At 40.9% G+C, this 72089-nt stretch overlaps 1 protein-coding gene across 1 annotated transcript; it reads right to left on the reverse strand.

Annotated features, from left to right (window-relative positions):
- Window positions 1–13746: 13746 nt before the first annotated feature.
- On the reverse strand, window positions 13747–39418 carry EDNRB (endothelin receptor type B). Its single transcript, XM_060128875.1, has 8 exons — window positions 38885–39418; window positions 37558–38093; window positions 22717–22829; window positions 22377–22581; window positions 20649–20798; window positions 20113–20246; window positions 19177–19285; window positions 13747–16342 (listed from the first exon to the last, which is right to left on the reverse strand). The coding sequence occupies exons 2-8, from the start codon at window positions 38041–38043 to the stop codon at window positions 16208–16210; spliced, it is 1332 nt and encodes a 443-aa protein (XP_059984858.1). The 5' UTR covers window positions 38044–38093; window positions 38885–39418; the 3' UTR covers window positions 13747–16207.
- Between the last annotated feature and the right edge of the window lie 32671 nt (window positions 39419–72089).

The following is a 72089-nucleotide window of genomic DNA, read 5'->3' on the forward strand; positions in this document are numbered from 1 at the left end:
ACAATTAAGATGTTGAGATTAGGAAAAAAGGTGAATAAACAAAGGATTTTACGTGTGCTGGGAAATTGATCCAGAAATTATTTTAAGTAAATTTTGTAGTCTCAAAAGTTAGAATTTAACCTTTCTTGCCATTAGTTCAGTTTGATTATCCGTGGAACACTGGTTAAATTGCAAGGAATAGTAGAATGGCATTTTTACCCTAAACTTCTAACGTTTCTATTTTCTTTTTCATTTATTTATTTTACTTATTTATTTTTGGCTGCGTTGGGTCTTCATTGCTGCACGTGGGCTTTCTCTAGTTGCGACAAGTAGGGGCTACTCTTCTCTGCATTGCGTGGGCTTCTCATTGCAGTGGCTTCTCTTGTTGCAGAGCACAGGGTCTAGGTGTGCAGGCTTCAGTAGTTGTGGCACGCGGGCTCAGTAGCTGTGGCTCGTGGACTCTAGAGCACAGGCTCAGTCGTTGTGGTGCCCGGGCGTAGTTGCTCCATGGCATGTGGGATCTTCCTGGACCGGGGCTCGAACCCTTGTCCCTTGCATTGGCAGGTGGATTATTAACTACTGAGCCACCACGGAAGCCCCTCTATTTTCTTTTTAAGAGAAAGGGAGACCGCTAAATTCTGAAGCAGGGATCCAAATATTTTTACTGTCTCTTATAATCCCACTCTCATCTCCTGAGTCTCGGACCTTGTCAGGTACCTAGAAGGAGCAGGGAATTCAAATGGCATTTTGTGGATTTAGTAAAATGTATATTTTGTTTAATAAAATGTATATAAAATGTGTATCACTGTTTCTACCTTTATAAAATTAGAATAATAAACTTTTCTTAGTTATTTGAATTACAGAAAAGACTGATTAAAGTAGAGCTTGTTATTATTGTTTCAAAATTGCATTGTTCATTTCTGAAAAAACTCACTTATTGTATCCGAAGTTATCCAGTGGCTTAGAATAGTAATAAAAGGATGCATATTTGTTTTCAGTAGGCAGTTTTAAAGTTGGCATTATGCAATGTTCAGGAGGTAGATATACTCATGTTTACTTGTTCAATTGAAAAACATTGCCAGGAAAAAAAATGACTTGTTTCCTGTTCCTGAGTTGTTGCTATCTTATTCCTTTCAAACAGACCAGGTCAATTATCCATAATCTAATGTCTAAAATGCAAAGAAATAGGAAGGTTCACTTTCATCATTTTGCCCTTCTTTGATGCACTTTAAAATGCAGAATGTTTTTTTAATTATATAGTTGTTGTCTTTTTAATTGATTTGTTGATTTTTAATTTAAAGAATCTAGAAGAATATGACATACCACGTGGGCATCACCTCATGTCTTTTTAGATACACACGTTATAGAAAATCTGTCCATTTGTCTAAGCAGTTATTGGAAACAGTAGTTCCTAAGTAGAAGACAGTATAATCTACTGGCAAGAGCACAGGACAGGGAGTCAGGAGACATGAGCACTTATTCTGGCTCTGTGTCCAACTAGCTATGTGATCCTGGCAACAACAGTCAACGATCACTGGCCTGGAACCAAACAGGTTCATCATAAATACTTGGTGAATGAATGGATTAACTCAGCCAATATTTGTTGTGTGTCTGTCATATTCCACGCACTGCTGTATGTGCTAGGGTTAGCAGAGTAAACCAAGATTCCCTGCCCTTGTGGAGCTGTGATTGTAGTTGAGAAAGATAGACAGCAAAACAAGTAAATTTATAGGGTGGCAGATCTGATAAGCATTGCTTTGGGGACAAATAAAGCAGAGAAAGAGGGTGCCATAGATTGAATGTTTGTGTCCCCTCAAAATTCATATGTTGAAACTTAATCATCAATGTGATATTATTTGGAGGTAGGGTCTTTGGGAGGTGATTAGGTCATGAGAATGGAGCTCTCATGAATGGGGTAATATCCTTCTAAAAGAGCCCCAGAGGGCTTCCCTGGTGGTGCAGTGGTGGTGGTGCAGCTCGAACACGGGTTCGAGCTCTGGTCCAGGAAGATCCCACATGCCGCGGAGTAACTAAGCCTGTGCACCACAACTACCGAGCCTGTGCTCTAGAGCCTGTGAGCCACAACTACTGAGTCCACGAGCCACAACTACTGAAGCCATGCACCTAGAGCCCGTGCTCCACAACAAGAGAAGCCACTGCAATGAGAAGCCCATGCACCACAACGAAGAGTAGCCTACTCTCGCCACAAATAGAGAAAGCCCACGCGCAGCAACGAAGGCCCAATGCAGCCAAAAAAAAAAAAAGGAGCCCCAGAGAGCTCCCTTGCCCCTTCTGTCATGTAAGGACACAGGGAGAAGACAGCCATCTGTGAACCAGGAAGAGGGCTCTCACCACATATCAAATCTGCTGGCCCTGATCTGGGACTTCCTGGCCTCCAGAACTGATAAAGGAGGCTGCTACTGAGGGAAAGGAAAGGGTTTTATTTTCTCATCCAGGGCTGGGTTTTAAAAATGCTTTGTGGAGTTGGAGGTAGGGAGTCTCTCTGTGAATGCTCGTGTGTGTGTGTGTGTATGTGTGTGTATGGGGTGAGATAAAAGCAGGGTGAGGTAAGCGGTTAGGAAGATTGCTCTCTGGCTCAACTTGCAAGTACTAAAATTTAAAGGCATGAATGTGTGCAGATCCTGGCTGTAAGTGATAGTTAATAGCTGCATAAGGCCAGCTATCACATGCTCATAGGATGGAAGGGACATGTCTCTTCACATTCACTATTTATCAGCTCCCTTTGCATATCACGTATTTATTACCAATCCCTGAACGAGAAAAACAACATGCAGCGTCCTGATTTTGTATTTTCCTTTTGGTTTCATACTACATGTGGTCTTACTCCTTACCCTTTCTTTGGGCACAATTGATTTCTTAGGAACCACAATATTTGGAAAAGGATACACTAGAAATCCTTTTGAGTGATTCATAACTCCTCTCCTAAGTAATATAGCTGAAGGTTGAAGCCAGATAATTGTGTGGAAGTGCTTTTAAAGAGATTTTACCGTTTGGGATGATCATTAGAGACAAGAAAAGTAGGGCATTCCTCTTATTGTCCCTAAGTGGTGGATTGTATTACAGGGAACTCATCATGACACACAGTGGTGGGTTTTTTGGATTGACACTAGCCTCACTTATTGGTTCCCAATTGCTGTTGTAAGCTGAATAGCCTATAGTCTTTTTGGATGTATTGGGGTTTATCTGCATTTATTATTCTATTTGTTGTGCTTTGACCCACTGACATTGGTTTACAACAGATTGAAAACTTAAAGCTGACCTTCAAAAAATAATTTCTCGAGCAATAGTCCTGGAAACAAATGATGTGCTGCTTTTCTCTAAGGTGATTTCTTGGTTCATATTTTCTTGGTAAAGGCAAACTTAAAATGTTTTGTTAGACAGAGTACACGTTTGTTAAGATGTCTGGCTGGGTAAGTGGAAAAATAATTGTTTTACAGAAGAGAATTGAAAAATCAATCTAACTTCACTGTACTATCAATCTCCTCCTATTCCATGAAAGAAAGGCCGTTTGTCTGTGCAGGTGGTCTGAGTTAGAGTCGAGTCGCTCTGTTGGTGACAGGTAAGATGTGGTGTTTCCCCAGAACACTGGGATCAGAATAGCTCCTGGCGTGAGGAAAGATGAGAAAAGTACTCTACTAAGATAGCTCTTCTTATCGCTCTCTCCCCGACCAGAGTCAATGAACAGAAGAAAAGAATTAACTCAATTCAGGAAATAATTATAAAACCAAGCAATTTATTAGAGGACAAAAAAACTTTGAAAGGTTTCATGTAGTTGAATTATTTGTCCAGAACAAGAGAAAGTTTAAGGCTGAGTAAACAATTATCTTAAAATTATTTCAGAGAGTATTTTTTATAGAGGGTGTTTTACTCATTTAATAAATAGCTCTTGGGCACTTGTGCCAAGTGTACAATGGTGAGTAAGGTAAGACCCTTACTCACCAATGAGGGTAAGACCCTGCCCTTAAGGAGTTTTGCCTGGGAGAGAGCCCCTCCCACAAATCAAGTAAGTGAACAGAAGATAAAGGAATCACAAATTGTGATAAGGGCTGTGAAGGAAGCATACAAAGGGCTCAGACAAAAAATTAAAAAAGAATCTACTTTAGATAGGAAAGTCTTTTCTTTCCCATCTCAGCTTAAATATTCCCTTTAGAGGAGGCATCACATTTAGGAGGGTGACATTTAAGCTGAGATCTGAAAGAAAAAAAAAGGAGCTAGCCATGCATGGCAAACAGTGGGGAGGAGGAAGAGTGTTCTAACAATTTTGTATGTGCAAAGGCCCTGAGGCAGAAAAGTGGTTGGCTTTGAGGATCCCCTGGAAGACCATTATGCTTAGGTGATGGGAAGAAAAAGAGAGTGACTCAAGATGTGGTTGGAGAGATAGGAGAAGTCAACATCATGTAGGCTTCATAGGTCATGTTAAAGACTTTGGATTTTATTCCAAGCACCAGGAGAGTTTATTGAGGGGTTAAACTGAGGTAGTGACATGATCCAATAAACATTTTTAAGTATTATAATTTTACAAATATGGAAGTGGAGAGACCAATCAGTAGGCAATTACAATACCCTGATGATGATAGCTTTATCTGCCTTGCAGAGGCAGAGAAAGAGAAAAGTGCATGAATTTGAGAGACATCTTGGAATAGAACCCAGAGGCAGAACTTTCTATTGCATTGGACGTGACAAGTACGGAAAAGGAAGGAATCAACATTTCTATTTTTTGGGGGGTGGGGCGGTGGCTGGTAGTACACTTGACTTAACAGAGGCATACTGAGAGTGGTGAGGTGGAAAAGAGATTTGAGGAGAAAATCAAGAATTTTGTTTGAGATATGTCATGTTTCCTATGTTCATGGGACCCCCAAGTGGAGAAGCCAAAAGGATGTTTGAAAGAGAAGTATGGAGCCTCAGAAGAGGCCTGGGTTAATGATACCAATGTGGAAGTCAACAGCTAATTCAAGGCTGTGGGAATGGATGCAATCAGCTATGAAGAGAATAGAGGGAGAGAAAAGAACAGGCGAGGAACCCAGCCTCCATGAGCGTGATAGAGGCTGGGTCAGGAGACAGAGGAATCTAAGGAGAGACGGTCGATGAAGCAGAAAGAAAACCAGCACACGGGGCATGGGAGTCATGAAGAGAGTGTTTAAAGGAGGGGAGAGCAGTCAGTTGTGCCAATTGCTTCTCAGACGTCTGAGGACAGAGTAACTAATGCCTACTGAGTTTGACAACATGAAGTTTTGGGTGATCTTGATCTAGGCATTTCCTTGGATGGTAAGGCTGGAAGACCATATGCATTAGGTTGAAAAACTAAAACTCGAAAGAAGGACATGAAAGGTAACCTTCTGTCCTACGTGCTTAAGACTCAACCATGCATCCAACACTGGTGATTTAGGAATAATTTTATGACAGTCAAAATTGATTTCCTCAATTTTGAGAGAGAAACGTAGACTCTCTCCTTCTTTGAAAGCATTTTAGAGCTCCACAGTTCTTGATATATCCAGAATGCTTAATGGTAGCCTAGCTATCAATATTTATTGTGTTGTCTGGTGGTCAGCATTTCTGAATATCCACAGTGAAGAAAGTATCATGTAAAGCACCTGGGGGGTCACAAAAGAGGCAGAGACGTAATCACAAAGTTCCAAGGAATTTACAATTTCAACTCAAGCTGTGGCCCAATATTTATAGAAAACAATTAAGCAACTTTCTCTCATAATAATCTCAACAAAGTCCTGTTGTCCCCACCATGGTTTATTATGAATAAGGAAGATTTTCTGTACAATTAATGAATTAAATATCATCTATTTCAGTATTCCAGAATGTATTTTGTAGATATACGATTATGTGTGTCTCAATAACAACTTTTTAGAAGCCGAGGAGAAAACAGAGACTCAAACCAAGATTAATCAGAAGAGTTGTTTCTAGTATAATGTTATATGCCAATTACATCTCAATTTTCTTAAAAAAAGTTGTTTCTCTCTCTCTCTTCCAGTCTAAACCCAACCTGTCCTTGTAGAACTCCAATCCCATCTCCTCACACTTTCTCAGGGTTTTCTTCTTTACAATATCCCCCAAATCTTCTGTATCTTTTACCTCTCCCTCTCTAGCAGTTTACCCCCATCGTTATGTAAACTCTCAAGATTCTCATGTATAAAAAAAGACAAATGATTTACAAGCTCCTCAAGTTTAAGAGATGCCAACTCAAATACATGTTCTCCCCTCACTCCTGGCATGCACACACACACACACACACACACACACACACACACACACACACATATACACACACACACCCTTCAAACTAATTTCAGGCTTCCTTTCTCCGTGAATGACATCACCCAAGCCAGACACCTGGGATGTGTCGTTGACTCTTTAACTACCTGACCCTCACTTTTCATTCATCACTAGGTGAGGTCCTGTTGACATACCTTCTAAATATCTCTTTAGTCCAGCTACATCTTTCCAGGACTATTACCCTAGTCTAGGGCACCATATCTGTCACCTAAATCACCTATGACCTTTTAACCGGTTTCTGGAATTCCAGTTTTGCTCTCTTTAACTGTCTACAGTGCATCCATGGTGATCTTTCTAAGTGCACATCCCTGGATTAAAAGTATTTAGTGTCTCCCCATCGCTACCCAGGTCAAATCTGAACCTCTTATCTTTGAAGAGCCTTTCTGAACTAGATTTGTTCACTTGCCTGTCACTGTTCTCTTGCTCTGATGCTACACACACATACGCAAACACACGTACACACAGAGACATACGGTTCAGATACACATGCACGTACACATGCACAGAGACATACACACCCATGCACGTGCATGTGCGTACATACAGACACACACACACATCTTCAGAGATCATGTTCTCGCTCATCTCTAGGCTATGTGGTGCTGTCTTCTCCCCTGGGAGAATTTCTTTGTTTATGACCTCTGTCTAGCTAACTCCCACTCATGCTCAGACTTCAGCCTAAATGTCACCTGCCCTAGGAAGCCTTCCCTGAGTGCCGTAGAGTCTGGGCTCCTCTACGCTTTTCCTGTCAGAGTTCTTACTGAGCTCCATGTTGTGTGATTGATTTGGGGGCTGCTGATAGGAATAAATAAACAGTGTTGCTTATCTCAGATTTATAACTTGGCTTTCTCCACACTCTTTTTAAAATGTACTGAACAGTGAGTTTCCAAACGACTACAATGTCAATTTAAACAATTGAAATAGTAAAAACTTTCCTAGTCTAAAAGTGACTAGGATAATGCTTATTTGTGTCTTGTTGATTATACTATGTTTCAACCTCTTGGAAAAGATAATTTTTCTAGCACCACCTACAACATATTAAAATGAACTTCACTTTCAGCCATTGTTTTCTTTTTCCCCTGTTTCCTTTGATTTGCCAAAAAGCTTAAACTTTCAAGAATTATTTTAGTAAGGCATTCGAATTTACCTGCTTATTATATTGAATGCATTATAGTTTTAAAATCCCCTTTGGAATTTATTCACTTAATCTTTAGTCAACATTACAAAATGCTTCTATATTACCTGTCTAGTAAAATAACCTTGTCCTATTTCTGCCAACCCCAAGGAATACAGACACTCTGCAAATAATAAACACCAGTGTGATTAATAAGCAGCATAAAAAAATCTAGCCAGAATGATTATAGAGCTTACGACCCAGGAAATGCATTCACATGCCTCTCTCTACCACTATTCCATTTTTCAAAATTAATTTTTATATTTATTAAACTAACATATGCACCTAGTTTACTGTAAGAAGGTTTATAATGAGTAATAGCTGCTTCCTGCCCCTTCCCCATATCCTTTGCTTTTGTGAATTCTGTACCCTTAAATAATAACTTTCTTTTTTTACTAGCCTTTTCAGGCTTTTCCTTTCATATTCCTAAATAACATACTTTTAATGCTATTTCTTGATTTTTCAATTAGGTGTTATCTATATTTTCCCTGTTTTTTTTTTTTTTACTTCTTAAATTATAAACTATAACACAACTGTAGAAAAGGGCATAAGACATGTATACTTAAAGAAATAATTATACAAATTTAGTAGTATATAAAGTGCATCATATTTTATATAATATGTATATAATAAATAATATATATGTAATTTTATATAGTACTTGTATAATATATAATATGATGTATAACACATGTACAATATAAATAGTGCTGAGGTTGAGAAAACTGTAGTAGAGTATTTCATTGTATGGCTATACCAAAAACTCTAGCCACAGAAAATTATCATAGAAATTATCATAGATGGAGTTAGAGTTTTTCCATTTTAGGCCTAAACAAACAAAACTTCTATGAACATTCTGATATCTGTATCCTGGTCACATAAGCAGTTTCTCTACAAGTAGAAATTTTGGTCATAGGATAAGCATATCTTCAACTTTTCTAGATGGTCTGCAATTGTTTTCCCAAGTTGGGTGTTAGGTTTTTACCATAGAAAATTAAGATTTACCTTTGTTGCACCATAACCATCATACAAACTTTTCTTCCCCTTTTCTTCCAGTTTATTCATATCACAATTTTATTTGTGTCACAAGACTATTTAAAACAGTCTTTGGTGTTCATATTGACAACATAAATGAACTTATATCCAAGTCATGTACCTATTATGATTATTTTTCTCTGCAAGAAAAAAGTTTGGAGATGAATAATTATATAATTAATTTTTTTGTTTGCTTACATTCTATGTAACTATTATCCATTTATCCTTAGATGCTTTCATAGACTTATAAACTCCTGTAAATATAGTCAAACATAAAAGGCAATCTCTCTGTTCTACTTTTTCTTGGAGAGATACTTCCTCTACTCTTCAGCTCCTAACTAGATTAATTGCACTGTAGACAGGTTAAACAGTACTTTTTCCCCCTCAATCATCTTGGGAATAGTTTTTGAGTCTTTCCTGTGTTGGATTCACCTGTTTCCTGGATTCCTTAATTTCCTTCCTCAGTTGAGCTTAAGCACATTTTGGAAGAATAGCTTTACATTCTACTTTCCCTCAACTTCATCTCTGAAATCCTTTAATTTAATTTTATTTCTCCCATCATATTTTCATTTTCCAGGAGCATTTTTTTCCATCTTTGAATGTCCCTTTTATTTATACAGCATCCAGGTTTTGCTGTTTGGTGTTTATTGCTCTGGGAAAATCAATTACAATTTTGTTGTATTTTTTTTCTTGTGCTCCCTGCACTTTTGTTTCCTCAGTCTCTCCAGGTTTTTTTTCTCTTTGTTTCAGGTTCTTTCATTTCAGACATTTTCCTAAAATGTCTGCTGGTCTTTGCCTGCTTGTTCATATTTCAAACTGTGGGACCAAGGGGCAGATTGGAAATTCTATGTGTGTGGTGGGGCAGAAAACCCATTTCAGTGAGAACCTTCCTCACCCTCAATGTTGATATCTGTAGGTATTCTTTTCCTTGAGTTGAGCTGGTTATTTCCCCAGAACAGAATCTTCAGTCTCTTGCTGGGATGTAGAAGGCTGTCATCACTCTTCTGGTGTGTCTAGTGGGGGATAAGGGCTGAAGCTCTCACTGTCTATAAGGCAGGTCTTTGCTTAATCCTTCTGATTCCAGTAAGGGGCCTCTGTCCCTTCCCACCTTCAGCTGTCCTCATTGTGTGACCAAGTCCACGGGTAACAGGCACAGCCTCTCTGGAAGATAAGCTACATGTCTTCCGCTGACTCGGAGCAATCACACGTCGTACGGGCTGGAGATGGATGCTTGAGTCTGATCTCTTAGAATTTTAATAGTATCTATTGTTTCTCACTTCACTTCCGTCCCTTGTCTTCAAAGACACCTGTTCTTCCAACTCCTGAGCCTCTTCTGGGCTGTGAAACAGGTCGGCTTGCCTCCCTGGCAGCCACTGTGTAGAGAAAAAGCCCAAATCTGACTCTGTTGTCCCTCATCTCTCTGGTTTCCATCTTACACAATATCGTTAACATTTCTAGTCAGCTGCTATCTCCTCTTTCATCTCTGTCTTTGTGGGTTTATACCTTTAAACATTTTTTTCCTGTCATTTTAGAGGAGTTTTGGAAGGAGCATGAGGAAAAAAGCATATATTTTTAATACGCTATCTTTAACCAAATGCTTAATCCTTCTCTGTTGCTAAGGTGACATGCTATATGATATATATATATAAAATGTGTAATAATGAGTTAATAGGAGATGAGAAAATAGAGACATGTTATCATCATCATCTCTCTTTCTCTCTCTCTCTCTCTCTCTCTCTCTCTCTCACACACACACACACACACACACACACACACACACACACACACACACACACACACACACACACACACACACACACACTGCTCCAGATGAGTTCTCCGATGTTTCTCAAATTGGCAATTTCAAAGGTTGCTTTGAACATTCTCATTTTACTCTGTCTGACAGCCTACTTCTTTGTTTTTGCATTACCTTCCCATGACTCTGGGGACACCAGGCTTCCTTGTTTCTTACAGTGTCTTCTGAATTTCTCTTCTCTGTTCACTCCTCATGCATTTGTGACTCCCATTATTTTATTCTTTTTTTTCTACTTTTTCTGATTCTCCTTGAACATTTCCTCCCTTTAATTAGCATCTCTAAACCATGATACACACATTTTCGTCTTGCATTCCGATAGAGCTCCTACGTTTCTCCGCGGTTGCTCCATAATGGTACCATAAGCTCATCCTACCCCAAACAGACTTCATATCATCGCCACAATTCTTTTTTTCTCCTCCAATTCAATTGCTACCTCTTTTTTCCCTTAATGCTGTTTATCTAAGTCAGGGGCTGGCAAATGTTTTCTGCAAAGGCCAGATAGTAAACACTTCAGGCTTTGCGGGCCATGCAGTTTCTGTCACAATTGTGCTGCTGTAGTGAAGGGCAGCTATAGTCAACATGTAAACAAGTCAATGTGGTTGTCTTCCCAAGACTTTATTTACAAAGTTGGCCAGTAGGCTGGCTTTGGCTTGGCCTATAGTATGCTGATCCCTGATCCAGATTAATGGCCATCCAGCCAGAAACCTCATAAGAACTTTACCTTACACATCTATCTGCTTTGTGGGTTACGGTGACTGTGTCTTTCCAGATCTGCCCTTCACCATCTTCACACACTTTCCTCCCTCAGACCCTCATCTCTCTCACCTGTCAGTTGCAGTAGCTGTTTAACCCATCCCCTTACTTTCCATCTCGTAGTCATGCTACACATTGCTTCCAAAGCAGTGTCTTACGAGAACAGAATTTATCCTGTTACTTCTTGTTTAAAATACTCAGTGTTCTTCAAATCTCTACACTGCAGGGCTTCCCCAATTTTAGATGTATAAGAGCTACTTGAAGTCTTTGTTAAAGACTTCTGGGTCCCACCCAGAGGTTCTGATGATATGAATCAGAGTTGAAGGTCAGGAATCTGCATTTTAAACAAACATCCAGATGAGTCTGCAGCATGCAGTCCTCAGACACTTGAGAAACACTGGCCATGGAAAAGGGCAAACCCTTCTGTGTGGAACACAGGCCCTGTGACCTCTCCAGCCCCACCTCTCACAGCCCCTCCTTTAACGTGTTGTGGATCAGCCCTTTTCCTGAACTGGCGGTGCTGGTTCACCCCTTCAGTTTCCCTATTAGATGGTCATTTTGCCAGTAATGTCAGTAACTCCTGGTCTGCTGGGAAAACTTCCTTTAAAGCTCAATTCAAAACTTCCTTTAAGGGGCTTCCCTGGTGGCGCAGCGGTTGAGAGTCTGCCTGCCGATGGTAGGGGACGCAGGTTTGCGCCCCGGTCGGAGAGGGTCCCACGTGCCGCGGAGCGGCTGAGCCCGTGAGCCATGGCCGCTGAGCCTGCGCGTCCGGAGCCTGTGCTCTGCAACGGGAGAGGCCGCAACAGTGAGAGGCCCACGTACCGCAAAACAAAACAAAAAAAACTTCCTTTAAGGCCCAATCCCTCTGATGAGTTTCCCTGAACTCTTGGTTCTTACTGTATGTATCTGTATTCTAGTAACTATAACAAATTAATTGCTTTAATTTATTTGTCTCTTGTGATTGTGAGTTGCTGGAGGGCAGGAACTATGTCTTCTGCATTTGAGTATACCTATGTTTTAGAGGGGACAATAAAATTATATAGTAAGTACGCCAAAAATTTGTTGATTCCATGTAAGAATTAGGTTGGGAATATTAATATCTATATTTTATAGATAATTCAATTGGAACTCTAAGATATTAACTGACTTGTTTGAGGTCAACCATATTGATGAAACAATCAAGGATATCATATTGTTTTTTGACTTTTATGCTTTTTCCATTACGCGTGCTGCCTTCCTACCATGATGGAGTTATTCCCTGTGCTTAAGCGAGCCTTGAATCTTGAAAGTGTTCAGTGAGATTTTCTGATTTGGGTATACACATTCGATCAGTTGATTATTATTATTATTATTATTATTATTATTATTATTATTATTTGCAGTACGCGAGCCTCTCACTGTTGTGGCCTCTCCCGTTGCGGAGCACAGGCTCCAGATGTGCAGGCTCAGCGGCCATGGCTCACGGACCCAGCCGCTGCGCGGCATGTGGGATCCTCCCAGAACGGGGCACGAACCCGTGTCCCCTGCATTGGCAGTCGGACTCTTAACCACTGCGCCACCAGGGAAGCCCAGTTGATGATTTAACGTTGTCACTTCTGAGGCTGACTAACGACTGAAAGCAAGTCAGTCCAGCCAGATACATTGTTCTTCACAAGCTTGGCCTCTGCACTCTTTGGATTTCGGGACATTTCCATCTTAGAGCTGCCACATCTTTTGGTTTTCTTCCAAGAATCTAAATTGTATTTATTCTGCCTGCATTTACTATAATGAATTATGTGGGCATTATTATTATTATTGTAACTTGACAACTAACAGTTCAAGAGAAGGTAGGCTCTTTTGGGTGACTCCTGAGAGAGGGTTCTGCCTGGGTTTTGCTCTCTTGTACTTCTCATATAGCTCCTGAATTCACAACACCTATATTCACAACACCTCAATTCAAAACACCTATATCTCAACACCTATATCACAACACCTATATCTCAAAAAGCTCCTGAATTCACAACACCTATATAGCTCAGATTAGGCAGCTGAAATCCAGCAAAGGTGAGGGATGACTCATAGAAACCTCTGAAACACTAGGCTGAGTTTAAGATAATGATATGGGAAAAGAGTAAATGCTAATTCTAGATGATTTTTGTCAGGGAAAGAAAGGGATTATGTGCTAAGAGATACAGACACGTGAACCTCAAGAGCAGTCAGTACACAGTTATTTAGTGGTCACTTCATTTTGCCTTGTATTAAATTTTGTTATCATTTCTATCTCCTGTCAAGTAGGAACCTTTCATCTTATTAATTTCATCCCATCTTGCACTCAGAGCTTATGAACTGAAATTGAGTGATTCCAAAATCTCATTTCAGCCTTTCAACTTTCACCTATGGTACAATAATGATTAAACAATGAAATGCTCCAAAGGCAGGAAACCAGAGATGGAAAGACACAAGGTGCCATTGGAAACAATCAGTCAGATAACCAACCTCAGAAAACTGAATGTGTATATATCTGGTTACTCACTACAATAAAACAGAACAGAAATTTGGCATTTTAATGTAACAGCTTTCATATTTCCTTGATAATTGTGTGTTTAACATAAATAATGTCCATTTGTAACATTTATATTTCCTTTAAACACTTACTAATAAATTAGTATTAGTTATTGCCTGCACAGTGAAAAACAAGCTGGTCTTTTTTTAAAGCAATTTAAATTTTTATTGATTTTGTTTACATAACATAGAATTAGCAACTACATTAGTTGCCACTTTAAGTGACCTCAGAAAAACAAAATATATAATTATTTTACATGGTTATGTTACAATTTTATAAAGTTAGCTACAGCATACCCATGCTTTGTTATAAACTGTATTCCTTTGGCCATATGTTGTAAGCTGTCAATACTAACACGCACCCATGTTAGCAAATATAAAGGAGAAAACAGTCTAAAATCGCTTATAAATCTTTTAAGTTTTACATCCATGTTAACATCATTTTTGTCCGTTGTTATATTATACAGTCCTTAATACTAGAAAATATATTTTAAAGTTAAACAGTAGCACCTTTTCCCATATTGATTTTATTTATGCTAAGAAATCATGCTTGTTTCTTACCAACCTTTGTCAGTATGTTAAAATTTTGAATCAAACATTTTTAGAAAAGCTACTGAACACAATTTCATTATAAATAATGCATGTGTATACTATTTGTGTGCAGTTTAAAATTTGGCAAGATGATCACAGACCACAACTCTGACAGGGAGAAGGAAAGGGCATTATGATGCAGATGGGAAACAAAATGAATGGTAATAAAATGAGCTCAAATTTAAATAGGAGTAAAAAATATATTAACAAACTGAAAACAGTAGTAACCCAAAGTTAATTTAAAATCCGAAGTTTGAAATGTCTTTCGTGATGACAAGCATCTGAAAAAGTGATTGGGAAGAAATTAATAAATAAGCCTGGGATTTGTAAATAGATTCCATGTGGCTTGTGAATTAATTACTGTCCTTTCATTCTGGTCCCATTATTGGGGTTTTGGTAGCATCACGTTAGATGCTGGCAGAAAACAACATTGCTCGCTTATTCTCAACATGTGGCTGTGGCCCTGGGTTACCAAAAAAAAAAAAAAAAAAAAACCCCCACACACACACAAAAAAACAAAAAACAAGGGTAGAAACTCTGTTATATTTTAAGACAGAGTTAAAGCTCTTGGGCCCAATTTGTTCCTGAAGCCACTGTGAGAACATTGCACTGTTTTGCTGGAACAGAATCAGGACCTTTTGCATTGATATGACGGGCAGTGACGAACATCAGGCTAAGAAACGGAATCTGTCCCCATGGGTTTCCTCCCGCCCCATCTCATTTCCTCTGTCTTCCGTTTTCTCTTGTACATACTTTCACACACATCTCATCCAAGTTAACCTGAGGCACTTTGCTGGGGAGATGAAAGAATTAGGCAAGAATGCACAAAGTAAGAGGTTCTTAACAGTCTCAAAAAGCAGTTTTGCCTGTAAGTGGTAGGAAAGCACCACATCCAGAATTCTTTTCTATTAGTTATTTACACAAATAATATAAAAATTAGTAATAAGCTTTACAGGTAACTGTTACATTGACTCTAATATCTATGATCTTAAAAATAGTGTTTTAACTATCGTATGATACATTGCCAGAGACGATCTTAACTGCAGCAGGGGTGAGAGAAGATGCTGCTTTCTCCTTTGCCATGTGGACACTGCTCCAGGCAACTCACATTCTGTCCATTATGGGGTTCCTGGCATCTCTCCATTGTAAAGGTATGAACACTGGGGCCTGCCCTTCGTTTAATCATCTACACGTTGTGTATTGTAGCTAAGTATTTACAGATGACAAAACTAAACAAATAGCATTTAAACTACAATAGTGAAAGAAGAAGAATGTTTTAATAATCCTCAAAAAAACTGTAGGTAGTATTTTCTTTGCAGAGTACACGAATAGGAGATTTCAAAGCAGTGTTTTGGGATGGCATTCCAAACCTTCTCTCTGTGTCCCTTTGTGACATTTGATCTCATCTGAATGTAAAGTTGAATATTTTCAAAAACCTCAATCTCTCTGATACTCCCTCCTGATCATTTAAATATGTCTCTAACATCAAAAAAATACACCAGCTCAACTGCTTTCATATTTTGTCTCCAATTACAGTCCAACCAATGGTGTGAGACTATTAATAGAAAAGGTCCTTTAAAAGATTTTTAAAATTTTAAATTGAGCAATTTAAATTTCATTTAAAAATTCTGTTTCGCAGCAACACATTTATCCTTTGCATCCGATTCACCTTAATATAAAAAATAAGCATCTTTAATAGGAATTCTGAGTGAGCTCAATTTAAACGTAAGTGGTGTATGAATATACCAGAAGTTCGGAAGAGCCACATTGAAGTGCTGACTGTAAAGGATTAAGTGCTTTCACAATGAGGCTTTCTTAATTCTCATCGCTTTTCTTCTCATGCTGTAAACAGCTCATAAAATGTCATGAGTAACTCTGAGTGTTAAGAAAATAATCACTCTTACATTTTTACATCGTTTTGTGCAAACACACAGTTGTTTTGTTTTGTTTGGCGGATGCCTCATTGTTTTAATGATTTCTGTCCAAAGTAAAGAAAATGAATATTCCTTCTTTCAAGATGAGCTGTATTTATTACTGGAACGGAAGTTGTCATATCCGTGATCATTAGCTTTGAACTTTAAGCACGACTGCTTTTCCTCCAAGGACTGCTTTTCTTCAAATGACTGGCACCAGCAGCATAAGCATGACTGTACAAAACAAAGTAACTCATAAGTTCACATCAGTTACACTATCACAACCCTTCCTACTCTCCAGAATTCTGGCTTTCTTTGCATGATATGCAATTCTGCCAATTTTTCTCCATGCCCTCTTATTTTCCCCTTAAAAACATATAACTACATGAGTAGTATATGATAATTCTTTTAAACTAGAAAATACAGAGAAGAAAAATGTACATAATTAAACTTCCTCATCTTTTAATTCAAATTGAAAGAGAAAGCCACTCTTAATTCTTGATACTTACTCTTGATTACTTGAGAAATACTTTTAATATTTGATAAATACATAACTCAAGACTTTTTCCTATGCAAATGGAAATATTACCACACATATCTACAACATGACTGTATTTGTGCATGTTTGTGGAAGTGTGTGTATAATTATGTTAATAAAACTGGACTATACATACTACTCCATGGCCTTGACAGTGACATAAACATCTTTCCATGTCAATAAACTTAATATTACATCACCATTTTTTTCAGCCACGTGTTTAATCTCATGTGACTTTTCAATACTGTTACACAATAAGGTTATAAAGTATATGTGTCTCAGTTTTAGTCATCCAGATTTTTTCTTGGATTTTTAAAAATCCTGTTAATTCTGTTTGTTTTCTGAGAATTTATATGTATAAGAAAATGTGAGTTCCATTGCTTTCTGTTCTGTAAAATGAGGGACATGATCTGGTGACGTTCTCTTCTAGCTCTAAAATCTATGAGTTTATGAGTAAGTGAAGAATTTTATAGACTGCCTTTGATCTTACAAGGAAGCTAAGTTCTCGGTTTTCCAATAATGAACTTCCAGTGGAACCAAGCAGAACCAAGGCACCACGCCCTCCAGTACAAAACCCAGCAGTTAATAATTAGGACAATAGAGCCACAGACTCAGTGTCTGATGCACATTCCCCAGTTGTTGTACAGGTACGGTAACTGCCACCAGAGGGAAAAAGCTAACTCCATGATGACCAGACTGTAACCATGACACAAGCTGCATCATCCTGAGCAGTACTGAATCTGTGGCCAGCACAAGTCCCAGAACGAGCCTCAGGAGAATGGGATTAACATTATTGCTCATAATAATCTGTATCTTGGTGGGCAGCAGAATAATTGTAGCTTGTTCTGCCCGTATATGTAAGCACACAACTACAATAAAATTGTTGGCAAAGAGATGTTACAGACCCATGTTGACATCTTCCACTCTGAGAATATGGCGTCCCATGTCAGCATGAAGAAGTTACAGAAGATAGACCTTTGCCCCTAATCCCATAGAAATGGAATGGTGTTTGACAGTGGGGAACTGAAAGCAGCTCTTTTGCCCCTTTCCTGTTTGCCCATTTCTGTTCCCCTCTAACCTTGAAAGAACCTAATTATAGGAATGTGATCACTAAGCAATTGAAACTAATTCCTGACTTATGCTCTCCTGAATGCACACCATGCCTTGCCTAACCTGTCGATTCTCTTCCTAGATAAAAACAAGTAAGACTAGCTCTCTACCTACAGTAGCCCCCCCCCAAGCAATCCTGCATGCAGACCACTCAGGCAAGATAACATCTGAAGAGAGAGCCAGCCAGTCTGTCCGCAGGGGAGAGGCAGAACCCAACCTCCTGCCTTGATGATTCATTGAGATTCTTCCCCCTCCATTTTTCCCTTTAAAAACTCATGGCTGAGCAGAATCTTTGGTGTTGGTCTCTGGACACGAGTCCACCATCTCCCCAGACTGCTGGCTTTTCTGATTAAAGCACCTTTCTTTTTTACTGACACTTGCCTCTCGAATTATTGGCACATGAGTGGTGAGCAGCTGAATCTGGGTTCTGTTACACCAGGGACAAGTGAATCATTCCCACATAAGGGAAGGGAATATTTTATTTATGCTAGATTGTTGAAGGAGTGAATGAATGGATGGATAGATGTTACACACAAATGCAAGCAGGCAAATGAGGAATAATTTCACATATTCCACATCAAGGAGCACTTCTCTGCTATAGAATGAAGGCAGAAAAGTGGAGGTAAAACCTGAATTAAACTGCTTTGTTTGACTCGTTATTGTCACCTCTGTATGAAAAAGAAACTAACTTAGTTATGATCTACAGTGTGCTGCATGGTCCAAAATCTTCCAAAAATGGGAACAGTGCCTTTAATCATGTGTAGCTCTTATTTTATCATGTGATATTTGTCAGACATCAATGCATGCAATTTTTATTCATTTTCTGTGTAACTCTATGAGTAAAATTGATTGGTTGAGGCAGTAGGGAATGGTTGACTGGGATTTGTAGGCAGAAATCAATTATAGTGATTTATGAGCAAAATTCACATTTAAAAAGAAACGTCTAGGGCTTCCCTGGTGGTGCAGTGGTTAAGAATCCGCCTGTCAAGGCCGGGGACACAGGTTCGAGCCCTGGTCCGGGAAGATCCCACATGCCGCAGAGCAACTAAGCCCGTGCACCACAACTACTGAGCCTGTGCTCTAGAGCCCCCGAGCCACAACTACTGAAGCCCGTGTGCCTAGCGCTGGTGCTCCGCAACAAGAGAAGCCACTACAATGAGAAGCTCGCGCACCGCAACGAAGAGCAGTCCCCGCTCACCACAACTATAGAAAGCCCATGCGCAGCAACGAAGACCCAACGCAGCCAAAAATAAAATAAATAAATAAATAAATAAAAAAGAAAGAAATGTCTATCATGTAATACTAGGGGAAACTGCAAAACAATTGACTAGATCTCTTTGGATAGAAATATTAATAGTTTGGAAGGGTTATATTTGATGCCAGATTAAAAAGGGCTTTTGATTTTCAAATACTCTCTTACCTTAAAGCAGTTTTTGAATCTTTTGCTCACCAAATACAGAGCTATTGGGTTAATACAGGAATTCAGGGAGGCCATGTTGATGCCAATGTAGTCCAATACCAACAAAAAGCTGCAAAAAATAATACAAGACATGTCTGTAAAAAAATATGCTGCTATGAACATATATTCTTTACAGACTTTTGTGTTTTTGTGAATAAAAAAATTAGCCATTTACAATGGTTTTGACTTTATCACTAGTCTTTGCCAATTACGATCTCTCTCTCTCATTCTCTGTCCCTGTCATCGCCTCACCCCCCATGCCCAATTCTCTCATTTAAAATGAAATCTCAGGACTTCCCTGGTGGTGCAGTGGTTAAGAATCCACCTGTCAAGGCAGGGGACACAGGTTCGAGCCCTGGTCCGGGAAGATCCCATACACCGCACAGCAGCTAAGCCCATGCACCACAACTACTGAGCCTGTGCACCTAGAGCCTGTGCTCTGCAACGAGAAAAGCCACTGCAATGAGAAGCCCGTGCACTGCAACAAAGAGTAGCCCCCACTCGCCGCAACTAGAGAAAGCCCGCGTGCATCAATGAAGATCCAACGCAGCCAAAAATTAATTAATTAATTAATAATTTTAAAAAATGAAATCTCTTTTGGAAGCGCTGAGGCTGGATGAAAAGAAAGGATTTACAAAGTGCAAAGGAGAATCAGACCTAACGTTTTCAATTGTGCTACTCGCTCATTTGGACAACCCTGGCTCTCCATTCCCAGTGTTCTCCTAAGTCCCTTTACTTCTCCTTTGGAAATAGGAGTAAAGGTAAAAAGATGGCCATCTTATTTGCTCCCTAAGGATTAGAAAAATGGTACTCTCTCTCTTGCCAATGAAAGGAATCAGTGGACAAACTTCTGAATGGCATTTATTTACACAATTATTTCTATTTTACCTTTCTTACCTCAATAGTTCACATCTATTGGGATCATTCCGATCATAAAGAGTGCGCTTCAAAATCCTGCTGAGGTGAAGAGGAAGCCAACACAGGGCAAAGACAAGGACCAGGCAAAATACTGTTTTGGCCACTTCCCGTCTCTGAAATAAAACCACAGTCAGACACTGAATAGACGCCTCATTATAATCACAGCGTTCTCGCTTTCCAAACAAAATATTTAATATTGTTTACAAAAAATCAGTGGCATTTGTAAAAATTCAGGACACTGAGCTTTAAACTGAATAGCTAATGTGAATTAGACAGAAAATGATTAGAGATTCATCTTTAAAAAGTAATGGCTCTTTTTACGTCTTTTTAGACTATGTAGAATATCTCCAGATAGATAATATAAAAAATATTCTTTGTATATTAAAAAATACCAGCACAAGAAAAAGGAAGTATGCTGTGGTGTATGATAATTTTAGTTTCTTATCACCATGATAATTTTCATATCCATAATCAGGATTGTAATCATGAGTCAGCAAATATTTCTATTTTCTTACCTGCTTTAAGTGATCATTTAAAGCAATTTGCATGCCACTCTTCTTTCTCAACATTTCACAGGTCATCAGGGTATAAAACAATGCAGTGATGGCCAATGGCAAGCAGAAATAGAAACTGAATAGCCACCAATCTTTAGCTGTCTTGTAAAACTATGGGGAAGAGAGAATGTTATACTTAATATTCCTCTGTAAGAAAATCTTACATATCAAACGTTAAACTAAAAAATAGTCATCAAGGAGAAATTATCTTCTAACGTCGATCCATTTTATAAATACTATGTAGAATCTTTCAGGCCACATCTGCTGAACAAATAATTAAATTAAATGAAACAAACTTTTCCTAAAAAGCATTTCAATTCTCTAAGGAAGTGTGCTATCATTACACATAAAAATGTAAGTAATTGGGCAAAATTTTAAATATTTGGTAATTCAAATATTTTTGTCTTCACATAGGCAAGTTATCCTTAAGGAATTCTTTGTGTGAAATACCACATCTGAATGGGTAAAGATATCCTAGTGTTTATGGGAGTTTTTCATTTTTTAACAAGTTTGTTTATGGGAAAAGCAGGTAGGAAGAGGTCTATATTAATCATTTACCTAATGGATGTATACATCTAACCTATCAACTAAAAATCAAAGCTGCTTGTAGCATGCTTTTTCTCTTATTCTTTTTCTGCTTTTTTTTTCCTTTTTTCTTAAAATTGTTGTTCCAGATATGTCTGTGTTGGAGTAGAATTTACGTAATCTGTGCAGTACTTTTCCCATTTTAACTAGTAAGAAACAAGAGGGCTTCCCTGGTGGCGCAGTGGTTGAGAGTCCACCTGATGCAGGGGACTATGGGTTCGTGCCCCAGTCCGGGAAGATCCCGCATGCCGCGGAGCGGCTGGGCCCGTGAGCCATGGCCACTGAGCCCGCGCTCCGCAACAGGAGAGGCCACAACAGTGAGAGGCCCGCGTACCGAAAAAAAAAAAAAAAAAAGAAACAAGAAAACAGCAGTCTCATTCTCAATTTCACATTAATGCCCCTCTTTATTCTTTTGTTTACCATGATCTATACATATATTCATAAAGCTTTATCTCGTCTTATGTGTAAAATAGAAAATAATCATTGGTGACATTTGGACCAGCCCCCTTTGCGTTAACTCCTCTTAACCCATTCTGTTGGGAAGAGCCTTTTACACTTAGGATCTATCTTCTGATGACCAGTATTACCATTCTTCTCCTATTTCCTGATTAAAAGCTCTTGAATAAATGGCCAAGATGAAGTTCTTTGCAACGGCAGCTTTCCCTCTAGAGAGAGGACAAGCTTGTTATTCATCCCGAGCTTCACGGATCAATCCATCCATACCAGGGCGACTTCTACTTGATCGTTCCCTGAGCCACACGCTCGCTCTGATGACTGCTGTGCTGCTTCATACGGAATATGTAGTAGCTGCCAGTCCTTATGGGAATTTGAGTAGAAAAGCTATAAATTCAAATCGATTCTCTCATGTAAACTTGGTTTATCTGTATTCCTGAGCACCAGGAGATTCTTGGAGAAGTAGTGACCCAGCTTCTTGCAGCCTGGGTCATTAGTCACCGTTAACCCCACAGCTCTAGGACCTACACTCTTAATTCATGCCAAGGACAGTCATAAATCAGTAGCTTCCCAAGAAGAGGAGATCAGGGGAAAAACAGCTAAATATTTATAAGGCAACAACAGAAAGGGGGACAAAAGAGTAAAATTTACCTGCATGAAGGCTGTTTTCTGAGTGGGATGGAGCAAACAGATTCTCAGATAACTGCCTTTGTAGTCAGTGGTAATCATATCAAAACCCACGGCTTCAGGGACAGCCAGGACCACGGAGACCACCCAAATTAAAACAATTTCTACTGCTGTCCATTTTGGAACCCCGATTCCTTTAATTCGACTCCAAGAAGCAACAGCTCGATATCTGAAGAGTAAAACATAATCATTTGCCAAGCTGGCAGAGCCCAGTTTTATTGAATTAAACAGTTTATTTTCTAAGTAGCATAGCAATCACTAGGATAGCAGTCAGGATATACCTGGCTTAGATATATGCTCTTACCTGTCAATACTTAGAGCACATAGACTCAGCACAGTGATTCCCACAGAGGCCTTCTGTATGAAAGGCACCAGCTTACACATCTCAACTCCAAAGGGCCAGTCCTCGGCAAGTAGCTGCGTTGAGGAGACACGAAGCTCTGTTAGGGAGATTTTCACAGGGCGCCCTCTGAACTGTATGTATCACTTAGTGGAGACAAATGAACATGTAGAGTTAAAATAACAAATTCCAGTTCTTATTCTTTTTCTCATAGACTACTCCTCTGAAAAGCACTTGTGTTTGATATCTGGAACAAGGAAGTGGATTGGGAATAATGAAAGGGCAGCCAGTTCAGGAGAATTAGCTATACGCAGACAGTAGCTTAGGGTCAAGGTCTCCTCCACTGCAGGGCCAACTGGGGCCAGTTGCTTAAGTTCCCCTTACAAGATTGGGCCTGCAGTGCTGAAAATGCCTCTCATACTGTTATAGAGTCTCAAATACTCAGCTGGTGGCCAAATCAAAATAAGGTTAACTAAAAATAGGTGACGTGGGACTTCCCTGGTGGTCCAGTGGTTACGACTCCACACTTCCAATGCAGGGTTCCATCCCTGGTCGGGGAACTAAGATCTCACATGCCATGTGGCATGGCCAAAAAAAAACCCAACAAAAAGACAAATGTTTCTTAGCCAGAGACACTAGACGACTCCTATGGAGAACAGTGTGTGTGTTCGTGTGCTTATTCTTCACTCTAGTCAACTTGACTGGTCTGTAACTCGGCACACAGCTCCTTGAATCCAGCAGTCACACTCCTTCCTTAGGGCTTCACTTGAGGTTCTTCCTTATCCTGGAAGGCTTTTCTCCCACAGATCCACTTGGCTAACTCCTTGACCTCCTTCAGGTCTTACTCAGATCTCATCTTTTCAACATGACCTACCCTGACCACACTATTAAGTATAGGAACTGGTCAGGCCTCCCCATCTCCCTCACCCTACCCCACTGCCCGTTTCATCCAGAGCACTTATCAACTCCTATTGTATATATTATACCATACTTGTTTGTTTGGTTAAGTTTTTGCTGTCTGGAACCCCTAGCCCATCAAACAGAAAAGAACTGCAATTGCCTAGTACGGTTCCTGACACACAGCAGATGCTTAAATATTCAGCCCCCTAAAATATATAGGCAGTGGCTATCCAGCGAGCAAAAGACCTAGTTCTTGGTACTGTATATATATTTCCGTTTATCTGACTTCAGACTATGCAACCATCTATTGTTAAACTCAGTGATTTTCTTTTTTAGGACAACTGGGTGTGCCCCACCCTGGTAAATGAATCACTTTAGGTAAACATCTGGGTCGAACGTTCATGAGGTTTTGAAAATAAAGAGAAGTATTTCAAATCTACGTGTCTCTGTGTGTGTTTTAATGTTTTAAAAAATAACCTTCCAAAAGTGAAAACTATTTTGAAACACAATTGAGTCTTTCCGTTCTTTCACTCGTGAAGGTTCTTTGTGGAGTTCGTCATGCTGGGTGATTGTTCTGTAACTAGAGTGGCACCCAAAGCTGAAATGTGTGTTTCAGTACGAATATGACTTGGAGCTCCAACGTGGAACCAATTTCATTTCTAAGGTAGACATGAAAAGTTACACCGACATGTAGAACAAATGTTGGCATACTTACAGCAAATACGCTTTTTCTAGGGTCTGAAAGCCTGCAAGGCCAGGCAGGCAACAGAAGAGTGGAGGAAGCCAGGTGTAAGAAAGTCATTGGTGTCAGGAATAATAGGGAACAGAGGGGTCTGGGGTAAATCCTGTCTAAATGGAGCTGCTGCTAATAAACTTGATGTGATTTTTGCCAAGAGATCCCCAATACAAAAGTATCTTGATTTTTAGCCCCAAATTGGAATTTCTATATGAAATCTCACAATTTATAAAAATTGTCAACTAATTCATATTTAAAAAAAAAACCACTGTCAGATAACATTGTATTAACAAAATATTTTTATGTGTCAGACCAGCCTCTAACTTGGGACCTCTGGATTAATAAGCTGACTTATAACTCTGCTTGTTCATTCATTCATTCATTCAACAAACATTTATTGAGTACCCACTATGTGCCATACACCATTCGGAGTACAGAGTGCCTATCAGTGAACAAGGCAAACTCCCTGCTCTCATGGAGCTTACAGTCTAGTGAGGGAGGCAAACACAAAACACATAAATACTTAATATGGTGTCACACAGGCGGTGTCACCATATTGAAAGATTATGGTGGAATTTAGGGGGCTTTCTTGATAGGCTTGTCAGCAAGGTCTCTCTGAAGAGGCAACCTGCAGTAGGGACCTGACTAAAAAATGTAAGCCATGCAAAGAGCATTCTAGGCAGAAGAAAGAGCAAATGCAAAGGCCCTGAGGTCAAAAGAAGCTTAGTGAGAGGAAGGGACAGCAAGAAGGCTCTCAAGGCTGGGGTCGAGTGGTCCAGGCCAAGTGTCTAGGAGATGTAGTTGCACAGGGAGGAGTCTGATGGGTTTTTTTGTTTTTGTTTTTATTTTAGGAAATCCATTGCAAGATTTTGAACAGGGAAATGGAAAATGGCATCATCTTATTTATGTTTTTGAAAACATCACTCTGGGGACTTCCCTGGTGGTCCAGGGAATCAGCCTTCCAATGCAGAGGACACAGGTTCAATCCCTGGTTGGGGGGCTAAGATCCCACGTGCCGTGGGGCAACTAAGCCCAGCACGCTGCATCTACAGAGCTTGCGTGCTTTGGAGCCTGCATACCACAACTAGGGAAACCAGCATGCTGCAACTAAGACCTGCGCAGCCAAATAAACAAATAATTAATTAATTAAAAAATAGAAAAAGATCACTCTGGAAGCTCAATGTAGACTAGAAGGTAGAGTCAAGAAAGGAAGCTTTGATGAGAGATTGTGGGCTGAAACTTGTGATGCCCTGGGGCTGAAAAGAATGGGTTATATAGACTGGATATGTATTGAAAGCAGAGCTAGCAGGACTTGTTGATGGGTTGGATATAAGATATGAGGACTCAGGAAACTCAAGGAGGTTGATCATGTGAATGGTGGAGACACTGGCTGAAATGAGAAAGAGCCAGGGTCCTGCAAGTCTGAACCAGCTATGAACTCAAGGTGCTTTAAAAGACTTGCCAATTACCCTTGGAAACATAATAAAAAGATTCCAAACAGTTAAAAGAACCCTGCCAGACCCAGTTTGGTACAAACTATCCAGGTAATATTCTGTCTAATCATTCTGATTGCCTTTATATGTATTGGGGTGGGGGGTGGGAAGCAAAACTAACACATATATGGTACTTACAAGGGACTAGGCACTATTCTAAGCCCTTTACACATGATATATCATTGAATTCCCAAAGCAATCCTATGAGATAGTGTTACTATTACCCCCATTTTATAGGTAAAAAAACTTAGGGGCACTTAGAAGTTTATTAACTTGCTGTGTTGATTTTAAATATGCCCACAAATTCTTTGATACTCCTCCCTTCAAAAGGTGAAGCCTCGGGGCTTCCCTGGTGGCGCAGTGGTTGAGAGTCCGCCTGCCGATGCAGGGGACACGGGTTCGTGCCCCGGTCTGGGAGGATCCCACATGCCGCGGAGCGGCTGGGCCCGCGAGCCATGGCCGTTGAGCCTGCGCGTCCGGAGCCTGTGCTCTGCAACGGGAGAGGCCACGACAGTGAGAGGCCCGTGTACCGCAAAAAAAAACAAAAACAAAACAAAAGGTGAAGCCTCATTTTCCTGACCTTGAACACGGGTTGGACCTAATGATTTGCTTTTAGTGAATAGAACGTGGTGGGTGTGATGATGTGTGACATCTGAGATTAGTTCATAGAAGGCATTATGGCTTCCTCGTTGCTCTCTCTTGGATCACTCATTCTGGGGGAGCTGCCGTGTCAGGAGAAGACTCAAGCACCCCTATGAAGACTCCAACAGGAGTCTGAGGTCAAGGAACTGAGGTCACCTAAAAACGGCTGGCACTAATTTGCCAAGTGTGTGAATGAAAAGATCCTCCAGCCTCAGGCAAACCTTCTGATGACTGCTGCCCCGCCAACATCTTGACTCTCATAAGAGACCCTGAGCCAGAACCACCAGCTAAGCAGCTCCTGAATTCCTGACCCACAGAGAGAGTGTCAGGTAATAAATGCTATTCTTCAAGTTGCTAAGTTTGGGGGTAATTCGCTTCTTGGCATTAGATAACTAACATATTTGTCCTTGGTCACTCAAGTAAGTAATAGATCCACATTTGAACCCACGTGGTCTGATTCTAGATTCTGTAATGTTTTGAAGAAGCTGATCTTAGATGAAAAGTGTTTAGAATTAAATCAGTATTAGTATTTTAAAACCCATAACTATGTGTCAAACAACGGTAAAGTATCTAGATGTAGAGTCAAACTTTCTTCTAACCCCCCTGCTATTTTATTCATCTACTGTCCAAAAATTCAGATAGTGTCAAGTGTTTTCTTGTCTTCAATGATTTCCAAATATGCAAATATTAGTATCACTTAGGTACAGCCATCAGATGAATCAAGATGAATGAGTGTCCGGTCACTGAAGGGAGAGAAGTCTGGCCAATGAAAATGAGCTCTGCACTGAATCCAGGCCCTGTTTTGAGGTTACTATTGTTTTTGGCTCAGCCTAGAAATTGGATGATTGCTCTTCATACCAGTGGGAGGCCTGCAGCCCAACCTCTGACCCAAGTTATCACAGAGGACAGGGAAACACAAACTGAAAATTGTAGCAATTCTCTTCAAGTTCAACACAGAGATAGTCAGAAACCTAATCACAGCTGAGAGATTACGGTTTTCTAATCTACCCTTCCGAAGGGAAAGAGACTGAAAAAAAACCTCTTCATCATTTCAGCTCAGACCTGAATGCTGCCAGTCCTGAGAGGCCACAGAAGGTGGGGGGGACGGAGTGCCCACTTCTATTATTTTGTAGTCAGTCAGAAGGATGACTTTGGCAACCTCTGCTTCTCTGATCAGAAGGCTTTGTGGGGACACCAAGAAGCCTGACACCCTGTGACAGAGATCACACCCACTGCTGATGCTCACCTCTGTCTGAATGGCCTCCAGCCTCAATGCCTTGGCAATTTAGGGCTTGGAGCTTATTTAAAAAGCAAAAGATGTCAACCTCTTGTTTAATAATAAACAAAGCCCTGGGTAGGGGAAAAGCTGTGAACTTAAAAAAAAAAAAAATCACTCTCAACAAAGATGCCATCTTTAAAATTTGGTGAAAGAATGTTCTTAGAGATTTTTATAATTCCTGGGAATTAACTATTTCACTGTTTTTTGACAAAAATAATGACATCCAACATCTATCATTTGAAGTCCGACAATACAGCTTTCTTCTTGGTAGAGGAAATTTGATTCTCCTTTATTGCAAGAGGAGGCAACTCTAACTTTAAACCCAGCAATAATACATTCTTATTCCTTATTTGCAGTTTTCCCCATTCAATTAGATAATTTAAGGGCACGATCTGAATACTGAAGACAAATCATGCACGTAATCAAATCTCTCTGATCGCAAAAAGAATGTTAGAGGTCCATATTGTTTCTAGGTCCCTGCCACGTGAATTAAATTTTTAGGTCCTGTTTAAAACTAAGTTTGAATATATATTACCTACCATTTATCAAATGTGAGCCAGTCAGAAAATACTCCCATAGCTGACACTGGTTTTCACATGGTGATGGTTCATCCAAGGAAGAGCCTTTGTTAGTGTTGGTCCTGGGAGCAATGTGGTGTCCATTTGACAAATGGTAGCCTGTCCTCATGCTGGCCCCTTTCGCCTAAGGCTTCTACTGCTTCCCTAGCACATTTCTTTTGTATGAATAAAGTAAACACAAATAAATAAATAAACACTAGATTGAAAAAAGACTTGGTCATACTGACTACAAGGTTTTTACACAAGGATGGCCATGATTTCATAACTTTGTGTTGAAACAGCTGTTTGAGAAAGGAAAAAGTCAAGAGAATCCAAAAAATTATTTTATATCATATTTAAAAATTATTTTTATATTAAATATATATGATATAATTTTTAAAAAACTTCTAAAAGGATAAATAACATGAACAGAAAATAAATATCCTTTCTGTACAAGTATGATTAAGTGAGTCCTACAAAATCTCTTCAACTGGGGGATTTATATTTTTCAATTCTTTTTGTAATTAAAAATTACATTCTAGAGAAATTAAATGGAGAAAATCCTATTAATACACACCACTCTTAATGCCCAAAGGCATCTAGCCCCGTAGAGTCAGGAAATGCCAAAGTTAACCATCTTGCACTAACAAATGTTCAATAGCCTCATTAACCGTATATACCATTTTCCTTTCCTATTTTTTTTAAATTAACAGTATACATTGAGCTTTAACTGTTTCTTTGTTTCAGAATATTCTACAACATTTTTAGTGCCTAGCACAGTGCCTGGCACACAGTGACTGCTCATTAAATGTTGTTGAACAACAGTGAATGAATGAGTTCATGGACAAATAAGTGAATTTGATCATAAGGCAAAAATCGTGTGATAAAACTTTTGTCATGAACTTTTCAGTTGTCATATTTGAAACAATTTCTTTAGAGAATTGGGATGACTATGCATTTTATATATTGATTGATTTTTGTATTGTCTAGTGCATGCCCTCCTCCTTTCCAGATGATCAGGTCTTCTTGACACATAGAGCCAGGGCCTCTGGGATTGAGGCGTTAGCTCTTCTCTTGGACTTCTGCCTTCCAAGCAGGCCGGAAAAGGTGGAAAGCAAAATTCCTCCCCTCCCCTCTCTCCCCTACTCAAACCTATCAGGGAAATGACTTTTAAAAAAACAGAACCTACTGTTTCTCACTATCTGATGGGATTCAGTGAGGTGCTTTAGTTGTAAATTTGGTGGAGATGGACTCTGGAAGCATAGAGACCCTGTAAGAGACGGTCATTTAAGAAGGTAGGTGAGCAACACATTAAAAATGACAACTAAGGTTGCTTTGCCGGATTGCTGTCTGTTCCATCTGGTGATGAACTGTGAACATTTCTTTCAAATGACTGGCATTATAGAAATGTTTTTACAGTCAGAGTCAAAAGAAGGAAATAATGGAGTGGTTGTGTTTCACAAGTTTGGGGAAGGGTGTATTCTGCTGCTTTTATCTCTGTTTCCTGTAGCAGATAAGAGTTTTTCTGCGATTGAACTGGCGTCTTAATAAGATAGTACACCCTCATTCAAGGATTTCCCATGTCGGATCTCCCTTTCTTTTTTCTTATTCAAACATACAGTGAGAATTTAAGCTGCTGGTCAAGTGCATAGACAATATTTTCTTGACATACATTGCACCCGTGCCCTTGGAGACGAATATCAGTTACCGGTTCCATCCTGGGTCCATTAAAATGCACTTAATCACTTAAAGATTAGGCCATGTGGGTTAGAATATGTGGGTGAGGAATAATGTCAGCTTATCCCCCAGGGGTACCATTTAAATACCACAATATGAACAGTGCCCCCTGGAGTTGTTCAAGGCAGAGGCCCTGTCCTAGGAATCTGTTGTGTGCACCCTGGCAAAGGGAGGGCTTTCCACTGCTCTGGAAAGATTCCTATCACTTGCTGAAATAGAAGAATGACTCCATTAAAATGAATTAAGTTTCTGGAAACAAAATCTTTAAGAGAAGCAAAGAGATAGAAAAAAGATAAAAAATAAATATGTCTTAGAGAAACTTAAGTTCACCTTAAATATATATCCCTACTTTTGTTACAGTGAAATTTATTTCCAAGTCTGTAACAGGCCAATAAATAAATGGATTGCTACTCTCCTATTACCTGAACTTAAAAACTTATCCACAGTTTGTGCTTAAAACCTTTCATTGACATGTCACATATTTTGAAAAGAGTCAACTAAGAGCATTAAGACATGCTATTCACAAACCTAGCTTTATGGTCAGATTCACTTAGCTGAGCTGGATCTTCTAAGATCGCTGTGACACCTGAAGAAACTAAAGAATTATAACCTGATGGCCTCATGCCTCAGAAAGTGACTCTCAAACTTAAAGAATTCAACAAATCTTATTAAGTATTTTCATGTCTTACTTAAACCTAATTCTCTCCAGAAAATGGCTTATGGGATAAGCTATGGTGAGAAAGCGTTTGATTACCATGGAATTCAAAAGCCCGTTAATATAATTTGAAAACACTGTGTGAGGGGGAAGAAGATCTGTACAAAGTAAACATCCAGAGAATAGGCTTCCTCCTTTCTGGAAACCATGATGAAGCTAAGGAGGAGAGAAATAGAGAGGGGATGCGAGTTAGGTGGTGAGAATATGGCTGGGAGACTCAGGGACAGAACACTGCTTGATAAATGCTTCTGTCAACTTTGCTAATAAACTTCTGACTCAAGAACAATCCTCTTTCTCTCTCTCTCCTACCATCCCAGTTTGGCCGTTTTCTTGTTCCTTTACATTTTCACCAGAGGATCTATAGGGAAAGAGAAATAATCAATCTCTAAAGTAAAAGCACTGGAAAGGAAAAAAGTCTGAAATTAGAGCAGTTGCCAGCTAAGGTATATCCGTACACTGTGCTCAGCTATCTCCCAGACATAACCAACCTCTTCTTAACTTTGCAAAGTCCTGAAAGAGAATGTTTCACATCATAAATTACCTCTAGAATCTTATTTCAGCTCAGGCTTTATCTGTCAACACCCCTGAGAGCACTTAATCATTGATTAGCATTTGGCATGTTTCTCTAAAAATCATCAACTATAGCGTATTAGCCATACCTTATATGGTTTTCTTTGGAAAATGAAGACCCTGGCTCCCTGGCCTTGAAACAACATGGTCTCGGCTGTGTCATCCTCTTGTACAACTATGGAAATGCCTTCAATCTTGAACGATTCATTTAAAAATGAGCAAAGAAAAAATGTAAAGCCTTTGATAGATAAGCCTTACCACATTGAAAGAAACATTGCCTTGACGTTTTAAGAGCCTTGGATTTATGGAGTGACCGAGTGGCAGATCAAAGGCAAACACAGGAAGCACCCTTGAGTTAACCTGGGGAACATTTCATTGCCCAAGGCCAAGAGTTCGCCCACCATTTTGTCACAGCCATCCACAGCCAACATGTGAAGCGGTGAATCAGAAATAGGAAGTCTTGAGTGTCTGGGCTATTTGACATCTGCTATTGACCTATGTTATGGCCAATATCCTCATACACATAGAAAAAAGAACAAAATTTCCCCCCCCTTTTTTTGGACAGTTATAAAAATATGAGTATAACATCTTTTGTCAACAAGCGTTTGTCTGGAATTGGTTGTTGCAGGCACTATGCTACGTGGGTGTTGGGGGGTTAGCTTTATTTATTAATTGACCCAAGGTCATGCAAAGCTAATAGTCTTACTCTTTATTAACACTTTTAAAATGTTAATCCTTCAAATGTGCTTAATTAACACTCCTTAAAAATTTTGTTGCTTTAAATAAATGAACCTCAAAGGTATCTAGGTTCTGTTTTGGCTACAAAATGCTTCTGCTACTAAGATGTCTCTAGACATCACAAAAATGTCACTAAAATATCTCAGTTACTTAACTGGAAATATGCACAGTGTTATTATCTTGGGCAAAATTAGACTTCCCTACCCAATGATACCTTTACTTTTTCTGTTGCTCTATATGCATAAACTGCATTTACTAATCAGAAAAGTATAACTTTGAAAGTTAAGTTTGCTGGTCCTTCATTCACTTTTACTTCTAACTATGACATTAGTTAATTATATGCAGACTTATTAAGTACTAGAAGTAGTCTAAGACTGGATAGTGAGAAAGGTGATTTTGTTCGGAAAGACAGCTTTGATTGTGTTACAAGCAGGAATGTCTGACTACGTGACAAGGTCACTTCGCTCGAAACTCACTTGAGGGTTCAGTGAAGCAATTCCCATTTTGACATACCAGCACTTTAATGTTACACGTACCCCACCTTAAGTAGTTAAACGTTAAAGGTCAGTAGCTATGCTTCTCAGAGCTATGAAGGCAGCCTCTCTGACTCTAATAGTAGCCTACGAAGTCTTAACAGGAAAACCATCTAGAGGCACTCCAACGGGTCACCAGCTCAATTTTTAGAAAGCTCTCCATCACCACTAGACATCTGATTATACTTGGATCCTTGTCAAAGTCTGCCCACGTAGATATCTGTCATCAGTTTCCAAGGAGATTTGTTTTCAAACTCAATTTGCTTACACATAAAGGAAGCTATATTTTTGTTATTTATTATATTTAGATTACATTATATTTATGTTAACTATATATATATTGAGTCAGTTATTCCATGCAAATATAGTACAAAGAGAATGAACTTGTTATAATTTAAAAACTCATTGTTTGCGCAAGCATTTTTAACTTCTTAAGATGTTAAGAGAAGTGAAAGAAATTTTAACTTCAACCTGCAATCAAGGCTTGTTAAAAATCACAGCTAAACTAAACCAACTAACCAACCAACCACCAACAACAACATAAACAACTTCACAGCATCTACAAGTATACCCAGCTCTTCCTATACAGCTTTGACATTGGTGCTACTCCAACTTACTCTAGGCTCCTATAGGCAACAAATGTCTAGATTATTCCATTCATTTTAGTCTACACAGGAATGGCACAATAAGTAGCTTGTGAATAAGGAGATATTCATCCTCACATCAGATGCTTAAACACTGGTTTTGGGGTCAGGTACATACATGGACCATGTAAATACTGGCATAGTGACCCATGTATGTATTAAAGATAGACATTGATACCTATATATGTTTATGGAGATGTTACATAAAATAGTGATTCAAACTAAGAGTACAGCAATAATTTTGGGGTACAGTATGGCAATATCTATCAAAATTACAAATGTACATATCCTTTGATTCAATCATTCTAATTCTAGAAATTTACCCTTCAGATATAGTCACACATGTGTGCAAAGCCATATGGGCAAAGATGTTATTTGTAGTCATGTTTATAATGGCAAAAGCTGAAAAAAGAAACCCCAAGTTTCCATTCTTATTCACACACACACACTCACACGCATCCTAATAACATTTATTACTGGCTTACTTTGTGCCAGGCACTGCGACCAATGATATTCACCTATGTACTTATGCATCTATACATTCTTTATAACATTTAATATATTTACATATGCATATGTATACATCTATATTTTTAAACATCCTTTCTGGACGCTTGCTTTTTCATTTTTCATCTGGATGCTCTTATGTAATGCAGCGACAGCCCTAGTGTGCGCTGCTGAGAAGGAGAAACGAGGCTTTTATTTCCAGCAGGTTCTCATGATTATCTGAAGCTCTTTTAGAGCTTCGATTTGCTGAGTGTCCCACAACATCGATCTATCAGGATTGCCTCCTTGACACAGGAGCCCTGGTGAAAAGACTGTCTAGAAGTTTCCAGAGAAACAGTTCCCTGAGGGAGTCAGAGCAGAGTAGACACATTTCCTGGGCTTTATCAGCCCTCACAGCAGCCTCTCCCTGTGAAGTCCCATCCCGTTCTACAGCCGCATCAAGGAACATGGCTTCCAGCCAGATCTATGACATTTTGTGGTTTGTCAACTTTACTGAACTCTAGATTTACTGAAGTCCAGATTAATGTAATAGATTCATGTTGATGTTTCTGGGCCTGTGGGTAAACCAACAGAGGAGCTGCGGGATTCTATGAACCCTCAGAAATTATGAATGTACATTAGAGTATCTATTAATTATAATGTATATATAAATTATCTATTTATATATTGATTATATATAACATAGAAGATGGATAATTAACTGGATTCTCAGGAGAATAATAACATCCCACAAAAACAAAATTAGAAATTGCTAGTTTAGAGATTCAAGTCCCCCACTTTAGGATAAATTTAAATGGCACTCATAATTCACTTCAGTTGCTTTGTATGAAGTATAATACTTGACTACTCTGAAATTATAAATGCATTTTTTGTAACTTATATGGTGTCACAATTATTTAAGGGAAAATGGCTTTTAACTAGCCCTGGATTAGGTGTTTTTGTAAATAAAGCCTTTAGAATAACAAACAGTGATATCAGTATTATACATTACGGATCATCTGAAAGGGATTTCAGGAGATAGAAATCTTCAGATGACTCAAATTAAAACTGAAAATGCTTACCAAGTATCCTACTATGTAGTAGTGTGTCCCATAATTGTAACACTGCACTGAAATGAGATCCTAACAATACTCCAGGTTGGAGAAGGGCAATCTATGCTCATCTCACTCTGTGCAGGGGGCCAGGAGGACCACAGGTTCTAGGGCCAGAAGGCCTGGGTTCAAGCCCTAGTCTCATCACTTTCTAGTGGTGTGACATCGACCTTCTAGTGGTGTGACATCGAACAATTTACTTCTTTACCTCTCCAAAATGTAGTTTCCCCATAAAACAGGGGTGATAACAATATTTCTTCCATAGGGTTTGCTGCAGTGATTTAATGAACTAAACCAAGTACTGAGTACATAATAAATGGTAGCCATTACTGTTGTATCTCAAGTGACACATATTTATGCACAATATAAAAATAAACCAAAAGCCACTATGTAGGATTCACTGGTGGCAAACCTAGTGATGGGACCTAATTCTATGTGATGGATTTGTTCATGACCAAAAAGGATGATTACATGGCCAGATTTGTAATGACTCAGTTTGTTTATTTCAGAAATAGAAACACAGCTTTAACAGACTGAATGGTTTCAGGCAAAACGTTGTAACTTCCTAGGGAAATCATAAAGGAATTTGAAAGGAAAGGAAAAGCTGTGTGTCCTTTGGGAGTAGGATAGTCTCTGGCTTATCGAATGTAATAATTTAGCCAGACAGAGAAAGATGGTCCTGGAAGAGCTGTGATTTACATCTGATCTGGAGGCAAAATGCCCTCAATCCAACCTTCCATACAGCACTTCATCTGCTGGCTGACTTAGGAGGGTTTCTAAATGGGCTGACCATGTGGGGTTTCCTGGGACCTTCCTAAACAATCTTTCACAAAACTCTGTGCAAGCCTAGCAAAACTAGATGTAATCTCCCTTTTCAGAAGGATCTTATTACTTATTTAAAACTTCTCACAACACCTTGTACTCTAAAATTTCTCAAGTCAGTTTTGAGGAATTGAATTGAAATTCTCCTGCCACATTGGAATGGTAAGACTTAGTCTGTAGGACTCCTAAAATGGGTTCCTTCTGGCCCTAATGGAGCTGTGACTGCATTTAAGGGACCCATTTCAGCCTGTGCTTCTCCCAGGAAACCCTCAGAGTTCACAAGAGCTGGTAGCCATGCAGGAATTTAAGATTTCATCTATTAATCCCTCATTTCTGGGAGTGTTGCCTTCTAGGACCTGGATCCTAATCCAAATCCTGTCTCTAAACCTCAGAAATCTCTAGAATTCCTTAATGTATGCCTTATTGGATTAGGATTTCCAGAGATTCATAAAAGGCAATTTAAAGGCATGCCATCTGGTGACTTCTCCTGCCACAAAGATCAAAGTATCTCCCACAATCCTTTCCTAAACCAACATGCCTTCTCTTTCCCTTGTACTGAGCCCAGGACTAGCTTTAGGCAAATCCCCAAAGTACATTCCCGGTCCCTTACACTTTTGATTCTGTTTTTATGCATGACTTCCTATTGCTGGTTACGATGGGGAAGCAGAGTTTTACAAATTTGCATCGCCCTTTAAAATTTTCCAGCTCTTTCACTTAGGCTATTTTTCTTAACACCACAAAACCCCAGTCGGTGGGCACTAGAAACTTATTGTAGAGTTGAGGACGCTGAGGCCCAGAGATGTTGGGAAGTGTCCAGAGCTTCAAAGCGGGAGTCAGAGTGTAGGGGTTTGCGTCCTGCCCTAGCTCTTCAAGCCCATTCCCTCTGATGCCTGCAGTAATCACATAATGATGTTAGCTACTGAAACTGTTAGAGACTTTGTGTTCAGTGTCCTTGGTCTTGTCCACAAAGTCATTGATGGGGTGCAGTTTGCACTTTGGAACCTGACAGATTGAGCCTGATCCTCCTCACCTCCATCACTTACTCACTGTGAGACCTTGAACATCCTGTCATCTGTTAAATGGAGTAATGTCTACTCATGGGTTGTCAGAAGGAGTAAAGGAAAGTAACACATCTATCTCAGCGCTTGGCCCATCGTAGGCATTCAGTAAAGGGTAGGTACAGTATGGTCATTCACAGCAGGTGAACTAACACAGCAGGTGTTTTCCTACTCTCCTGTCTGGGTCTCTTTCTTCTAGACCATTTGTCTCCTAAAAACCTATTCGAGCCCTTCTACTGTTAGGGTCCTTTAAGAAAATGCTTCCCAAGGTTAGTATGCATTTGAATCACCTAGGTATTTTAAGATGCAGGTTCTGATTTAATAAGTCTGGGTTGGACTTGCAGTTCTAACAAGTGCTCAGGTGATAACAATCCTGCCAGTCCATGAATCATCAGTTTCTGAGTAGAGAGAATGTACCTTGTGAGCTGGATTTAGGGACAAGGTCCTTCAGGACCAGTGGTTCTCAAACCTTACGTGCAGGGCTTGTTAAAATACAAACTACTGTGCTTCACCCAGAGTTTCTGGATTAGTAGGGTTTGAGGTGGGGCTATAAGATGTCATTTCTAACAAGTTTCCAAGTTATGTTTATGCTGCTGGTCTGGGGACTATGCTTTTTCCAGGCTTAGCAGTGGGCTACTGAAACCAGAAGGCTATTTGGTTCCAATGATTACTGACTTCTAGGAAGGGACGGATCTTCGTGACTAAGCTTCCTGCAAAGGCTCTGGCATCTCCCCCTTCCTAACGGTGTGCCCTCCCATTGCGATATTAGCAGGCACCCTTTACCTTGTAGACATTGATGGGGATATCAATGACGATGTGCAGCAGGTCTCCCAGGGCCAGGCTGGCTATCAAGATATTAGGGCCGTTTCGCATGCACTTGTTCTTGTAAATGATTCTCAGCAGTGTGGAGTTTCCGATGATGCCCAGCACGAACACTAGGCAGGACACCACCGTGTTGATGTACTTGAAAGTCTCCTTGATCTCGATGGGTCTTTCGCACGGGGGCGGGGGAAGGGTGCGCGGTGGGGTTCCCGCCATTCTCGCTCCTTTCGGCATCTGCGGAGATGCGGACGACCGCTGCACGCTGGCGTTGGAGCCCCTGGGCCAGGAGGTCTTAGTTGGGGGCGCCATTATCTCTCCGGCCCCCAGAAGTGGCGGAGTGGCCCCGGCCGGCGGGAATCCCCTCTCTTCAGCCTGGACCCCCACCACGCCGCAGGCAAGGATCAGCGCCAGCAGGGCGCGTCCGCACAGGCTGGGCAGCGGCTGCATGCTGCTGCCTGCTCCAGGGGGAGTCGGGTGGCCACTCTTCAGCTTTCAGTCTGGAGATCAGCAAGGGAAGGAAGACGGGACACCCGGGTCAGCTACCCCAGCCACGCCCCTGCAAGCGGCTAGCGCAGAGCGCAGCCGCGCCCGCAGTATCCGCGCGCAAAAGTAACTCAAGTTTGCGCGTCAGTGGGGGGACTCTGGCGCGTGTGACCCGCCCGAGCCCGTCTCCTGCCCTTCCAGAGCCAGCTTTCGCTGGTTTTTCTCCCCTGCGTTTCCCGAGGGGTAAATGACTCGCAGTGGGGTGGGGTATTCTGGAAGGGGTGTGACAGGGAGGAAAGGATGGGTGTCTAGAGCAAAGCTTTGAGCTCCTGTTGTGCCCAGAGGGAGACGTGTGTGTTCGTTCTGGCTAAGGGCGCGTGGGGACGGGGGAAATCAAGGCACCTAGAGGCCAAGGGATGTGCCAGTCTCTGCATTTGACTCCTCAGGAACCCGGATACCCTGTGTGTGGACGCCAAGACTCCTTCCTCCCCGCGGGTGAAAGCAGCTACTTCCCGGCTGCCTGCGCTCGGGCTCCCCCGGACCCCCCCACGAGTGTGCCGGCTGACTCGGAAAATCTCTGGGACATCTCAGTTCTGATTGGGGGAGTATCTGCATTAACGCGGAAGCTTCTGTGCCCTCCAGGTGGCTTCAAACACTCACGCGCCCTCCTTGGCTCCAACCCCATTGTAATTCGCTGTATCCATACATTAAAAAAAAAAAAATCCCCAAACAAGTAATCCAAGCTGAAGCCCCAGGATAAGGTTCAATCACTGATTTTAATTCAACACCAAGCCAGAACTTTTACCTCGCGGACCGGACGCGCCAGGCGCAGAGGGACCAGCGGGGACCTCCTTCCCGGGACGCACTTGGCTCGCAGCTGGGTTCCAGGCTACCCTGGAGCAGAGCGCGCCTCCCTTCAGCTGCGGGCGGATCTGGCTCTGACGAAACGCTGAGGGAATGCCTGACCGTGTAGCCTCCGCAGCTTGCTCGGGATCCTTGCTGTCCCTAGACAAGTACCTTTATTCATTCGTCCCTTCCCCATCAATCACCGCCAGACTCCTCCCGCCTCTTGCGACCGCGCGGCAACCTTTCCCCTTGAGCGACGCCTGCACTGCATCAGCAGGACCTGCCCGCGGCCGCAGAGGGCAGTCCTCGGCCCGCGACGCGTCCTGGGAGGCTGTAGAGTTGTCATGGTTCTCAGTTCTTCAGAGGATGAGCCTAAACCAAGGGCAAGTTTTCACACACCCCGCGACGCTCGAGGCTTCAGACTAGAACCGGGCTCTGAATTAAACGTGTTTCAAGCCCGCTAGGACTTTTCAGAGAAAAGTTAAGTGTCCCGCCGTGATACCTAAACCTTTATTAGTTGTTGGGAGGGTGGGGGAGAGGCTGCTTTTGTTTTGCCCTTCAGTTTCAAGTCCGCATGGGTCCCCACCCACACGGAAGAGCACGATCCTTTCTTTTCAAGCCCTGTCCCTGCCCTAGGAGAGAACTAAAATTCCTCCTTCATTTTCTCTAGCAGAGGCTCTTCTCTCTTCCTGCCATCTCTTGAAGTGTTATTGTCAGCCTATCTCTGGATTTTATTACTGTCGAAGGACCCGATACCTATAGGGGGCATGAAAATCATCAGAGAGCTGCCATTCAATTTTAGAATATTTATTTATGAGGCAGAGCCATAAACTCCTCCTATCCATACTTGAACTCAATTTTTAAGGGGTAGAAAGAATAATAATGACTGACAGTTTTGGGCAGAGATTGTATAAAACAGAAGTCAGAAATCCAGGCTGCGCCATGTACACTGGAAATTACTCTGCTGTCCCCCAGTCAGCTAAGTCCCTGTTGGATCTGTGAAATTTCAGAGCCAGGAGGAGCCACTCACTGTAGCAATTCACAGTAGAGTCCAGGTGGCTCATTCTTGGCTTCACAGCTGGTTAAAGGCGTAGGTGGGACAAGCATCTTGGATTTTTTGTGTTCTATGCAATGCTTTCTGGGAAAGTCGAAGTAGAAAATCAATTTCTATTTTAAAAAGGTGAACTTTAAGCTTGAAATGTGGTCTAAAGTATATGATTAAGGCATAATGCTAAAGGAATGAGAAATATGGTTTAGGGTTATGAGTGTTAGTTCCAGTGCTAATTCCAGTGCTGGCTATTTTGAACCCAGTACTCATCCTCCTTGTCTTGGTAAAAAACAAGGTCAACATTCAGTTGCTTCAAAGCTGAGCCGAGTATCAATATAGAGTGTTATGTGAATGAGGAATTACATGCATGCATTTGGAGTATGAATATTCTGCCCTGTTTTGAACCTGCCCTTCTTCCCATACAGCCCTAAAGATAGGGCCATTTTCTCTTCCCTCCCAGGTGCTCTCCCATCTTCACTACTACTGAGGGGGCTATGTTCTAGTTTGGTGAGAATAGGACTGCGTTGACGCCCTGCATTCAATTTGTGCTTTTCCTGGAATTTCTTTTCTGTTCTTTCCGGAGGGGAAGGGCCGAAAAAGGACCATTCCAGGGCGCGGCGCTGGGCTTGCCACATTTGGGAGCGCCCCCTGAAGTTGGGCGCACAGCCTCCCGACGCCCTGCCGTTGGGCTGGTGGAGGCCGCAGCACTGCTAGGGTTGTATCAGTCCTCCTGTTTGCACTATTTCTTTTTGCGACCATGGCCCCGCCTTAAGTATTTCCAATTAAGAAACAAAACCTCAGGAAACCGAAACTTAACCAGCCGCTCTCGCTTTTGTAATTACGCCTGCTGACCCCCCCCCCCCGCAACCGTCCAACCAATCAGACGGCGACTAGTGTCTCTGTTTAAAAGTCAACCAATCGGCGACTAGTGTCTCTGTTTAAAAGTCAACCAATCGGCGACTAGTGTCTTTGTTTAAAAGTCAACCAATCGGCGACTAGTGTCTCTGTTTAAAAGTCAACCAATCGGCGACTAGTGTCTTTGTTTAAAAGTCAACCAATCGGCGACTATGTTTGTACCGGTCTATAAAAGAGCTGTACTAAACTCCGCCAGGACCTCTTAGCGTCACCGGCAACGAGTGCGCGGAGGTCCAGGTTCGAACCTGCAATAAATGACCCTTGCCGTTTGGCTTTGACTCTCGACTCTGGTGGTCTTGTGGAGGGGCCTCGCGACCTTGGGCATTTCATTTGGGGGCTCGTCCGGGATGCCCCCAAGCCCACCAGACATCAGGTCAACGGGTCATCGCTGACAACCGATCGGTAAGTAAGCCGGCTCAGGGTACCTTCTGTTTTGGGGACTAGGACAGTCCTGGCGGACGCGCTATAGGACACCTAGTCGGGTGTGGTTGGAGACGTCCACCACGACCCATCTGGGGCTGACAGCCCATCTGAAGCGCGCACGCGATAACCTCCCCTTCCTCCTTTTACAGACTCCGCTATTGGGACTGCTCTTAATCACTTTTGTTTTCAGAGTAACCTTTTCTAATCAATCTCTTCCAGGACCTAGACATGGGCCAAGCACAGAGTACCCCCCTCTCCCTCCTTCTCGCTAATTTCGGGGATGTAAAGTCCCGAGGACACAACTTCAGTCTGGATATCCGGAGAAGAAAACTAATTACCTTCTGCCGCTCTGAATGGCCAACTTTCGGGGTTGGCTGGCCCACCGAGGGTACCTTTTGTCTTCCTATAATCCTAAAAGTTAAATCTAGAGTTTTCTTGCCAGGAAAAGAAGGCCATCCGGACCAGATCCCCTACATCCTGGTATGGCAGGACCTGGTAGAAAACCCTCCTCCCTGGATGACCCCCTTTTTGTCATCAGGGTCATATAAGATCCTTGCGGCCCGACCAACTAAACCTCCCAAGCCTCAGACCCGAACTGCACCCATACTCTCTGACAGCCAAGACCTCCTTCTCCTAGACCCCCCCCATATCAATATCCTCCTGTAGCCCCACAACCAGTCCCCCTTCCTGCTCCTGGCTCTGCTCCTCTCCCCTTGGTAGAACCTCCTGCGGCCCCTCCCGGAGGGCCACCCAGGCCAGAACCGGAGGACCGAGAGGCAGAGGCACTACCGGTCCCCCTGCCCAATGAAAATAATTCCCAGGGGCCGGCTGGGCGCACTCGCGGACGCACTCAGCGCGACCCAGGGTTCCGCCATCCTGATTCCACCATAGCCCTACCCCTGCGAGAAATAGGCCCTCCCGATGAGACAGGGAACCCCCGACTCCAGTATTGGCCATTCTCTACCAGTGACCTATATAATTGGAAAACCCAGAATGCCCGTTTTTCTGATAATCCTAAAGACTTGATAGCTCTTCTAGATAGCGTTATGTTCACTCATCAGCCCACCTGGGATGACTGCCAACAGCTCCTCCGGATCCTATTCACTACCGAAGAACGGGAGCGAATCCAGCTGGAGGCGAGAAAACTGGTTCCTGGAGATAATGGTCAACCCACCGCTAACCCTGACCTCATCAATGCAGCTTTTCCCTTAACTCGCCCCCCGCAGGATGAATGGGACTATAACACCGGAGAAGGTAGGGGACGACTGCTCATTTATCGCCAGACTCTAATGGCGGGTCTCCGGGCTGCCGCGCGCAAGCCCACTAATTTGGCCAAGGTATATTCAATTGTACAAGGTAAAACAGAAAGTCCCTCCTCTTATTTAGAAAGATTAATGGAAGCCTTTAGGCAGTATACCCCTATGGATCCAGAGGCCCCCGAAAATCAGGCCGCCATTGTAATGTCCTTCGTTAACCAGGCAGCCCCTGATACTAAAAAGAAACTCCAGAAGTTAGAAGATCTGGAGGGCAAACAGATACAGGACTTACTCCGTATCGCCCAGCGCGTCTTTAATAACCGGGACGCCCCAGAGGATAAACAACTTAAAGCCACTGAGAAAATGACTAAAGTCTTGGCGGCCATTGTTCAGAAAGATCAAGAGGGCCCCCCAGCCACTCGACCTCCCAGGCGACCATTGGACAGAGATCAATGTGCCTATTGCAAGGAAAAGGGCCACTGGGCTCGGGAATGCCCCAAGAAAAGGCAGCCGCGCCCCAACCAGGGGCAATGGCAACCGAACGCCACCCCAGTCCTGTTTACACATGATACAAAGTAGGGGGGACGGGGTTCGGACCCCCTCCCCGAACCCAGGGTAACCCTACGAGTGGAGGGGAAACCAGTCCAATTCCTGGTGGATACAGGGGCACAGCATTCGGTCTTGGTTAAGCCCCACGGGAAAATTTCTAACAAATCCTCCTGGGTCCAGGGAGCTACGGGAGTCAAACGTTACCTTTGGACCACTCAGAGAACTGTGGACTTGGGCACGGGAAGGGTAACCCATACCTTTCTGGTCATTCCCGATAGCCCTTGCCCCTTACTGGGGAGAGACTTACTCACTAAAATGGGAGCACAAATTCATTTTCGGCCAGAGGGGCCAATCGTAACAGACCCTCACGACCAACCCATATCTGTGCTCACCCTGAACTTGGAAGATGAGTACCGACTTCACCAGGAACCACCCTCCCAAAATCAAGATATAGAGTCATGGCTTCAGCAGTTCCCCGAAGCATGGGCAGAAACAGGGGGGGTGGGACTAGCCAAACACCGCCCAGCCCTATTCATAGAGATCAAACCGAGGGCAGATCCTGCACGTGTCCGACAGTATCCCATGCCCCTAGAGGCCAAGACTGGTATCACTCCTCATATTCGCCGGCTTCTTGACCTGGGGATACTGCGTCCCGGCCAGTCGGCCTGGAATACACCCCTGCTGCCAGTCCGCAAACCTAACAGTAAAGACTACCGCCCAGTGCAGGACCTGAGGGAAGTCAACAGACGGGTCATAGACATCCATCCTACTGTGCCCAATCCATATACTCTTTTGAGCGCCCTTAGTCCAGAAAAACAATGGTATACTGTGCTGGACCTCAAAGATGCCTTTTTTAGTTTACCCTTGGCGCCCAAAAGTCAAGAACTCTTTGCCTTCGAATGGTCAGATCCCGAGAGAGGTATAAACGGACAACTCACCTGGACCAGACTTCCCCAAGGATTCAAAAACTCGCCTACCTTGTTTGATGAGGCCCTACATGAGGATCTCAGTGAGTACCGGAGACAAAACCCCAATGTAACCCTCCTGCAGTATGTTGATGATCTCTTAATAGCTGCTGAGACCGCTGAAGCCTGCCTGCAGGGAACCAGAAACCTCCTACGGACTCTCGGCACCCTGGGATACCGAGCCTCTGCCAAGAAAGCACAGATCTGCAGGCCTGAGGTAACTTACCTGGGATACCTATTGAAAGGGGGGCAACGATGGCTCACAGATGCACGGAAGGAAACCGTCCTCCGCATCCCCAGACCCACCATGCCTCGACAGGTGAGGGAATTTTTGGGGTCGGCTGGGTTCTGCCGTTTATGGATACCCAAATTTGCTGAAATGGCCAAACCGCTATACCTAGCCACCAAAGAGCAGACGCCCTTTGAATGGACAGAAGAGGCTGAGCAGTCATTTCAGCAGATCAAAACTGCCTTGCTATCTGCACCCGCCCTGGGTCTCCCTGATGTCTCCAAGCCCTTCCACCTCTTTGTAGATGAAAGCAAAGGCATAGCTAAGGCCGTGTTGACCCAGCCCCTCGGTCCTTGGCCCAGGCCTGTTGCTTACCTATCAAAAAAATTGGACCCAGTGGCTGCCGGCTGGCCTCCTTGCCTCCGGATGATCGCCGCCACGGCCCTAATGGTAAAGGATGCTGACAAACTAACTATGGGGCAATATACCGAGAGCGGGGACTACTCACAGCAGAGGGCAAAGACATCAAGAACAAAGAGGAAATCCTGGCCTTGCTAGCGGCCATATGGGAACCCAAAAAGCTAGCCATTGTACACTGCCCGGGGCATCAAAAACCCACGAATCCAGTCACCCGAGGCAACAATTTGGCAGACCAGACGGCTCGAAAGGCGGCACACACTCCAATACCATTACTTCCCCTGCAACTGCCGGATCCAGGCCCCCGGGAACTACCGCCCCAACCCGACTACTCGGAGGATGACATCAGATGGATGAGCAAGCTTCCTCTAACCCAGGTTAGAGACGGATGGTGGCGGGACGCTAAGAACAATATCCTCCTTCCTGAGAGACTAGGAACCCTGGTCCTTGAACGGATCCACCGTAGCACCCACTTGGGCGCCCGACGGCTACAGGATCTCATCAGGCAGACTGGACTTAAAATTAAAAATGTCTCCGAGAAGACTGAACGACTGGTTGCTGACTGTGCAGTCTGCCAACTCCATAATGCCAGCACCCACCCGCCAACCACTGGCATCCGGGAGAGAGGAAACCAGCCTGGAGCCTACTGGGAAGTGGACTTCACGGAGGTAAGGCCTGGCAAATATGGGTATAAATATTTACTGGTGTTTATAGATACATTTTCAGGTTGGACTGAGGCATTCCCAACCAAGAATGAGACTGCACAAATAGTAGCTAAGAAGCTACTAGAAGAGATCCTGCCCAGGTATGGCTTTCCAGTTATGATAGGGTCCGACAACGGGCCAGCCTTCGGTTCTAAGGTAAGTCAGGATCTGGCTTCCATACTTGGGGCTAATTGGAAATTACATTGTGCATACCGCCCCCAGAGTTCAGGACAGGTAGAAAGGATGAATAGAACTCTAAAAGAGACCTTGACTAAATTGACCATGGAGACTGGCGCTAACTGGGTAGTCCTACTCCCCTACGCTTTGTTTAGGGTGCGAAATTCCCCCTATAAGCTAGGATTTACTCCCTACGAAATAATGCATGGTAGGCCGCCTCCTATCATCCCTAATCTAAAGACTAACCTTATCCAATTGGACCCAGAAAATAATCTCCTGTCTTCCCTCCAAGCCTTACAGCGGGTACACGAGACAATCTGGCCCAAACTAAAAGAGCTATATGCAACAGGACCCCCACCTACTCCACACCAGCTCCGGCCAGGTGACTGGGTCCTTGTCAAACGCCATCGACAAGAGACCCTAGAACCCAGGTGGAAAGGACCTTACCAGATCATCCTGACAACGCCGACAGCCATCAAGGTGGACAGCATAGCTGCCTGGATCCATTACACACACGTCAAGCCGGTGGACCCATTTTCTGACCTCATCAAGTCCACTAAAGCTGACGTCACCTGGACTGTTGACCGGAGTAAGAACAATCCCCTCAAACTGACTTTGCGCCGTACCCTCCCCCATGATGACCAAGGTACTGCTGATAGCCCTAATGATAGTCCTAACCCTCAACCCTCGGGCCACGAGGGGAGGATTCGGCCCTCCCCCCAATAAGAATACTTTAATACAACTACTATATGGTGCACCGTGCGAGTGCAGGGGAGGTACTATGGAGACTCCTGTTGTTCCCCGAGGGTATACTCATATGCAGGACTGCGGGGGCATAACTGCGTATCTTGTTCAGGAATATAAGGGCACCGGGGCCTCTCAAAACTGGCAATGCTACCATAAGCCTAAGCCACTCCCCCCTCGAGCTACTTGCCCCTGTTCTACCTTCCAGGAATCAATGCATAGCATGTGCTATTCCTCTTACCAGCAATGTATAGGGGCCAATAACAAGACTTATTTCACAGCCATACTACAGAATAATAAAAGCCCCACCATTAGTGAGGGTAATAAACACCTTCAGGCTGGATGCACTGGCACCCCCGGGACCCCGGTATGCTGGAATACCAGGGCCCCCACACATATGTCAGACGGTGGGGGGCCCCAGGACGCAGTGCGCCAGATAGAAACCCGAAGACAAATAGAAGAGGCCTATCGGCATCTGTACCCACAGCTCAGCTACCACCCCCTAATTCTCCCTAAGGTCGATCCCTCTGAATTGGACTCCCAGACCATGTCCATACTAGAAGCTACTTTTGCGCTTTTGAATACCACCAACCCCAACTTAGCACAGGATTGCTGGCTCTGCCTTCCTCAAGGACCACCCCGCCCTATAGCCATCCCCACCTTCGCCAATTTAAATATCAGCGAACGATGTAACCCTACTTCACTCCCCAAGCCGTTCCCCATACAATTTTCAAAATTTTCAACCACCTTTAATACCTCATGCTTTGTCAAGAACGATTCCCTCTCTAACGCCAGTATTGACTTGGGAATCCTTTCATCCACTGGATGTAGTCAATATATCCCCGTGAACTCCTCCCTCTGTAGTCCTAATACCACTGTGTTTGTCTGTGGAAGTAACCTAGCATACACCTATTTACCCCCGAATTGGACAGGGGTCTGCACCCTGGCCACCCTCCTCCCCAATGTAGACCTGATCTCGGGAGACACCCATTGCCCATTCCCAGCTTTGACCTCTGGGCAGGGAGAACCAAACGAGCCATTACAGTCCTGCCCCTCCTGGTAGGATTAGGAATTACAGGAGCTGTGGCCACAGGGAGTACAGGTCTTGGGGTCTCCCTTCACTCCTATAGTCAGCTGTCTAGGCAATTAATAGAAGATGTAGAAACTCTCTCTGGGACCATTCAGGACTTACAGGACCAATTAGATTCGCTGGCCGAGGTGGTCCTACAGAATAGGAGGGGCTTAGACTTGCTGACAGCTGAACAGGGTGGGATATGCCTCGCCCTAAAAGAAAAATGTTGTTTCTATGCAAATAAATCAGGCATTGTAAGAACCAAGATCCACCAGCTCCAGGAAGACCTAGCTCGCCGCCGGCAAGAATTAGCGGATAATCCCCTTTGGTCAGGATTTCATGGGATGCTCCCCTTCCTCCTCCCCATCCTGGGCCCTCTACTATGCCTCCTTCTCCTCCTCACTATAGGCCCCTGTATACTCAGTAAAGTCATGAATTTTGTTCGCGAAAGAATAAATACAGTCCAGCTAATGATATTAAGAACACAATATCAGCCCTGCGAGGCCTCAGAAATTGAAGAAACGGAGCCTTGAGGACCCAAGATTGGCTCCTCTGGTTCATGAGAAAGGGGGGAATGAGGGGGCTATGTTCTAGTTTGGTGAGAATAGGACTGAGTTGACGCCCTGCATTCAATTTGTGCTTTTCCTGGAATTTCTTTTCTGTTCTTTCCGGAGGGGAAGGGCCGAAAAAGGACCATTCCAGGGCGCGGCGCTGGGCTTGCCACATTTGGGAGCGCCGCCTGAAGTTGGGCGCACAGCCTCCCGACGCCCTGCCGTTGGGCTGGTGGAGGCCGCAGCACTGCTAGGGTTGTATCAGTCCTCCTGTTTGCACTATTTCTTTTTGCGACCATGGCCCCGCCTTAAGTATTTCCAATTAAGAAACAAAACCTCAGGAAACCGAAACTTAACCAGCCGCTCTCGCTTTTGTAATTACGCCTGCTGACCCCCCCCCCCCCCCGCAACCGTCCAACCAATCAGACGGCGACTAGTGTCTCTGTTTAAAAGTCAACCAATCGGCGACTAGTGTCTTTGTTTAAAAGTCAACCAATCGGCGACTAGTGTCTTTGTTTAAAAGTCAACCAATCGGCGACTATGTTTGTACCGGTCTATAAAAGAGCTGTACTAAACTCCGCCAGGACCTCTTAGCGTCACCGGCAACGAGTGCGCGGAGGTCCAGGTTCGAACCTGCAATAAATGACCCTTGCCGTTTGGCTTTGACTCTCGACTCTGGTGGTCTTGTGGAGGGGCCTCGCGACCTTGGGCATTTCACTACCTCCATTCATATTTCTCCCATCCAGTCCTGGATGTCTATTCTAAGCCTCACTGAGATCTCACTCTCCTCTTTTCTCTTAGCACTTTAAGACTGTTAAATACAACTGAGCACTTGATCACATGGAGGCTTTTTTGGCTCAATACTGATTTCATGTGTATTCACTTCTTTTTCAGGACAGGGACAGAACGATAGGTTCTTTCTGGACCACCACAATGTACCTGCCACAAGTTGAGCTCAAGGAATAATTTTTATAGATGTGATAATTACATTTAGGTTACTCAATTGAATTATATTTTGGTAACTCTAGTCATAAGTCTCAGGGTCGAAGGCAAATAATTTTAAGGTAAACATACACATTCCTCAACTGGAATTTAAATACAGTATTGGCTACCTATTACAGGACCTACTAAGCACCTCATCCACAGGATCTCATTTACTCTCTCACAGTAGTCTTTAGGTTAGGAATTGTTTTTCATGACTTTATAGATAGTGAAATGGAGCTTTAGAAATGCATGTAAGGTCACATAGCTGGTTAGTTGTGGGACTATGATTTGGAGCTAGGATTTGAATCCGAGCCTATCTGGTTACATAGACTGTGCTTTTGATTAATTACATAGAGTCTAAACAGATTTTTTTCCCCTAACTTGAGAAGGCAGTATTTTAGACATCAGAATATTTAACTGAAGTTTAACCTTAAATTGAGTGAAAACGTAAAAGTAACCATGTGAAAGATTTATTATTTGATCCTTATGAATGACCTTAATCGAGTCACAAGAAATTGAGTCTCAATTTCCCCTTTTGTAAAGTGGAGGGAAAGGATTAGATGATCTTTAAAGCTGTCTCACTCTAATACATCAGTTTAACAGATAAGCTAACTGATCCTGTAAAAGTGGCCTGAAAAGCGAAAAAGCAAGGCGAGATCTTACGCCAGCCCTTAGTTTTCTTCTTTGTACTTTCTCTACTCATACTTTGAGCGCCACTACTACAGATACAAGAGGTTTTTTTCACTTGATGACTTAAAAGCCTTTATTGATAAACTTTATGTGTAAATTCACCAGTAGTTAAAGTGTGTGTAAATGGCATTTGTAAATAGGAGTAAAAAGTTGGATCAAGTTTTAATAACCCTTTCCTGAAAACTTTTGGGTTTGAACTAATTTTGCTGTTAGCACTGATGAAGGATATTTTTTTTGACTTCGTAAACGTGGAAACTTTTACAAAGTTGCTTTTACGAAGACACTTTTTGAAGTGTCCTAGGAAGTATATCAAAATCCTAGATAGAGGGGTGGGAGAGGGAGGGTGGGAGGGAGGGAGACGCAAGAGGGAAGAGATATGGGAACATAGGTATATGTATAACTGATTCACTTTGTTATAAAGCAGAAACTAACACACCATTGTAAAGCAATTATACTCCAATAAAGATGTAAAAAAAAAATCCTAGATTGGCTAAGATCACCCATCAAAGACAGAAAAGGTGGTGAAGAACAATGTCCCACAATCCTTTTAAATGCTCTAACTAGAAGGTCTTGAGGGCATGCACATTCAACAATGCACTTCAGAATTCATTTCTCAGAGAAGTTTGCCATGGGGAGCTTGCCCAAAGCAAACCTTTTCCCCGGGTAAGAGAACAAAGAAAAGCTCTTTTAGTCATAAAAAAGAACTAATACTTTCATGTGATCCCCTTAATATGAATGTACCTTTCGAAATCTACCTGGCAGTCTCTAAATCATGAATGCTGGGGAACACGGTGTGTGAAAAACAGAAAGCATTGGTTCAATTGCTTCTCCACAAATGATGATCAAATAGTGGTTGAAGGAAGAGCAGACAGAGATTTAAAGTGAGTGTACAAATCAACAGCAAACAGCCTGAGCCTTTCTATTTTGGGATTTTTCTCATATATTAAGTGACTGTAGCTATTTGGGCCTTCTGGCTAAGGATGCTTTTTTAAGTCTTTTAAAGTTAAGGTATAATTCGTACATAGCTAAATGGACAGGGCTTAACTGCACAGTTTGCACTTTTGGAAGAGTTTTGACAAATGAATGCCTCCCTATGACCCAGACTTAACAGGGATTTTTGAAAATGCATTTATTCTTCTAAAGTAGCAACATGTGAATATTTTGGATTTGGATACTATTCTATTAAAATTTTTATTTAGACATTATTTCTGCTCTATTAGCTTATTTTATACATATTATCAGTTTCTGTAACTGAAACGTGATTCATAAATTAGAGGTGTGCTTGTAATTGAAAGAATCTAAGATTTGAAACTTTAGTGATGATTGCTTAATAATGCCCCTAAAATAATAAAAATTTGATAGGCTTATAGTCACTAGAAATAAGACGTAATTAGTTCTTTTCTGCTTATAGAAAATATGAGAAATAGCAACGCCACACTTCCTTTTTTTTTTCTGTTTGAGAAAAGCAGTGTAGTTCAGCTACCTTAGGCTACAGTCTACTTTAATTAAAGGATTTAAGTAAAGGATTTACTCTCCTGCTTATGGCTTAAGTAATTTTTATATTCCTTTCTTTGATGTATTTTTTTTCAACGCCAGTGTCAGTAAAAGAAAAAATGAGTATAACCTGGTCTACAAAATCCTTAAAACTGTTCACCAGAACTATTTAGCACAACTTAAAAATATATTAGAAATTCCTTTTAAGTAGGCAGTCCAACCTGGCTCACTCAGTTTGCCAGTGCACACTTGACATTTATGGAAATTATTCTTAGGCCATTCAATCATGGACAAAACACTCCCATTCTTTGATATTAGAATAATCCCATCATGTGTAAGGAACTCCTTTGGGGGCTGTTATTTCAATGATATAAAATTTATGATGAATTTATGGATCATTTCCTCTATTCTCTTTAATTTTCACCTTTCCTGATTTCCATTCTTTTAATATCCTAATGGTGTGTCCAAAAGGATGTGAAATAGTCAAAGGAAGTTAGAAAGAAAGGAGAGAGAGAAACTTGGGGATTTAACAATACCCTGTTGAATAAAGGAGAATTGCTATTTTCTTAAAGAAAGGAAAAGTTCTTTGCAGTAGAGAATAGAGTGTGTTAGGAGATGAGAAAAAATTTCCACAGCAGGCTTTTAAAAAAAATTGTATTTCATCAATGAGATACTTTTATTTCACTTCTGCTAATAATTAAGGTCTGGATTTTAATGAAAATCTTTTCAATCAAATTCTGTTGACATCTTTAAAAAGTTTCCTATCTGTTGAGATCTAGTAGTAGAAGAATAGAACTGCTTGAACTAAAATGTAAAGGGAAAGAGTGAATTTCCTGAAAGTTCATTTACCTTACATAAGATGAATAATTTTATCTCCAGTCCAAACTAAAATAAATACCTCAGAATTATGGCATCTTTGTTAAGGTGAGGGATCATCAGGGGCTTTCAGAGCGGTGCCCGATTTCACAGGCTGTTTTTGGTCATCTCCCTTAGAGATGGATGTGCAGAGAGTTGCCTCTTCTCTTTCAGGCCTTTGTGGAAGAACAGTTATTTCTACCTGTGGAAATAGGGATTCTGAAATGGTTTTATCAGCTATGGATTATTGAAATTGCTCACATGCTTTCATAGGAAATGCACAAAAGACATTCCTTCAGGGGCTGCTGGTCCAGATGCAAGGCTGGCATTCGAGGGGCCAGTGCAGAGGCAGTGGATACCAAGTAATAGGCAGGGAGGCAGGCAGGATAGAGCAATAAGGAATCCAAAGCTGTTCTTCCTTTGGGCTTCCTTTGGTGGCACAGTGGTTGAGAGTCCGCCTGCCGATGCGGGGGACATGGGTTCGTGCCCCGGTCCGTGAAGATCCCACAGGCCGCGGAGCGGCTGGGCCCGTGAGCCATGGTCGCTGAGCCTACGTGTCCGGAGCGTGTGCTCCGCAACGGGAGAGGTCACAACAGTGAGAGGCCCGCGTACCGCAAAAAAAAAAACAAAGTGGTTCATCCTTTGAAAATCTACATAGTTTATTTTTTATTGTGATAAAAAACACATAACATAAAATTTACCATCTTAATCATTTGTAAGTGTACAGTTCACTGGTGTTAGGCCTTGTTACAGATCTCCAGTTTTCATCTTGCAAAATTGAAACTCTGTCCCTTTTCCCTCTCCTCCCAGGCCCTGGTAGCCACGATTCTAATGTTTCTGTGAATTTGACTACTTTAGATGCCACACAGTAATTGCCTTTTTGTGACTGACTCATTTCCCTTAGCATAATGTCCTCAAGGTTCATCCATGTTGTAGCAGGTGGCAAGATATCCTCTCCTTATCAGGCTGAATAATAATAATAATAATGTTCCACTGTATATATATAGGCAGGGAGGCATATATATATATATATATATATATATATATATACCACATTTTGCATATCCCTTCTTCTGTCCATGGACATTGGGTTGCTTCTACCTCTTGGCTATTGTGAATAACATTGCAATGAATATGTGCTGTGGACTGAATGTGTGCCTCCGAACTTCGTATGTAGAAACCTAATCCTCAGTGTGATGGCAAGTGGGAAAACACAGGCTGGGACTGATGAGCAGAAAGCCTTGGGCCAAAACTGGTGAGCAGGAACCATATGCTGGGGTTTTAGCAAAACTTTCCTGAGGGTGGGAGCCCCTGGTGTTCTGCACACATGCTGCTGGGCACACAACTTGAAGCTGAGTTTCAGTCCATGTGAAAGCTTCCACCTTTTACCCTTATGAGGCAATACCTTTGGGCTTCCCTGGTGGCGCAGTGGTTAAGAATCCGCCTGCCAATGCAAGGGACACGGGTTCGAGCCCCGGTCCTGGAAGATACCACATGCCATGGAGCAACTAAGCCCGTGCACCACAACAACTGAGCCTGTGCTCTAGAGCCCGTGAGCCACAACTACTGAGCCCACGTGCCACAACTACTGAAGCCCACATGCCTAACAGCCCCCACTCACCGCAACTAGAGAAAGCACACGCACAGCAACAAAGACTGAATGCAGCCAAAAATAAATAAATAAATTTGAAAAACAGGCAACACCTTTGAGTTGCAACCCCGAATGGGGGACATTTACGAGGGCCCACACTCATGGTGTCCTGGACTCAAACTGTTGTCTTCCTACCTCTGCAAGGCTGGAAAGAAGCTGCCTCTTCCCACAGCTGGATTGGTCAATGCCTGGGGGCAGCAAAAGCAGGCTCAAATGACAGGCTTACTTCTCTGGGTTTCCCATTTCTCTGGGAACTTGGCCCAATAATCATTACCTTGTTAAATCTTTGATGTCTTCAAGCTAGTTAAAATGCACACACACACACACACACACACACACACACACACACACACACACTATAAGATATATATCCATTTCTCATCTTCAAAAGAAAGGTTGTTCTTTTTCCATTTTTTTAAAAATTTTATTTTATTTTTTATACAGCAGGTTCTTATTAGTTATCTGTTTTATACATATTAATGTGTGTATGTCAATCCCAATTCATCCCACCACCACCACCCACACCGCTTTTCCCCTTGGTGTCCATACATTTGTTCTCTACATATGTGTCTCGATTTCTGCCTTGCAAACTGGTTCATCTGTACCATTTTTCTAGATTCCACGTATATGCGTTAATATACGATATTTGTTTTTCTCTTTCTGAATTACTTCACTCTGTATGACAGTCTCTAGATCCATCCACGTCTCAACAAATGATCCAATTTCATTCCTTTTTATGGCTGAGTAATATTCCATTGTATATATGTACCACATCTTCTTTATCCATTCATCTGTCAATGGGCATTTAGGTTGCTTCCATGACCTGGCTATTGTAAATAGTGTTGCAATGAACATTGGGGTGCATGTGTCTTTTTGAATTATGGTTTTCTCAGGGTATATGCCCAGTAGTGGGATTGCTGGGTTGTATGGTAGTTCTATTTTTAGTTTTTTAAGGAACCTCTATACTGTTCTCCATAGTGGCTGTATCAATTTACATTCCCACCAACAGTGCAAGAGGGTTCCCTTTTCTCCACACTCTCTCCAGCATTTGTTGTTTGTAGATTTTCTGATGATGCCCACTCTAACCGGTGTGAGGTGATACCTCATTGTGGTTTTGATTTGCATTTATCTAATAATTAGTGATGTTGAGCAGCTTTTCATGTGCCTCTTTGCCATCTGTATGTCTTCTTTGGAGAAATGTCTATTTAGGTCTTCCGCCCATTTTTGGATTGGGTTGTTTTTTTAATATTGAGCTGTGTGAGCTGTTTATATATTTTGGAGATTAATCCTTTGTCTGGTGATTCGTTTGCAAATATTTTCTCCCATCCTGAGGGTTGTCTTTTCATCTTGTTTACAGTTGGCTTTGCTGTGCAAAAGCTTTTAAGTTTCATTAGCTCCCATTTGTTTATTTTTGTTTTTATTTACATTACTCTAGGAGGTGGGTCAAAAAAGATTTTGCTGTGATTTATGTCAAAGAATGTTCTGCCTATGTTTTCCTCTAAGAGTTTTATAGTGTCCAGTCTTATGTTTAGGTCTCTATTCCATTTTGAGTTTATTTTTGTGTATGGTGTAGGGAGCGTTCTAATTTCATTCTTTTACATGTAGCTGTCCTGTTTTCCCAGCACCACTTATTGAAGAGGCTGTCTTTTCTCCATTGTATATTCTTGCCCCCTTTATCAAAAATAAGGTGACCATATGTGTGTGCGTTTATCTCTGGGCTTTCTATCCTGTTCCATTGATCTATATTTCTGTTTTTGTGCCAGTACCATACTGTCTTGATTACTGTAGCTTTGTAGTATAGTCTGAAGTCAGGGAGTCTGATTCCTCCAGCTCCGTTTTTCTTTCTCAAGATTGCTTTGGCTATTTGGGGTCTTTTGTTTCTCCATACAAATTTAAAGATTTTTTGTTCTAGTTCTGTAAAAAATGCCATTGGTAATTTGATAGGGATTGCCTTGAATCTGTAGATTGCTTTGGGTAGTATAGTCATTTTCAAGATATTGATTCTTCCAATCCAAGAACATGGTATACCTCTCCATCTGTTTGTGTCAACTTTAATTTCTTTCATCAGTGTCTTATAGTTTTCTGAGTACAGGTCTTTTACCTCCTTAAGTAGGTTTATTCCTAGATATTTTATTCTTTTTGTTGAAATGGTGAATGGGAGTGTTTCCTTAATTTCTCTTTCTGATCTTTCATTGTTAGTGTATAGGAATGCAAGAGGTTTCTGTGCATTAATTTTGTATCCTGCAACTTTACCAAATTCATTGATTAGCTCTAGTAGTTTTCTGGTGGCATCTTTAGGATTATCTATGTATAGTATCATGTCATCTGCAAACAGTGACAATTTTACTTCCTCTTTTCCAATTTGTATTCCTTTTATTTCTTTTTCTTCTCTCATTGCCGTGGCTAGGACTTCCAAAACTATGTTGAATAATAGTGGTGAGAGTGGATATTCTTGTCTTGTTCCTGATCTTAGAGGAAATGCTTTCAGTTTTTCATCGAGAATGATGTTTGCTGTGGGTTTGTTGTATACAGCATTTATTATGTTGAGGTAGGTCCCCTATATGTTCACTTTCTGGAGAGTTTTTTATCATAAATTGGTGCTGAACTTTGTCAAAAGCTTTTTCTGCATCTATTGAGATGATCATATGGTTTTTATTCTTCAGTTTGTTAATATGGTGTATCACATTTGTTGATATGCATATATTGAAGAATCCTTGCATCCCTGGGATAAATCCTACTTGATCATGGTGTATGATCCTTTTAATGTGTTATTGGATTCTGTTTGCTCGTATTTTGTTGAGGATTTTTGCATGTACATTCATCAGTGATATTGGTGTGTCATTTTCTTTTTTTGTAGTATCTTTGGTTTTGGTATCAGGGTGATGGTGGCCTCATAGAATGAGTTTGGGAGTGCTCCTTCGTCTGCAATTTTTGGGAAGAGTTTGAGAAGAATGGGTGTTAGCTCTTCTCTAAATGTTTGATAGAATTCACCCGTGAAGCCATCTGGTCCTGTACTTTTGTTTGTTGGAAGATTTTTAATCACAGTTTCAATTTCATTACTTGTGATTGGTCTGTTCATATTTTCTATTTCTTCTTGGTTCAGTCTTGGAAGGTTGTACTTTTCTAAGAATTTGTCCATTTCTTCCAGGTTGTCCATTTTATTGGCATAGAGTTGCTTGTAGTAGTCTCTTACGATGCTTTGTAATTCTGTGGTGTTTGTTGTAAGTTCTCCTTTTTTGTTTCTAATTTTATTGATTTGTCCTCTCCCTCTTTTTTTTGATGAGTCTGGCTAAGGGTTTATCAATTTTGTTTATCTTCTCAAAGAACCAGCTTTTAGTTTTATTGATCTTTGCTATTATTTTCTTTCTATTTCATTTATGCTCTGATCTTTATGATTTCTTTCCTTCTACTAACTCTGACTTTTGATTATTCTTTCTCTAGTTCCTTTAGGTGTAAGGTTAGATTGTTTATTTGAGATTTTTCTTGTTTCTTGAGGTAGGCTTGTATTGCTATAAACTTCCCTCTTAGAACTGCTTTTGCTGCATCCCATAGGTTTTGGATCATCGTGTGTTGTCATTTGTCTCTAGGTATTTTTTGATTTCCTCTTTGATTTCTTCAGTGATCTCTTGGTTATTTAATAACGTATTGTTTAGCCTCCATGTGTTTATGTTTTTAACGTTTTTTTCCCCTGTAATTGATTTCTAATCTCATAGCGTTGTGGTTGGAAAAGATGCTTGATATGATTTTAATTTTCTTAAATTTACTGAGGCTTCATTTGTGACGCAAGATGCGATCAATTCTGGAGAATGTTCCCTGTGCACTTGAGAAGAAAGTGTAGTCTGCTGTTTTTGGATGGAATGCCCTATAAATATCAATTAAATCTATCTGGTCTATTGTGTCATTTAAAGCTTGTGTTTCCATATTAATTTCTTGTCTGGATGATCTGTCCATTGGTGTAAGTGAGGTGTTAAAGTCCCCCACTATTACTGTGTTACTGTCAATTTCCTCTTTTATAGCTGTTAGCATTTGCCTTATGTATTGAGGTGCTCCTATGTTGGGTGCATGTACATTTATAATTGTTATATCTTCTTCCTGGATTGATCCCTTGATCATTATGTAGTGTCCTAACTTGTCTCTTGTAACATTCTTTATCTTAAAGTCTATTTTATCTGATATGAGTATTGGTACTCTAGCTTTCTTTTGATTTCCATTTGCATGGAATCTCTTTTTCCATCCTCTCACTTTCAGTCTGAATGTGTCCTTAGGTCTGAAGTGGGTCTCTTGTAGACAGCATATATATGGGTCTTGTTTTTGTATCCATTCAGCAAGCCTGTGTCTTTCGGTTGGAGCATTTCATCCATTCACGTTTAAGGTAATTATTGATATGTATGTTCCTATTGCCATTTTCTTAATTGTTATGGGTTTGCTTTTGTAGGTTATTTTCTTCTCCTGTGTTTCCCACTTAGAGAAGTTCCTGTAGCATTTGTTGTAGAGCTGGTTTGGTGATGCTGAATTTTCTTAGCTTTTGTTTGTCTGTAAAGCTTTTGATTTCTCCGTCGAATCTGAATGAGATCCTTGCCCAGTAGAGTAATCTTGGTTGTAGGTTCTTCCCTTTCATCACTTTAAAGATATTGTGCCATTCCCTTCTGGTTTGTAAAATTTCTGCTGAGAAATCAGCTGTTAACCTTATGGGAGTTCCCTTGTATGCTATTTCTCATTTTTCCCCTTTTACTTTTAATAATTTTTCTTTATCTTTAATTTGTGTCAATTTGATTACTATGTGTCTTTGTGTGTTTATCCTTGGGTTTATCCTTCCTGGGACTCTCTGCGCTTCCTGGACTTTGGTGGCTATTTCTTTTCCCATGTTAGGTAAGTTTTCGACTATAGTCTCTTCAAATATTTTCTTGGGTCCTTTCTCTCTATCTTCTCCTTCTGGTACCCCTATAATGCAAATGTTGGTGCATTTAATGTTGTCCCAGAGGTCCCTTAGACTGTCTTCATTTCTTTTCATTCTTTTTTCTTTATTCTGTTCCATGGCAGTTAATTCTACCATTCTGTCTTCCAGCTCACTTATCTGTTCTTCTGCCCCAGTTATTCTGCTGTTGATTCCTCCTAGTGTAGTTTTCATTTCAGTTATTTTATTGTTCATCTCTGTTTGTTTGTTCTTTAATTCTTCTAGGTCTTGTTAAACATTTCTCTCATCTTCTCAATCTTTGCCTCCATTCTTTTTCTGAGGTCCTGGATCATCCTCACTATCATTATTCTGAAATCTTTCTCTAGAAGGTTGCCTATCTCCACTTGATTTAATTGTTTTTCTGGGGTTTTATCTTGTTCCTTCATCTGGTATGTAGCCCTCTGCCTTTTCATTTTTTCTATCTTTCTGTGAATGTGGTTTTCATTCCACAGGCTGCAGGATTGTAGTTCTTGCTTCTGCTGTCTGCCCTCTGGTGGATGAGGCTATCTAAGAGGCTTTTGCAAGTTTCCTGATGGGAGGGACTGGTGATGGGTAGAGCTTGGTGTTGCTCTGGTGGGCAGAACTCAGTAAAACTTTAGTTCACTTGTCTGCTGATGGGTGTGGCTTTGTTCCCTCCCTGCTGGTTGTTTGGCCTGAGGTGACCCAGCACTGGAGGCTATAGGCTCTTTGGAGGGGCTAATTGTGGGCTCCAGGAGGGCTCATGCCAAGGAGTACTTCCCAGAACTTTTGCTGCCAGTGTCCTTGTCCCCGTGTGATCCACAGCCACCCCCCGCCTCTGTAGGAGACCCTCCAACACTAGCAGGTAGGTCTGCTTCAGTCTCCTATGGGGTCACTGCTCTTTACCCCTGGGTCCTGATGAGCACACCAGCTTGTGTATGCCTTCCAAGAGTGGAGTCTCTGTTTCCCCCAGTCCTGTCGAAGTCCTGCAATCAAATCCCTCTGGCTTTCAAAGTCTGATTCTCTGGGAATTCCTCCCCCCGTTGCCAGACCCCCAGGTTAGGAAGGAAGACATGGGGCTCAGAACCTTTACTCCAGTGGGTGGACTTCTGTGATATAACTGTTCTCCAGTTTGTGAGTCACCCACCCAGCGGTTTTGGGATTTGATTTTATTTCGATTGTGCCCCTCCTACCATCTCATAGGGGTTTCTCCTTTGTCTTTGGATGTGGCGTATCTTTTTTGGTGAGTTCCAGTGTCTTTCTGTCAATGATTGTTCAGCAGTTAGTTGTGATTCCAGTGCTCTCACAGGAGGGAGCAAGCACACATCCCTCTACTCCGCCATCTTGAACCAATCATCCATTATGGTTTATCACAAGATATTGAATATAGTTCCCTATGCTATACAGTAGGACCTTGTTGTTTATCCATCCTATATGTAATAGTTTGCATCTTCTAATCCCAAACTCCCAGTCCTTCCCTCCCCCACACCCTCTCCCCCCTGGCAACCACAAGTCTGTTCTCTAAATCTGTGAGTCTGTTTTTGCTTTGTAGATATGTTCATTTGTGTCGTATTTTAGATTCCACATATAAACGATATCATATGGTATTTGTCTTTCTCTTTCTGACTTACTTCGCTTAGTGTGATCATCTCTAGGTCCATCCATGTTGCTGCTAATGGCATTATTTCATTCATAAGAAATGTTCTTAATTGCCTAGTTCTCTATTCCTGGTGGTAGAAGTCAGAGGTTCAATGATCACTTTGGGAGCACTGAGCCCTCAGGTCCTTGATCTGGGAGCTTGAGTAAGTTCAGAGATTTTCAAGTTGAGGTAGGTTGAGGGTTGGACTTAGAACTTGTTCTGAATTCCTGTAGAAACTGGGCAGGCCTGAAATTGCACAAGAAGGGTATTAACAGACCCATCTGGGGGGATGTGAGGATTGGGGAAGTCTGTGTCTAGAAACTAGGTCAAGGGTTAACAAGGGTGGGAGTTCTCAAGACAAATTTCATACAAATTTCCCCTTTTTGACCATTTGGTAAGAGACTAGCCATGGAATTTAGGTGAAATAGACAATCAGGAACTTCATAGAAATGTTTTCATGATATTTTTCCAATTCCAAGGTAGTTGAAAAAATAGGTATATGATTATCACTGGGGTGCTTTGGATAAAATTTATCCTGAGTAAGAGCTATAACATCTTTAGACTTTCACAATTTCTCTTCTTCTAACTTTATCCATCTATCCAACCATTCATCCCCCTATCCATCCATCCATCCATCTAGATAGTCACAATGAATAATCCATACCTTGTGAGGGAGTCAAGTATTTGTAGAAAAAGGTTATTGTTACTCAGGTATACTTAATCTTTTATATGCAAGCAAGAAGACAACAGTTAAATTAATCTTTTGTCTTATAAAATTTGGGGGGTAAATAAAATACCACTTTTATTATATATGTGTGGATTTAATATTATATATGACTATAATATCTCATCATATTTTCAAAGCTGTGATGTTAACCACTGTCTTATGTCAAGAACCAAATGACCTGATCTTTGGTGGTCCTTTTTTACCACCAAGAAATATTCTGGGGAAATATTTCATCCCTTTTCTTTACCACAGGGTGGTATTGTTACCAAATATTTTATATATTTTTTTCATGACAGTGTTTTCTGGTGTAAAATTAGCTAAAGTACATGATATTTTAAGGAGCTTTGTTTCCAAAAGGAATGTCTTTTCCTGAAAAGGTTTACCACTGAAGCCATCAACAACGTGTTTGGCTTAAAACTACCTCTAAAAACACATATTTAAGTTATTCAATCTGAAAGATATAAATGCAAATGGATTTGCCTGAAAAACAAAAATGGCCCCTTCCCTTGGAATTCCAGACATGATACAGCTTCTGGGAAGTCAAGAGAAGATCAAGTCTGAGAACAATGCGATCCTTACCTTTACTCTAAGGATAAGCTGAATTTGCTCGAGGGATAAGAAGCAAAGGCAAAATGTCATTGTCTTGGTAACATTTTCACCAAATTATTTAAGAAGAACTAAAATATTTCTAATGCTTAATTTAACAATATTCATCTTCCAATCCCCAACTGTTAAATTAATTTCTGTAAGTATCAAATTTACTTCGAGCCCAGGCCATTAGCAGAAGATTCAAAGCAATAATGATCGAAGCATTTTCAGTTGTATTCAAACATGTATCAGGTTGAAATTTTAGGTGCAGACACTCATGAAGGTCAAAAGGTGAGTGACTCATTTCCTGTACTTGTCATTATGCTGCTTGTTACAACAGATTTCTGGAAGTGACTGACAATGGAAATAATCATGCAAAGGGATTGTTTGTTTTGTATGAGCAAATGAAATGTGGGCCTAGTACCATGAATTGTTTTGATTACTAGAAATCCTCAGAGCATATGAGTGAGACGACCAAAATATACAGGACTCGATCTCCCTAAACAGTCACTAATATGATGTAGGGGAAAAGGGCAAGATAAATATCTAAGATCTGGTCGTGGTAGGTGTGCCTTTCATCTATACATATGCGTGAATATTCTTTGATACTTAGTGATGTTATATTGGCTTCAGCTTGGTCTAATAACACAGCTCCTGTTCTCTTTAGGTGGCCTTTATTTTTTAAAAAGTACATTAGAAGACTTCCCCTTCTTTGGTTTATTTGCTATTATTTTTTTGGCTGAGATTGACCTATCTATCTTAGAACCATGAGATATCAACTCTCTTAATTCTTATATGGGCTAGATGTTTCTTAATGACCTGAAGACATATTTGCACATGGCAGGCAAATTTTCCAATACCTTCCTGATAACAATCTTCTTTTTAAACCTCTGGATTAGAAAAAGCAGAGACTCATGTCCCCTTACAAGGGAGGTAGCCTGGAAAAGATAAAAGAGCATGGACCTTGGCAACTCTGAATCCTGGTTATTTACCTAGCTGAAAAGCCTTACGTGAATCATTTTACCTCGATGTATCTCCTGGGTAAAAGGGAGAATAAGAATAGTGACTCCATTGTAAAATTTAAATTCTACAGTTTGTAAAGCATTTAGAATAGTGCTTGGGATAAACTGACCATCTAGAAATATCAGAGATCATTTTTATTATTAATACATTTTCTGGTTGCTTGAAGGTAAGTATTAAGGTGGGGACACTGTATGATGGTGGCGAGGCTTGCTTCTAACAGAATTGACGCATGTATGACTGATTGACAGCTGAGTTTATGCAATCCCTGGTTGTGCTGAATTGCTTTCTTTTGATGATCAACTATATGATGACCAGAAGTGAGCAAGACTGACCATCTCAGTGACTGTTTAACTGGTCTTCAAAGACATGGCCATTGTCTTTATGACCAATTCAATGATAACCACTTGAAAACCGGCCAAGAAGACTGAAGACTGTGAAAATTAGTTATATGGATACTGATTTTGCATCACTTACAGAGTTAGAGCTACATAGATTCAGTTGCCTTGTTTATTCCAGTAAGTTCTTAATATGTACTTTCATATAAGAAGTGTGCTCCAAAAAAAAAAAGAAGTGTGCTCCAGTAAGCTACTTTTGGAGAGGAGTGTAAAAATAACTGGTTCATTGGGCTGTCAGTTCTAATTTTTACCCTAGAATACTTTAACATTTTATATTTAATATTATTAAACATCTGTAACATGGCACCACAGGTTAGCATAAATGATTTCTACTTTCTTTGGCTGTTCGTTCTCTGGAAGACAGTAGCATTGTGATGGAGAAATGGTTTCGGGTAGAAATTTCCATGTTGGTGGACATGTACTATCCATCAGTGCAGATCTGAGACCAAAATCATATCAGAAATTTTGATAGTTTGTAACATGCTAACTTTTCATAAGTATATGCAGGACGCTATTCAGAAAAATCCAGCATTTATTGATACATCTGTTATGTGTCAAAATAGAAATTTTAGCAGTTCTGAGATGTTCTCAGAAATAATGAGACTTGGCTAAACCCATGCAGTGCTTAAAGTGCAGTCTTTGAGGAGTTTAACATGCACAGCTGGGTCTTGTTATTGATGCCAGTGGAATTTGGAGCACTGTCTATTTTACGACATTTCTACACCTATTTTTACCTTATAAGGTAAAGACCCAAACTCTAAATGTGTATTATACATAGGCCTATATTTAGCAGCAAAATACTGATTTTTGCAAGCCAAAGAGAAACAGAAATTCAGTCTCCAGATGCTATTTTTGAAAAGCAGCATCTAAATAGTTGCTGCCCGATGTCATGATGTTGTTGTTGACTAAGATAATTCCAGCCTGTTTTCCTAAAGCCATTATGTAAAGCCAGATTTCTGTTTTTTAATACAACATCTAAAATACTTACATGGATAATTGACACTAAAATCAAATGAAACTTCAAGTATTGTAAGGCCATTGGTGAAGTGGCTCAGTTTTATTAGAGTTTATGTTTAAAGTCATGCCCCCACATCTTCCTTTCCTTCTATTGATGAGGAATTTTTCAAATTTTATATAAGAAGTTATATTAAACAACAACAACTTTTAATCAAGCTGCTTATAAATGATACTCTTGGAGAAGCCTCCTGACCCATAGAGGTTTCTTCCTCTGTCTTAATTAGGCAGCGTTGTACCCGCAATGAGACAAATGTTTGTACCATATGACAGCCTTGCTGGCCAAAGCCGATCGGTGGGGAGGTACCAGACCCAAGCTGTCCTACTGTCCTATCAATATCCTTCTCATAGTTTTTTTGTTTTTGTTTTACAGTGTGTCAGGGAAACATTTTTTCACAGCAGATGTTAGTGGTGTCTCTCAAATGGCAGGGGTCAGTGCACAGTTAGGAGAATTTCACCAGCTACCCAAAAAGGGTGGAGAAGAGCTCTACTGACTTTGAATCCCTCCATCTAGTTTTTTGTTTGTTTGTTTGTTTGTTTTTTTGAGTTCTAGCCATAACCTTCCCTTTCCTTAGGGTTAAAATAGTGGAACATGAAAAAACTCCTCTTTTTGCCAAATTATGTTCAGTAGAGCATCTTTCAGGAAGCATAGTAGTCAAAAATAGTTATGACTGATACAAAAGTAAATTCTATTCCATGATTTGCCCCCTCTCATTCTGACAGATTGTACACATCTCTGTTTGACAGTTGTCTATCTCACTCCCCTAGAATATAAGCCTACAAAGACAAGAACTTTTTCTTTCTTATTCATTACCACGTTCACTGCGCCTAAACAGTGACAGACACATGGTAGGTTTTCAGTGAATATTGCTAAGTGAATACATTACCAAAATTTAAAGATGGTTAGCCATCAGCATATCTCTTTCCTGGTGGCAGAGAGGAGGTGCTTATCTCTGTCAAATATTAGGGAATTGAAGAATGAATTTGTGTGTGTGAACTGATAGTAGGAGGATTGGAAACAAATTAGTTTTTCAGCGAATGATGGCTGACTCAGATGACCTGGCTAACCTACCTCCTTCATGTCTTTGTTAATACGAAATTTTTTAATGAGGAAGACTTTCCAAAGCTGCAATAGATTAGGCCTCCTAAGGGCTTTCTTATCACAACAATTATTACACTATATTGAGACTGCTTGTCTGCCTCAATGTATCCAACCATTTTCTCTACTTCTAATACTGCCACCACCATAATCACCATCACCACACCCTTATCACCACCACCATCACCAACACCACTAAGTCATCACCACCACCATCACTACCACCACCAAAGATTGTAGGTCCTTTTGAGATCAGGGGCCATGTGCATACATACAAACTGGGGAGGTTCTGAACAAATATGCTTAGGTGTGTATCAGAGGTTGGAAATATAGAAATATATGGCTAATGTCTCTAAAACTTAACTGAAAAAAACCCTTCATGGAATGCTAGGCTTTTTTTCTTTTGGAAAAAATATTACTTGAATTTTCTGATTTTCTATTTTAAATGTATGTGAATGCTATTGTGATTAATGTAATGCAAAAATTTATTGAAGTAAACTGCAGTGGAGAAAAAATTAGAAGCAACTTACATGCAACCATTAAAAAATTGGTTACAACATAATTTTATTACATCCATAGTAGGAAATACTGTTTAGTCATTGATGATTGAATAAAGTATCAATAGATCTATATGGAAAGATGTTCACAATAGATTGCTGTATGGAAGAGTCTGCTTCAGAACAGAATGTATAGCTCCTGAATATTTTTATGAATTATATACACACATGTGCATGCACACATGCACATACATGCATATATGTAAAAACATAAAGAAAAATTTAAAACTATAGACAACAAATCATTTATAATATTTATATTGGGGGTGTGAAGTGTATAGAAAGCTTATGAAGGACTCTTATTTTTTGTTTGAGAAGTATGTGCTGTTTAGAATATATTTTAATTAGTACGCAGTTAGTTACTGTGGCAGCCAGTCTCCAAGATGGTCCACCATGATCTCTGCTTCCTGGTATTAAATCTGTGTGCAGTCCTTTCCTACATTGTACCAGGGTTGATGTGTTGATCTGTGTTCTCAACAGAATGTGACAGAAGTCATAGTACGTGACTTCCAAGTTTAGGTTATAAAAGACCCTGCATCTTCTCTCTTCTCTCTCTTCTATGTCTCTTTCACTCTCTCTGTGTTCACACACACACACACACAAACACACACACACACACACACACACACACACACAGACATACATATTCTTGTCTCACTCCTCACTTGATCTGAGGAAAGCCAGTTGTCATGTTACAAGCATTCATGTAGAGATGCTCTTCTTAGAGAAAAACTGAAGGTTCTGGCCAATAGCTAATGAGAAGCTGAGGTCTATTAACAGCCATGAGCCAGAGCTTGGGAGTGGATCTCACAAACTTAGTCAAGCTTCAGATGATTAACTTCCCAGTCAACAGCTTGACTACAGGCTGATGAAATCCCTGGGCCATAACTGTCTAGCTGTACTACTCCTAGATTCTTGGTCTCAGAGACTATTTGCTATAATAAATGTTTGATATTTTAAGCTACTAAACTTTGGGGTAATTTGTTACATAGAAATAGATAATTAATACAGTTAGTAAGTACTTATTGAATGAATACCTGAATTAACTTTGATTTCAAAAAATATATAATTGTATTCAAAGGATGAGAGAGCACTTTTAAAAACCATTGAATCCATGGCAGTTCATTGTCATTATGTGTGGTCTCAATCCACAGATATGAGAAGCAAAATTGCTGTCATATGGAGGAAGTGCTTAAGACATATATTAACACTGTAAGTATTAATATCATATTTGAAAGGGTTAGAAATACTGTTGTAGACTATTGTTTATAAAATTGAAGTGATTCTGATTTAGATTCAAAGAAAAGCAACCCCTTTTTGTAAAGTGAGTTATTTTTTACATAGCCATATATAAATATTTGTAACATATATACACATATGCATATCTATATGTGTGTGTAACAAACATAGACATACACATAATTGACATGCTAATAGAAATTAGATTGTTCACAATCAAATGTAAACTGAAGTCCAAAGTATAGTAAACAGTGAAAATACATTATATATTAATGTTTTTCTCCTTAAGGAGGTACGTGGTTACATTCAGAAAAATCCACCTATTTACAGCTAAGTGCTTATTGGATACATAGAAAACCAGGGTACTTTGGGTAAACTTCTTCAGCCGGCTTACAGGACCACGTTAACTGGCCAGTGATGCTGACGTGGGTGAAGGGGAAGAGACATTTAGTAAACAACAGCAATATATCTATTACCAGAAAAGAATTTGCTTTACAACGACTTAGGGAAACTTCTGTCATGAGACACTGACTTTGCTCTTTAGAAACGAATGCTCAGGTTACTTTGTTATTTGGGAAAAGATTTTCTTAAGATGTTTTTATTTTTTGTTTTGATGCTGGGTTGCCCTGATTGGGGCCGGGGCCAGCAGGCAGTGCAGTAGCGATGGTGCTTGGTTACTAGTTTTTAAAATACATCTAATATCTGAGGGAGGAATGGTTTGCTACACCTTTTATTCATAACTTTTCCTCCATACAATAATTCTTTTCCTTGATGCTTAAATTCCTAATAAAATTCTTGTTGAATTGAATACAATTCATGCATTCATTTCACTCATCCATTCATTTATATATATATAAAAAAACCCCACAACATTCTGAATGTCTTTTCAGACTGTAAATATTTATGCAAGTGTTCTTCATTGAATAGTACTTCTTTGAACGCTACTTCCTGTTTCCTTTCACATCTTTTTCTCTCTACCTACTCTAGGTTAGAATATATGCCATGTCATTTGGAGTAATCATTTCTTATCTGGGAAAACCTAGCTTGCAAGTTATCTCTTACTGCTGGCTGTGGAATTTGGGTACATGTTGAGTTAAATGAGAATTTCTTCCAGGCCTGCATTCTGTGTGTTCTCTGATTACTCACTAAACTATGCTGATGAAAAATGTCAGTTCATCTCCAAGGTAATCAGTTTACGTGATGCCAGATATCCTCGTGTTTGAGAGCTTCTTTGTTAGGTCCTATATTTGAAAATTTTCCTTTGGATTTTTTGATGTTGAAGGTTCTATCTGTATCTTTCCTTTTCACGTGTGGTGGAAAACTCTGTCCAATCACAAATTTGGTGCCTTTGATCAGGGCCCACCTTGAAGAGTGGGTAGCTATACTTAGGGTGTGATGAGGGTTCAGAGACCTGACCTGTCACAAAATTTTAGCATATAAATGACATTTGGAAAATTCTGGTCTGCATGGGAGATGTTGAGAATTCCACTGTCAGGGAGCTCTTGCGAAAATTCCTACAAAGGGTTATATTAAGTAATTTTCAGGTGGAAATTTTCCGTATCATTTTAGAATTTTATTTTGAATTCTCAGTACACACACTGTACAGGTTCTGTGACCCACAATACAAGGTGTGTGATTTTTTTCCCAGATACAAAATACAACTGTAAATTGTCTTCCGCTTATAAAATTGAAAAATAAACTTATTTAAAAATCTGAACAGAGAAAATAATAAAGAGCATAGAATACCATCTTATAAAACAAATATTTAAAGTAGTAAGTATGTAGGCAATATTTAGAACTTGGTCGCTAATTCCTAGCTTAGTAATAAGACTTAACCATAGTCTTAGTTTTTTCTGTCCATCAGGATGTTTGTTTATTAACTCACCCTGAAACATGTCTTTGAGCCAACTCTTTGTCATGATTAGAATTTAGCTGCCAAGTCTCTGGAGCAAGTTAGCATCAAACTTTCAGACTACTTCCCTTAGCTACTCTAAGCAGCTTATTTTCCTTCTTGGACTGTCTGAGTTATTTAAATGGATGATATTTGTGTGCACTTCCAGGTTTCTGATCTTTAGGAAATCTGTACTACTTTCTCAGTATCTTATCTGCCCATTCCTCTCCTAAGAGCTGAAGGAAAAAAATGAATCGACCACATGGGGCTTGTCTGTTCTGAAAATATAAGATGATTAGTTATGTCTACTTGAAGTGAAGTAGTCTCTGTGTTATTATTACATAGGAGTTAAATATCCTTTCATCTAATAATAGTTATCTCTGGTTAAATACATTGGCTAGAGTAGGTCAAATCATACAATAAAAGTTCTCTTTAATAAGAAGCATTAGCTCACAGACTAATTTTTATACAACTGTTTCCTGAAAGACTCAATTCTGTTTGTATAGATAAAAACAAGACAAAATAATATCAGATGCCAATGTTATAACACAGACATAAGTATCTTGGCAAAGTAGATTATCAGAAAAATGTGAAGAAAGAGTCAGTTAAGAACAGGGAAGGAATAGACCCAAGGGTGGAGACAGAAGTCCTGAATTTTTGACACTGTCTCAGCAAGGAAGGCTGAAGAAAGTACAAACATGAACAGATGAAACAAGGATTCCGGGGATTGAAGATGCTCAAAGTCTCTGAAGTAAAGTGCACATCATAGACAGTTTCAGCTATTTCCTAATCTTTTCAGTGTCTCTCCTTGGATCTAATTTATCAGAACATATCTACATAGTGACATGTGAAAAAGATAGGAGAAACATCAATCTCTATTACTTATTTAACAAGGTTTATTATTTCAAACAATACTAGTAGCAATAGTTTTCATTTATTGAGTGAAATCTCAATGACATATCAGTTACTTAATTTCTCTATGTGTATGACTTTATTAAAATCTTATTTAAAAACCCTGTGAAGTAGGTATTTCCCAGCATTCAAAATGAGGAAACTAATGCAAGGAGAAAGTCTGGGCCTACGGACATAGAGCAAGTAAGTGATGGATGGAGAATCTGACACTAAGTCCATCTGACTCCAATCCCACACTCTTCTCCAAAGGTTTTGATCATGCTCATATTGACAGTGCATGTTAAGGTCTATTCACAGATTCCACGGACATACTTATAGAAAAAGACAATATATACAATCAAAACCAAAAATACTAAGTGAATCATTCCAGTGATTGGTGTTGGTCAAAGCAGTTTTTCTTTTAATCCCTTTGTAGGTGGAACTCAACTTTAATGTTTTAGTAACACAAATTTAGAGTTCAAATCTCTCCAAGATTAAAGCAAATGAATAAGTCAGGAGGCATAATGACTTCTGGAAAACATCCAGTTGTAATAAATCTGTCATGACCAACTAAAGAACACATCACATTAAAGAAGCAAACTTTGATGTTTTGCCACGTATTAAAACATGCAAATTTCCCTTGAGTGGCATTATATATATTTAAGAAGTGTTGGTGACAGGGCTGTTTTAAATGTTCTGCAAATGTCCTTTCATGGAAATATTTTTTCTGTGGTGATCTTAAGATGCTAGCAGCTCCTGTGCCCATTTCAAAACACCCGTGGATATCGTGGATAGATAAACTTCAAAATTTAATTTGTGGAACATTTATTCTGGTGGGTAGAAAAGTAGGATGGAATACTGTATTGGGAACTTTTAACTTCTATGACCTTCAGCAAATTTTCTAATTTCTCTGAGCTTTAATGTTATCATTTGTATATTTGTCAAAATAATACCTTCTTCACAACTTTGTTGGGAGGATTAAATGAAGTCATGAATGAGAAAAAATGCTTTGTATATTTTAGGTGCTCCAAAATGTCTATCTTAAAGAATTGCTGTGCAGGGCTTCCCTGGTGGTGCAGTGGTTGAGAGTCCGCCTGCCGATGCAGGGGACACGGGTTCGTGCCCCGGTCTGGGAAGATCCCACATGCCGCGGAGCGGCTCGGCCCATGAGCCATGGCCGCTGAGCCTGCGCATCCGGAGCCTGTGCTCCGCAACGGGAGAGGCCGCAACAGTGAGAGGCCCGCGTATCACACAAAAAAAAAGGATTGCTGTGCAAATTAAATGAGATGATGATGGTAAAGGATTTGCACAATGTGAGCACTCAACAAACATACATGATTCTCTTTGTTAGGCATTCTTTTAAATTACGGTAACACGTTGGACTTAAAATTGTGTACAGACTCATGTTCTTATGTAATGCACTTCATGTTGATATTCACCATTACTACAGCTATCTCATCATTAACTTACCCCAGCAATGAATAAGCAAACATTTAGTGATTAACCTCTAGGTTCTGGGTACTACACTAGGCACCAGAGGTTGAACATACAGAGGGGGATCAGATGTTATTATTGCCATAAGAAAGATTCATGGTAGGCATGTGATGAAGGTGTGAAATGTCAGAGAGAAGGCAGAAAAGGGAGAATGGTTAATTCTAACAGAAAGAAGTTTAAGAATTTTCTTAATAGGGACGATCATAATGGAGCTGAGTTCCAGGCAGAAAAGAAAGCTAGGAAATTTCAGAAAAATGGAGACTCTTGATAAAATTCTCAGAGATATAAAATTTCCAAAGGTACCTGGGGAGCTTCAATGTCAGTATGGCTGGAATAGAGAATGGAAGAGGGGCATTCAGGGCAGTAAGGGTGAGATTTGAAGGATCATGGAGGCTCCAATACACCAACCTAAGAAGACTATGGTTTACCTTTTAGACTTGGGGAGCATGTGAACTCACAGTTGGTGTCATGAGCATATTAGTATCAGAAAATCTCATTCCAAGCCAAGTAAAGGATGGACTGGATGTGTGTATGTGAGGGGGTAAGTGAGGATGCACAGAAAGCACTTCAGCTAAAATTATCACAGTCCCTGAGCAAGATGAAGAAACTTTGTCTTCAAATATTTGGAGAGGAGATGGATGGAAATTGAGGAAGTCATTTATGACTCAGAACTCACAAGATGTGGTCTCTGTATGTGAGTTGAAGGGAATGAGGAGTCTGGAGGTAATTCTGGCTTGGGTGCATGTTTAGTATTATTCATTAAGAGACGAAGCCCAGGAATTTTGGGGGGAAAGATGGTAAGTTCAGGTTTGGACTAGTTTAATTTAAGGTGTCTGGGAGATATCCAGGTGTGATGTCTGGGTGAAAATTGGAGGTGTGAGTCTGGAGCTCACATCTTAGATGCAGATAAATGAGACTTATCAGCATTTAATTTGGATGCTCTCATCCAGGGTGGCTATGAGAAGTGAGTG

This window comes from Lagenorhynchus albirostris, chromosome 18 (assembly GCF_949774975.1).
Source record: "Lagenorhynchus albirostris chromosome 18, mLagAlb1.1, whole genome shotgun sequence".
Lineage (NCBI taxonomy): Eukaryota > Metazoa > Chordata > Mammalia > Artiodactyla > Delphinidae > Lagenorhynchus > Lagenorhynchus albirostris.

Coding starts and splice junctions, on each gene's coding strand:
- EDNRB (XM_060128875.1), bottom strand. CDS start 38,043: ATGCAGCCGCTGCCCAGCCTGTGCGGACGCGCCCTGCTGGCGCTGATC. Junction 22,830..37,557: donor TCCCCATCAATGTCTACAAG/GTAAAGGGTGCC, acceptor TCCTCAACGCAG/CTACTTGCCGAGGACTGGCC. Junction 19,286..20,112: donor AATAGATGTGAACTATTGAG/GTAAGAAAGGTA, acceptor TATTTTTTGCAG/CTTTTTGTTGGTATTGGACT.